This window comes from Chiloscyllium plagiosum, unplaced genomic scaffold (assembly GCF_037043375.1).
Source record: "Chiloscyllium plagiosum isolate Xiang-an unplaced genomic scaffold, Cpla_swu_hap1 HiC_scaffold_48, whole genome shotgun sequence".
Taxonomy (NCBI): domain Eukaryota; kingdom Metazoa; phylum Chordata; class Chondrichthyes; order Orectolobiformes; family Hemiscylliidae; genus Chiloscyllium; species Chiloscyllium plagiosum.
This window is the reverse complement of record NW_028270186.1, coordinates 50,751,660-50,823,748: the sequence shown is the minus strand read 5'-3', so window position 1 is coordinate 50,823,748 and position 72,089 is coordinate 50,751,660. Positions and strand designations below refer to the sequence as shown.

General features: G+C 47.5%; 1 long non-coding RNA gene and 2 other non-coding genes across 6 annotated transcripts; 2 read left to right on the top strand and 1 right to left on the bottom strand.

The window, feature by feature from the left end:
- Nucleotides 1–24,009: 24,009 nt before the first annotated feature.
- Nucleotides 24,010–52,639, bottom strand: LOC122548094 (uncharacterized). 4 transcript variants are annotated; one of them, XR_015754785.1, is made up of 7 exons: nt 52,601–52,639; nt 51,940–52,046; nt 49,738–49,806; nt 46,297–46,396; nt 28,779–28,896; nt 27,582–27,773; nt 24,010–24,771 (listed from the first exon to the last, which is right to left on the bottom strand). It is a non-coding gene; the product is annotated as an uncharacterized LOC122548094 (long non-coding RNA). The 4 variants fall into 4 exon arrangements; XR_015754784.1 differs by lacking the exon at nt 52,601–52,639 and adding an exon at nt 52,218–52,336; XR_015754786.1 differs by lacking the exon at nt 49,738–49,806.
- Nucleotides 52,640–63,352: 10,713 nt separating this feature from the next.
- Nucleotides 63,353–63,425, top strand: trnav-cac (transfer RNA valine (anticodon CAC)). Its single transcript has one exon. It is a non-coding gene; the product is annotated as a tRNA-Val (tRNA).
- Nucleotides 63,426–66,701: 3,276 nt separating this feature from the next.
- On the top strand, nt 66,702–66,774 carry trnav-cac (transfer RNA valine (anticodon CAC)). Its single transcript has one exon. It is a non-coding gene; the product is annotated as a tRNA-Val (tRNA).
- The last annotated feature ends 5,315 nt before the right edge of the window (nt 66,775–72,089 follow it).

Genomic DNA, 72,089 nt, shown 5'->3' with positions numbered 1-72,089 from the left:
GGGACAGAGAGCGTGGGACAGAGAGAGGGGACAGAGAGAGAGGGACAGAGAGAGAGCGGGACAGAGAGAGAGGGGGACAGAGAGAGGGGGCAGAGAGTGGTGGACAGAGAGCGAGGGACAGAGAGCGCGGGACAGAGAGAGGGGGACAGAGAGTGGGGGACAGAGAGTGGGGGACAGAGAGCGTGGGACAGAGAGAGGGGGAGAGAGAGAGGGTGACAGAGAGAAAGCGGGACAGAGAGAGAGGGGGACAGAGAGAGGGGGCAGAGAGTGGGGGACAGAGAGCGAGGGACAGAGAGCGCGGGACAGAGAGAGGGGGACAGAGAGTGGGGGACAGAGAGTGGGGCACAGAGAGTGGGGAAGATAAAGGGGGTCAGAGGGAGTGGGGACAGAGAGAGGGTTAGAGAGAGGCAGGTGGGAGAGAGAGGGGGACAGAGAAATGGGGGACAGAAAGAGAGGGGCGACAGAGAGAGCGGGCGACAGAGAGGGGGTCAGAGAGCGGGGAGAGAGAGAGTACACAGAGAGAGGGGGGACAGAGAGGGGGTCAGAGAGAGGGGGGACAGAGAGAGGGGGAACAGAGAGAGGGGGGCAGAGAGAGGGAGGACAGAGAGAGGGGGACAGAGTGACTATACAGAGAGAGGGGGGACAGAGAGGAGGGGCAGAGAGAGGGGGGACAGAGAGAGGGGGAATAGAGAGAGGGGGGGCAGAGAGAGGGAGGACAGAGAGAGGGGGACAGAGTGCGGGAGAGAGAGGGGACAGTGAGAAGGGGATAGAGAGAGGGGGACAGAGAGAGAGGGGGACAGAGAGAGGCGGGAAGAGAGGGGGTGCAGAGAGACTGGGGACAGAGAGAGCGGTACAGAGAGAGGGGGCAGAGAGTGGGGGACAGAGAGAGGGGGACAGAGTGTGGGCAAAGAGAGGGCAACAGAGAGAGGGGGACAGAGACCAGGGCAGAGAGAGGGGGACAGAGAGTGGGCAAAGAGAGGGCAACAGAGAGAGAGGGACAGAGACCGGGGCAGAGAGAGGGGTACAGAGAGAGAGAGGTAGACAGAGAGACAGGGGGACAGAGAGGGTGGACAGAGAGCGAGGGGGACAGAGAGAGGTGGACAGAGAGAGCGGGACAGAGAGAGGGGGGAAAGAGAGGGGGGACAGAGAGAGGGGGGAAATAGAGAGAGGGGGCAAAGAGAGGGGGATAGAGAGAGAGGGGGACAGAGAGAGAGAGGGGTACAGAGAGGGGGGACAGAGAGCGAGGGGGACAGAGAGAGAGCGGGACAGAGAGAGAGGGGGAAAGAGAGGGGGAACAGAGAGAGGGCAGGAAAGAAAGAGATGGGGCAGAGAGAGAGGGGGATAGAGAGAGAGGTGGACAGAGAGAGAGAGAGGGGACAGAGAGCGGGGGAAACAGAGAGCTGGGGGACAGAGAGAGGGGGACAGAGAGTAGGGGACAGAGAGCGAGGGACAGAGAGCGCGGGACAGAGAGAGGGGGACAGAGAGTGGGGAAGATAGAGGGGTCAGAGGGAGTGGGGACAGAGAGAGGGTTACAGAGTGGGGGAAAGAGAGGGTGTCAGAGAAAGGGGGGCAGAGAGAGGAGGACAGAGAGAGGCAGGTGGGAGAGAGAGGGGGACAGAGAAATGGGGGACAGAGAGCGCGGGCGACAGAGAGGGGGTCAGAGAGCGGGGAGAGAGAGAGGGGACAGTGAGAAGGGGATAGAGAGAGGGGGACAGAGAGAGGGGGGACAGAGGGAGGGGGACAGAGAGAGGGGAATTGAGAGAGGGGAACAGAGAGAGGGGGACAGAGAGAGATGGGGACAGAGACGGGGACGGGGTTCAGACAGAGGGGGCAGAGAGAGAGGGGGCAGAGAGAGGGGTCGGGGGGGGGCAGAGAGAGTGGGACAGAGAGAGGGGCGACAGCGAGAGAGGGGGACAGTGAGGTGGTACAGGGAGAGGCGGGTGAGAGAGAGGGGGTCAGAGAGAGGGCGACAGAGAGAGGGCGACAGCGAGTGAGGGCAACAGAGAGGGGAGGACAGAGAGCGGGGGAGATAGAGGAGGTCAGAGAGAGAGGGGGACAGAGAGTGTGGTGGTCAGAGAGAGGGCGACAGAAAGCAGGGGACAGAGAGTGGAGGAGATATCGGGGGTCAGAGAGAGGGCGGGCAGAGAGAGGGGGGACAGAGAGAGGGGGGACAGAGAAAGGGGGGATAGAAAGACGGTGACAGAGGGGGGGGCAGAGAGAGAGAGAACGAGAGAGGGGTACAGAGCGGGGGAGAGAGAGGGGGTCAGAGAGAGGACAGAGATTAGGGGGACAGAGAGGCAGGCAGAGCGAGTGGGGCAGAGACAGGGCGCAGAGAGAAAGGGTGAGAGAGAGGGGGTCAGAGAGTGGGAGAGAGAGGGGGGCGACAGCGAGAGAGGGCAATAAAGAGAGGGGGACAGAGAGAGAGGGGGCAGAAAGAGGCAACAGAGAGAGGGGGACAGAGAGAGGAGGACAGAGAGAGAGAGGGACAGAGAGAGTGGGACAGAGAGAGAGGGGCAGAGAGGGATAGGGGCAGACAGAGGGGGACAGAGTGAGGGGGGCAGGGAGAGAGGGGTACAGAGAGAGGGGAACAGAGAGTGGGGGACAGAGAGAGGGAAAAAGTGAGGTCTGCAGATGCCGGAAATCAGAGCTGGAAATGTGTTGCTGGAAAAGCGCAGCAGGTCAGGCAGCATCCAGGGAACAGGAGAATCGACGTTTCGGGCATAAGCCCTTCTTCAGGAATGGAGGGACAGAGAGAGGGTTACAGAGTGGGAGAGAGTGAGGGGGGGCAGAGAGAGGGGGACAGAGAGTGGGCAGAGAGAGGGCGACAGAGAGAGGTGGACACAGAGAGGGGGACAGAGAGAGTGCAAAAGAGTGAGGGGGTCAGAGTGAGGGGGAAAGAGAGATGCTGACTGGGAGGGAACAGAGAGGGGGGACAGAGAGAGAGGGGGTCAGAAAGAGGGCGACAGAGAGAGGGGGACAGAAGGAGGTGGACAGAGGGATGGGGACAGAGAGAGGGGGACAGAGAGGGCGACAGAGAGAGGGGGACAGAGAGGGGTGGACGGGGGAACAAAGAGATGGTGACTGAGATGGGGCAGAGAGAGCGCTACAGAGAGGGCGGGACAGAGAGGGGGAGTCAGAGAGGGGGGACAGAGAGAGGGGGACAGAGAGAGGGGGGAAAGAGAGACTGTGACAGAGAGGGGGCCCAGAGCGGGCGACAGAGAGGCGTGGACGGGGGGGAACAGACAGATGGTGACTGAGAGGGGGCAGAGAGAGGGCTACAGAGAGGGGAGGACAGAGGTTTGGGACAGAGAGGATGGACTGAGAGAGGGGGCAGAGAGACGGGGACAGAGAGAGGGGGGACAGAGAAACAAGAGACAGTGTCAGAGAGGGGGCAGAGAGAGAGCGGTAGAGATGGGGGGACAGAGAGCGGGGAACAGAGCGAGGGGGGAGAGAGAGAGGGGGCAGAGAGAGAGAGGGACAGAGAGAGAGGGGGTACAGAGAGGGAGGGGGTCAGAGAGAGAGATGGTCAGAGAGAGGGGCTACAGAGAGAGAGAGGGGGACAGAGAGAGAGGGGGTCAGAGAGAGAGGGGTTCAGAGAGAGAGGGGGTACAGAGAGAGAGGGGGACAGAGAGAGAGGGGGTCAGAGAGAGGGGGGGTCAGAGATAGAGGGGGTACCGAGAGAGAGGGGGACAGAGAGAGAGGGGGTCAGAGAGAGAGTGGTTCAGAGAGAGAGGGGGTACACAGAGAAAGAGGGGAACAGAGAGAGAGGGGTTCAGAGAGACGGGGGTTCAGACAGAGAGGGGCTACAGAGAGAGAGGGGGTAAGAGAGAGAGGGGGTCAGAGAGAGAGGTGAACAGAGAGGGGGCGCAGAGGGGGGGAGACCAGAGAGGGAACAGAGAGATGGGGATAGAGAGAGTGGGCAGAAAGAGTGGGGACAGAGAAAGAAGGGGGACAGACAGAAAGGGGGGCCAGAGAGAGAAAGGGCAGAGAGACGGTGGCAGAGAGAGGCAGAGAGAGGCCAACAAAGAGAGGGGATAGTGAGGCGGGACAGAGAGAGGGGGGACGGGGTGGTGAACAGAGGGACGGTGACTGAGAGGGGACAGTGAGGGGGGCAGAGAGCGGGGGGACAGAGAGGGGACAGTGAGGGGGGAACAGAGAGAGGGGGGACGAGGGGGACAGAGAGAGGGGGGCAGAGAAACTGTGACAGAGAGGGGGCAGAGAGCGGGCGACAGAGAGGGGTGGACGGCGGGGCGAACAGAGAGACGGAGACTGAGAGAGGGCAGAGAGACGGTGACAGAGAGAGGGCAGAGTGATGGAGACAGAGAGAGGGCAGAGAGAGGGCGATGGAGATGGGGGAACAGAGCGCGGGGAACAGAGCGAGGGGGCAGAGAGAGGGGGTCAGAGAGAGAGGGTTAGAGAGAGGGGGGTCAGAGAGCGGGGGACAGAGAGAGAGAGGACAGAAGGGGGACCAGAGTGGGAGGGCAGAGAGAGGGGGACAGAGAGAGGGGGACACAGAGAGGGGGACAGAGAGAGGGGGACAGAGAGAGGGGGACAGAGAGAGAGGGGGCTGAGAGAGGTGGACAGAGAGAGAGGCTGCCGGTGGGGGAGGGCAGCGAGAGGGTTACAGAGTGGGGGAAAGAGATGGTGTCAGACAAAGAGAGGCAGAGAGAGGGGGACAGACAGAGGGAGGACAGAGAGACGGTGACAGAGAGAGGGGGACAGAGAGAGTGGGACAGAAATAGGGTGAAAGAGAGAGGGTGAAAGAGAGAGGGGACAGAGAGGGGGGACAGAGAGAGGGGGGACAGAGAGAGGGGGACAGAGAGCGGGGACAGAGAGCGGGGACAGAGACAGGGGGACAGTGAGAGGGGGACAGAGGGACGCGGGGACAGAGAGAAGGGGACAGAGTGAGCGGGGACAGAGAGAGGGGGCAGAGAGAGGGGGGCAGAGAGAGAGGGACAGAGAGAGGGGGATAGAGAGAGTGGGGACAGAGAGACGGTGACAGAGAGGGGGCAGAGAGATTGGGACAGAGAGGGCGGACAGAGAGAGATGGGGCAGAGAGAGGGGGGACAGAGAGCGCGGTACAGTGGGAGGGGGGACAGAGAGTGGGGGACTGAGAGAGGGGTACAGTGTTGGGGAGAGAGAGTCCGTCAGAGAGAGGGCGACAGTGAGCCGGGGACAGAGAGAGAGGGGGACAGAGAGAGGGGGATGGGCTGAGTGGGGAACGGGGGGGGAGGGGTGGAAGAAGAGGGAGTGGACAGAGAGAGGAGAGATAGAGAGGGGCAACAGAAAGAGATGCGGACAGAGAGAGCACCGGGGCAGAGAGAGAGAGTGAACAGAGAGAGTGGGACAGAGAGTGGGGGACAGCGAGAAGGAGGGACAGAGAGAGAGGGGAACAGAGAGAGAGGGACAGAGAGCGGAGGGATAGAGAGAGAGAGTGAACAGAGAGAGGGGGACAGAGAGAGGGGGGACAGAGAGAGAGGGGACAGAGAGAGGGGGACAGAGAGAGAGTGAACAGAGAGAGGGCGACAGAGAGAGGGGGACAGAGAGAGAGGGACAGCGAGAAAGAGGGACAGAGAGAGATGGAGACAGAGAGAGAGGGGGACAGAGAGAGGGGGACGCGGGGGGGGGCAGAGAGAGAGCGGGACATAGAGAGGGGGACAGAGAGAGAGGAGGACAGAGAGAGGGGGACAGAGAGTGAGATGGACAGAGAGAGGGGGACGGGGGGAGGCAGAGAGAGAGTTGGACAGAGAGACGGGGACAGAGAGAGAGGGGGACAGAGAGAGGGGGACAGGCGGGGACAGAGAGAGTGGGACAGAAAGAGGGGCACTGAGGAACGCGGGGACAGAGAGAGAGGGGCAGGGAGTGGGCTACAGAGAGAGGGTCACAGAGAGTGCGGGAGTTAGAGGGGGTCAGAGAGAGGAGGGGACAGAGAGGGGGGTACAGAAATTGTGGGTTAGAGAGAGGGGGACAGAGAGTGGGGGACAGAGAGTGGTGGACAGAGAGTGGGGGTCAGAGAGAGGGGGACAGAGTGGGCAGAGAGAGGGCAACAGGGAGATTGGGACAGAGAGTGGGGGAGAGAGAGGAGGCAGAGAGAGAGGGACAGAGAGAGAGGGCAGAGAGAGGGTGACAGAGAGCAGGAGGGACAGAGAAAGGGGGGACAGAGAGAGGGGACAGACAGAGAGGGGACAGAGTGCGGGGACAGAGAAAAGGTACAGAGAGAGAGGGGCACAGAGAGTGTGGGTGATAGATGGGGTCAGATAGAGGGGACAGAGAGAGCAGGACAGAGAGAGGGGGAGATAGAGGGGGTCAGAGGGAGGGGTGACAGAGATTGGGGGACAAAGAGGGTTACAGTGTGCGAGAGGGGGGGCAGAGAGGGAGCCAGATAGATGGGTACAGAGAGAAGGGACAGAGAGGGGGGTACAGTGTGGGAGAGAGAGGGGCAGAGAGAGGGGGACAGAGAGAGGGGGACAGAAGGAGGGGGTCAGCGGGACGCGGGGACAGAGAGAATGGGACAGAGTGAGTGGGGACAGAGAGACGGTGACAGAGAGGGAGGTTCAGAGCAAGGGGGACAGAGGGAGGGGGGACAGAGAGAGATGGGGCAGAGAGAGGGGGACAGAGAGAGGGGGGCAGAGTGCGGGGACAGTGAGGGGCGGACAGAGAGGGAGTAACAGAGACAGATGGGAACAGAGAGAGTGGTGGACAGAGAGAGAGCGACAGAGAGACAGTGACAGATATGGCGACAGAGGGAGGGGGACAGAGAGAGGGGTCAGAGAGAGGGGTCAGAGAGAGGGGACAGAGAGTGGGGGACAGAGAGTGGTGGACAGAGAGTGGGGGTCAGAGAGAGGGGGACAGAGTGGGCAGAGAGAGGGCAACAGGGAGAGTGGGACAGAGAGTGGGGGAGAGAGAGGAGGCAGAGAGAGGGACAGAGAGAGAGGGGGCAGAGAGAGGGTGACAGAGAGCAGGGGGGACAGAGAAAGGGGGGACAGAGAGAGGGGACAGACAGAGAGGGGACAGAGTGCGGGGACAGAGAGAGAGTGGGCAGAGAAAATGTACAGAGAGAGAGGGGCACAGAGAGTGTGGGTGATAGATGGGGTCAGATAGAGGGGACAGAGAGAGCAGGACAGAGAGAGGGGGAGATAGAGGGGGTCAGAGGGAGGGGTGACAGAGATTGGGGGACAAAGAGGGTTACAGTGTGCGAGAGGGGGGGCAGAGAGGGGGCCAGATAGATGGGTACAGAGAGAAGGGACAGAGAGGGGGGTACAGTGTGGGAGAGAGAGGGGCAGAGAGAGGGGGACAGAGAGAGGGGGACAGAGAGAGTGGGACAGAAAGAGGGCGACAGAGAGAGTGGGACAGAAGGAAGGGGTCAGCGGGACGCGGGGACAGAGAGAATGGGACAGAGTGAGTGGGGACAGAGAGACGGTGACAGAGAGGGAGGTTCAGAGCAAGGGGGACAGAGGGAGGGGGGACAGAGAGAGATGGGGCAGAGAGAGGGGGACAGAGAGAGGGGGGCAGTGTGGGGGGACAGTGAGGGGCGGACAGAGAAGGAGTAACAGAGACAGATGGGAACAGAGAGAGGGGTGGACAGAGAGAGAGCGACAGAGAGACAGTGACAGATATGGCGACAGAGGGAGGGGGACAGAGAGAGGGGTCAGAGAGAGGGGTCAGAGAGAGGGGGACAGAGAGAGAGGGACAGAGAGAGAGGGTTTCAGAGGGGGAGGCATAGAGAGGTGGGCAGAGAGAGAGAGGGATAGAGAGAGAGGGGTACAGAGTGAGAGGGGACAGAGAGAAGGGACAGAGGGGGGTCGGGGATGGACCAGAGTGGGGGGGCAGAGTGAGGGGGACAGAGAGAGGGAGAACAGAGGGAGGGGAACAGAGGGAGGGAGACAGATGGAGGGTACAGAGTGGGGGAGAGAGAGGAGCAGAGAGAGGGCGATAGAGATGGGGGGACAGAGAGCGGGGAACAGTGCGAGGGGGCAGAGAGAGGGGGCAGAGAGTGAGGGACAGAGAGCGAATGACAGAGAGCGCGGGACAGAGAGTGGGGCACAGAGAGTGGGGAAGATAGAGTGGGTCAGAGGGAGTTGGGACAGAGAGAGGGTTACAGAGTGGGGGAAAGAGATGGTGTCAGAGAAAGGGGGCAGAGAGAGGAGGACAGAGAGAGGCAGGTGGGAGAGAGAGGGGGACAGAGAAATGGGGGACAGAGAGAGAGGGGGACAGACAGAGAGAGGGACAGAGAGAGAGAGGGATAGAGAGAGAGGGGGACAGAGAGGGGGGACAGAGAGAGGGGGACAGAGTGGGTGGGACAGAGAGAAAGGGGGACAGAGAGAGATGGGGACAGAGAGAGAGGGGGACAAAGAGGGGGACAGGGAGAGGCGGGGAGGGAGAGGGGGGCAGAGAGTTGGCGTCAGAGAGAGGGCCACAGAGAGTGAGGGAGATAGAGGGGGTCAGAGAGAAGGGGGACAGAGAGTGGCGGCAGAGAGAGGGGGGGGGACAGAGAAACTGTGAGAGAGAGGGGGCAGAAAGCGGGCGATAGAGATGGGGGATCAGAGAGCGAGGAACAGAGCGAGGAGACAGAGAGAGAGGGTCAGAGCGAGAGGGAACAGAGGGAGAGGGGACAGAGAGATGGTGACAGAGTGGGGGCAGAGAGAGGAGGGACAGAGAGAGAGAGAACAGAGAGAGGGGTCAAAGAGAGAGGGGGACAGAGAGAGGGGATAGAGAGAGGGGGACAGAGAGAGAGGGGGACAGAGAGAGAGGAAGAGAGAGAGGGGACAGAAAGAGGAGGGACAGAGAGAGGGAGAACAGAGAGATAGTGGGGACAGAGAGAGGGAGAACAGAGAGATGGGGGGACAGAGAGAGAGGTGTACAGAGAGAGGGGGACAGAAAGTGGGGGACAGAGAGATGGGTACAGAGTGGGAGAGAGTGAGGGGGGCAGAGAGAGTGGGACAGAGAGTGGACAGAGAGAGAGAGCAACAGAGAGAGGGGGATAGAGACCGGGACAGAGAGAGGGGGCAGAGAGAAGGGGTGGGACAGAGAGAGGGGGACAGAGAGTGGGAAGATAGAGGGGGTCAGAGGGAGTGGGGACAGAGAGAGGGTTACAGAGTGGGGGAAAGAGAGCGTGTCAGAGAAAGGGGTCAGAGAGAGGAGGACAGAGAGCGGCAGGTGGGAGAGGGAGGGGGACAGAGAAATGGGGGACAGAGAGGGGGACAGAGAGAGAGTGACAGCGAGGGGGCAGAGAGAGAGGGACAGAGTGTGGTGAAAGGGTTAAAATGGTGTCCCAATACATGTGTGAGTCTCTAACCGAAAATGGAAGGTGTCGCTTAGTCCCGTGTGAATCTTATTACACACCTTCCCGTGTGAACATCCTTATCTGCATGTGACCAGAATGGACTGTGTTTTTCAGCTTTGCTCTGCTGTTCACATGAATGTTTAGATTTCGAAAAGAGTATATCAGCTGGAAAAGTCTTCAGTTCGGTAGAGTCTGCTACGGGGTTACGTTTAACCGCCGAGCGTGGGTTGTTGGCAACCGCTCTACGAGAACTGACGGCTCCCAGTGCCGGTAACAGTAGAGTGAGTATAAACCAGACCCGTTGTAAGTACGAGACCTGGTTGTGGCGACGCTGCGGGGAATAAAACACTTATATTCTAGCAGACTCGCCTCTTGGCTGTCTGTTCTGTGTCAGACTACTTTCCTGCGAGCCTGGTCCTTGACCTTGAGAATTTTTTAAAACATTTTGGCGTAGCCAGCAGGATCAATCGCAATTGAGGAAAGATTTTGATACAGAACAATGTTTTGGAAAAAGGCTATTTGGAAAAAGGCTAAGAAACCAGTGGAACAAACTGTGGAGGTCCCGACCGTCCCGGGATGGCATGGGCCGTGGCATGGCGTGGCAGTTTGTTTGAGAAATGGTGGGGGGCGACCGGAGAACTGGGAGACCGAGGGCGTAGGAACCCCAGGGTCGCTGCTGTCCACCCTTGAGAGGATCCCAGTCCTGCCGAAGAACCCCTTGCCTGGGGTACAGCGGAGGATGTGGGCCTGTGCGGCGGCTTGTAGACAACAGTCAGACAAGCGCCAAAAAGCTGAAGCAGAATTAGCCCTCCTGAAACATGAGCAGGGACTCAGTTCGGGAGATGCCTCTATGTTGAGGCAGGAAATTATGAAGTTAAAAGCTGAATTGACAGCATTAACTGAACTAGCAGAACGAACTATTATGTATCTGTCTGCTAAGAAACGGAAAGAGAAAAGGAAGGTCCCTCGAACCCCGGACCCAGTACGGGTACGGGCGTTTGTAGCCCAGTTAAATAACGGGGATCGGTGGGATATCGATCATTGGGATGGGAACATTTGGGGAGATTCAGATGATCAGTACGAAGAGGACCCACCCGTACTCCAAGCTAAACCAGTGGTTAGGAGAAAGCAGGTTCAGAGACGTCTCCCAGTGCAACGGGAAGTAATGTTAGATGACGAAGGAAACCCTATACGGAATGAACAAGGGGAGGCAATTATGCATGAATTACCGCGGGCTCAGCCTCCTGTAGAATTCTCTGAATTAACGGAAGACTTCACTACCGATGAGGTGCTGTTTATCACCCAGAAACCCCGACGTAATCCTGGGGAGCCGTTAGAGCTATGGCTAATTCGGCTCCTCGAGGAAGGGGGGCAACAAGTGCAGGTAGACTATCAGGATGCCCCCAAGTTTCGTGGATTAGCAAAGGATGCTGCCATAGACCTGGGGTACCGCAGACAAGCCAAGGATATGGTAATAGATCGCAGTGTGGGGACCTTATTTGGGATGTATGCCAGGGCAGTGGCCGAACAGTATCCCTTCCCGTCCGATTGGCCCCCCTTGGAAGGAACTTGGACAACAATTTAGGAAGGGATTCAGAGGCTAACCCGTTTGTGTGTGCGGGATGCCCTGTTGCTGGGAGTGCTGGACGAGGTAGATAACACAAATGTTAGTAGACAGACTAGAGACCACCTAGTGAAGACTGCCCCCCCCCATTCTAAACCACTGTTATTAACCATAATGTTGACTGGACGGGGAGAAACCCTAGGAGGTGCCCGTAGTATGATGAGGGAGATGGGTGGTTTGGGGGATTGGGGACCCACAACCCGTGCTTCTCAGGGGGGCACGGAGGAGCGTCGCCCTGAGGCTCGGGCAGGGGGAAAAGTAAACCCTAATCAAGGAAGTAACCAAGGCCCCTCACGGCGTGCTTTGTGGCAAGCTTTGAGACGGGCGCAGGTCCCAGCGTCGGAGATTGATGGCCTACCTACACCGGAATTAAAAGACTTATGCAGACGAAAGGGACTTAAGGTGTCCCGGGTAGAGACGGAGTCCCGACCCACTATGGAAGATCTAGTGGAATTACTAATACAAAAATGTCAGACACGGGGTCCGGTTGTTAATGAGCCTCGAAGGGGTAGGACTTCCACTTCCCAGCGGTGGGAATCCTCGGAGGACGAAGAGGAGGAGGAGGTACAGCCTCCCCTCCGAGAGTGTTATAAAGTGGATAGGCGTGGCCGGAAACCTAGTAAGAAAGGCAAGAACAAAGAAGGGCGAGGCAAACGTCTTTACCCAGTGCTGCCTGGGGAAGATGAATGGGAGGAACAATAGGAATCAGGCCAAGCCCCAAGGGTTTGCCCACGAACGAGCCAATGGTCAGCAGACGACATTCGCAAATCCGTCCAAACCGTTATGGCTCTAGTGGACACAGGGGCGGAGGCCACCTTAATCTATGGGCCGCCCCATAAGTTTAAAGGAACCCCAGTCACGCTGGTTGGGCTGGGAGGTAATCTGATTGAAGGAAAAACTGTACAATTGCCCCTAAAGATAAGTACAATGCCCATTAAAACTTATTCGATTATCATTACACCAGTTAGAGAATGGATCCTGGGAATGGACATTCTGGCCAGTTTAACACTTCACCTCCAACAAGGGAAGTTTGAATTTGGAATCACGAAAATGGCTTTGCGCTGTAGGACGGTGTTAGTGGGAAAGGTTAAAATGGACCCCTTCCCCATCCCGATTGCCGATCGCGTAATAAGTCTTCAACAGTATCGGATTCCCGGTGGACATAAAGAAATATCCGCCACAATTAAGGATTATTTGGAAGCGGGAGTGCTTAGGACATGCACCACGGCGTGGAATAACCCCTTATGGCCCGTACATAAAGCCGATGGGTCATGGCGGATGACGGTAGATTATCGGCAACTAAACCGTCACACTCCGGCCTTGACGGCAGCGGTCCCGGATGCCGTCACTATTATAGGACGAATCCAACATCATCCAGGGGTGTGGTACGGAGTAATTGATTTGGCTAATGCCTTCTTCACAATTCCTATTCCCGAAGATAGGCAGGAACAGTTCGCATTCACTTGGGAGGGTAGACAATTCACGTTCACGCGATTGCCCCAAGGATATCTGCATAGCCCTACTATGTGCCACCGGATAGTTGCAGAACACTTGGCTGCCTTTAAAGTGCCTGACGAAGTGATGATCTCGCACTATATTGACGACATGATGATACAGGGGACAAGTCAGAAACAGGTTCAGGAATTGCTGGACCAACTGGTTCAACATATGCGAGGATATGGGTGGGAGATCAACCCAGCCAAAATTCAGGGTCCCTCACAAACGGTAAAATTCTTAGGAATTGTGTGGAACAAGGGGGAAAGGGAAATCACTGCGAAAGCTAAAAATAAGATTCAGGTCTTTTCCGTCCCTCACACCCAGAAGGACGTGCAGCAATTTATTGGGTTATTCGGATTCTGGAGACAGCATATTCCCCATTTGGGACAAATTTTAAAACCTTTGTATCGTGTTACGAGGAAAAAGGCAGCGTTCGAATGGACGGAGGTCCATCAAACTGCATTTGAAATGGCCAAGCAAGCGATACAGCAAGCTGTATCCTTGGGAAAGATACAGTCAGGACCTGTAGAACTGCAAGTCTCAGCACAGGGGGATTATGCCAATTGGAGCTTATGGCAAAAACAGGGACGAACCCGTAAGCCATTGGGATTTTGGTCCCGAAATCAGTGGATGATCCAGAATAGGGAAGTATGGGGTAAACAGTTATGGGAAGATATATGGGAGAAAGCTCAATACCTGGTCATATACATCACCCACGTAGATGCCCATACATCTCGAAATGATGTGGAAGCTCTACATAACCGATATGTGAATGGTATCGTCCGAGCCATGATTGTGCAAAGGGGCACCTCAGTGGACCTAGCTAGATGGGCACACCTTAAGGCTGGGCACTGGGGAGTGCAAGGAACCTTGCAATGGGCTCGAGACCGAGGAATAGATCTTATGGTAGATGATGTTAAGACTGCAGTAAACCAGTGTGAGCAGTGTCAACATCAGCGGCAGGGAGTGCCCCAACACATGATGGGACATATCCATCGGGGGGATGGTCCGGGGCAGAGCTGGCAAATGGACTTTGTGGGTCCCTTACCCTCCTCACAAGGATGTAACCACATATGTACAGCTGTGGACACTATGTCTGGGGTTTTGGTAGCCCATCCCTGTCGTCACAACAATCAGCAGGCTACCTTGCGATGTTTAGATTTGATTGAACAATTTTATGGATTGCCCATACAGGTCCAGAGTGACAATGGCTCCCATTTCACAGGAAGGGTGGTGAAGCAGTGGTGCCACGATAACCACGTGGAATGGGTTTATCATGTACCCTATCACCCACAAGCTGCGGGGCTTATAGAACGAATGAATGGGCTTCTGAAGTCCTCACTGCGAAAAGCAGGGGGTTGCAATGACTTAACAGGTTGGAAGAAGCAACTAGTTCGGGTGGTGAAACAAATTAATAACCGCCCATTAGGAAATGGGGTGACACCCTTGAACAGGATGATACGAGTGTGTGATACCCCAAAGACTCAGCCTATTAAAATGTGGAAATTCGCTGAGGAAGCTGATATTCCCGTAAGGGCCACGCCGGCTTCGGCTGGACTGGACCTACGAGCACTAACTACCCAGACTTTGATCCAGCAGAACCCTACGGTGATTAAGACCGGATTAGGATTGATTTGTCCCCCTGGAACCTATGGGCATATCCTCCCGCGGTCGGGACTGTCACTAAAGGGGACTGATGTGATGGCAGGCGTAATTGACGCGGACTACCAAGGGGAGTTGGGGGTGGTCCTGGTCAACATCACTGCTGAACCTTACGTGATACAGAAGGGGGACAGAATAGCGCAATTGATCATTAAGCCATGTAACCTTACAACGGTGGAAGAGATGGGAGCTCCCGTTACGGTTACTGAGCGTGGGACGGGGGGATTTGGGTCTACTGACACTAAGGGGGCCAAGGTCTGGGTGCGCCAGACGACCGGCCCCCCCGGCCGGCCGAAATCATAGCACAGGGGAAGGACAGTCTGGTCACCATTGTGTACCCCGGGGACCCGACCTGGGCAAACGTCCCGGCGAACCAGTGCTACTTACGTGAGACCTAAATAATGTTGTGATTGCTATGCACCCGCAGGCTGGCCCTCCGCCTTGAACATGGGGTGGTCATGGGGATTGCGACTCCTATTGGCGATGTTCGCGATCGGATGGCCACTCCAGGGCATCGGTATCACGGCCTGGACGCTGGTACTGGTCGCCCGCCATGAGGTGCGGTGGGAGGTCAGTAGCCAGCGACGGACGCAGGACAATTTTACATGTGAACCCGGTCAGCAGTGCGTTGTTCTGACTCTCACCAGCGACTGTCAACTGTACACGTGTGCACAGTGCTACATGCGCCGGGATGGGGAAAAGTATGACATACCGTTCATACCGCCTAATTGCACCCTGGTGGTAAATGCCCGAGTCAAGACGTGTTTGTGGGACCGACGCACCCAGACATGCGGGACAACGGGGACTCATTGGAGCGTCACAGCTCGGGGGGACGATCTGTGGCTGCGCAATGCCACCGATATTCGGAATCGGCGTCGATTCATGTGGTTAATAATGGTACTGCCCTCGACGAACGCCATGTTATTGAACCCCACGCGGGGCGGGCCAGCACCGAAGAGGGGCACCACGGGGGGCGTGCGGTCGCATCGAACACAATTGGCCCCTATTATGTCAACTTGTCAGCAGATGGCCCGGGCGGTACTGCGCACTGATGTTCATTGGCGGGTACAGTTGCCCCTCATACCCGAGTGTCATGCCAAGAGGCGGCGACGGGCGTGGTACGACACCCTGCTGGGAGGCGCAGGAACTGTTATGGGTATCTCGAATGCCATTGACTCGGAGGTAACCCGTACTAAATTATCTAACACGGGACAGGCCACCTCACAAGGGCTGCATACTATTGGACGGTGGATGCCATCCGTAATGATGACTCAAGGAGAGACAGCTGAAATAATGATACGATCCCTGCAGTGGGAACTGGATGTCTGGGGTGCCACTCAGGAACTGTTTGAGAACATTACGGCTCAGTTAAATTGGACTGCCTGTCATATTCAAATGTTGCATGCTCAAATACAGAAAGAACGCTTTTTGCGTGTGGTAACATCCCCCAATGTACAAGCGTGGAGGGGAATATGGAATGTATCTGAGACATTGTGGATGATAACCCATCCAGAGCGAACATGGTGTAATGCAACTATGTGTAACGGATACTTTGTTACCATGAATGTAACCCACACTGTTACGGTCTGTCGATATTATGTATTACCGGTGATTACATCTTCTGGGTATTATTTTCTGAAGACAAGGGGACAGTGGTTTAGCCCAGATACCAATATTACCTATGATCTGTCCGCTTGTGAACAGACTGATCAGGGGAAAACTTGCCTATTGATGGACAGGTATCGGGACCCTTGTTTGACTAAGGGAACGGCCCTGTGCGAATGGACTGTTGAAACTCCAAGGGACATGATGTGGCAGATTGGGCCACACAAGCTCTGTGTGGCTACCAGTAATCCACATCCTATGCTTCCCTCAGTACCGTTCTCGGGATGACTCTCAAATGTCTATCAGTGGCACTGGCAGAATCAGACCTATCTGTTGACCACTTATAGCAGTGCTCGCCACTTTACCAAGGTGCAGTGGAAAGTGCTGTTGAATCCTTGGAACATTTCCTTGGATCGGTTTAAGCGAGCATTGGACCGGTCCGAGGAGCTTAAGCAGATATTACGAAAGCATCAAACCAAAGTCACCAAAGTTACGGTGTCTACCTTTATACATGGACAGGAGGTAGTACATGCTGCCCGTGAAGTGGACGTGGAGTCAGCTCATCATTGGTGGGACATATTGGGTGGTATGTCCTCCACTGCTGGGACGTTCCTGTTCCCACCCTTGTCGATCCTGGTAGCGGTCCTGGTGATGTTAACATGCTGTAATGTCCTGACTTGCTTGTATATTTGGCGTGTACGTAGGCGCTTGTTAGAAAGAATACATATGGGCATAATGTAACACATGTATTGGGCCAAGCAGGGGAATGTGGTGTGTCCCGATACATGTGTGCCCATAATGTAACACATGTATTGGGCCAAGCAGTGGAATGTGGTGAAAATTATGTCCCAATACATGTGTGAATAAGCATAATGTAACACATGTATTGGGCCAAGCAGTGGAATGTGGTGAAAGGGTTATAATTGTGTCCCAATACATGTGTGAGTCTCTAACCGAAAATGGAAGGTGTCGCTTAGTCCCGTGTGAATCTTATTACACACCTTCCCGTGTGAACATCCTTATCTGCATGTGACCAGAATGGACTGTGTTTTTCAGCTTTGCTCTGCTGTTCACATGAATGTTTAGATTTCGAAAAGAGTATATCAGCTGGAAAAGTCTTCAGTTCGGTAGAGTCTGCTACGGGGTTACGTTTAACCGCCGAGCGTGGGTTGTTGGCAACCGCTCTACGAGAACTGACGGCTCCCAGTTCGGTAACAGTAGAGTGAGTATAAACCAGACCCATTGTAAGTACGAGACCTGGTTGTGGCGACGCTGCGGGGAATAAAACACTTATATTCTAGCAGACTCGCCTCTTGTCTGTTTGTTCTGTGTCAGACTACTTTCCTGCGAGCCTGGTCCTTGACCTTGAGAATTTTTAAAAACAGTTTGATATTCATATATTTACAATCAGTGTTCAATTCACCAAATGTAGCTGAAGGTAAAGATAACCTTCGAGTGATTGTAACAGTGGAGACATCTGAATACTTGATCAGCAAATTAAAGCCTGTGTTTAGATAGTAACAATTTTAAAGAGATTTTAAAAAGTAAGGTGGCTTGAGTATAATGGAAGAAGCTGATTGGAGGGTAGCTGATAATCTTGTTTAAATCTGAAGTTAATTTAGGATTAGTTAACAAATAAACACATGGTAGGGAATTCCAGCCCCATGGAGTGCACATCCAGTTTCATGTGGGAAAGCCAGGACACTTCTTGTGTCAGCGACAACCACAAGAACACGGAGGTGACATGAGAAATGTCAGGAACACTCGTTTGACCACGGCTAAAGTACAGTACACATTTCTGATCTTCACATTCCAGGGTTGATGTGATCAGACCAAAGAGGGTACAGAAGAGATTGATCAGAATGTTTCTACAATTGGAAAATTTCTGCTCTGAGGAAAGGTTGGATAGGCTGGGGATGTTTTCTGAGGAAGATGAGCTGAGATATAATTGAAATGATACAATGCTGAGGAATCCAGATCGAGTGGATAGGAAGGAGCTATTTATTACAGAGAGGTCGGTAACTGGAGGTTTTAGATTGAAACTAATTCTCAGAAAGATCGGGGGAAGAATTCATTTCACTCGGAGATGGTGGGAGACAGGTGGCAGAGGCAGGAACCAGCATCATATTAGAATAAAAGGACATGGATGTAACTGAAATGCTGGAACATGCAAGGCAATGGACTAAAGTCTGCACATTGGGATCAATGTGATTTATTTGACATTACCCTCGAATATTAAACTCCAGTCAAATTTCATAATTTACGAGCATCATCAGATTTGAACTCTAAATGTCGAAATAAATTTATCAGAAATTTGCAGCACAGATATAGGCCACTTGGCCCATCCTGTATGTGTTGGCTGTAATAGAATTACCCAGGCTTTACAGCGTTCTGTCCTCATCATTCAGAGCAATAACTTCAGACTGCGTATTCTGCCCTCTATGTTGGTATAATCTGTTTTTTCAATGTATTTCTTTGACAGCTGCTCACCTTGTTTGCTGGCTTCTCTCCCAGCCCTATTTCCATTCCCCGTGGCCTTGAGGGACTACCAATTCTGCAATTTAATCTCTCCTGCCTTCCCCCATGTGACAGTCTGTCTTTTTGGCCCTGTCTCATCCCCACCTTACTCACAACCTGTTACATTTATGATGGTTCCCAGACCGCTGTAACTTTCACTGTGTCCCTTGGGTTAATGGCACGAGTTTTGAATTTTCTTCCACCAGAGATAATTGGAAATCTTTCTGGTTGCAGTTTCCCCCAGATTTTATTTTTAAAAAGAGCATTTATGTCAGATTGAAGTATTCGTGAACCTTCATCCGCAATTCCGCCCATTAGGATGTAATCTGTGACCCTCCCACAGATGAGCAGGTGTGCTCTATTGGTCGTACTAACATGGCCTGCAGTGTGTAGGTTCAGCGGGTTGGGTTATCCATGGTAAATGTCGGGTTATGGAGGTAGGGTGGGAAAGCAGGTCATTGCAGGCTCGATAGATAGAATAGCCTCTTTCTGCACCTACGGGATTCTGTAATTCTAACTAATTGTGATTGTTATCACGTTTTCCTAACGGCAGGTTCATTCAGCTCAGGTAGAAATGCTGCCTTTGTGTTTCTGTTGGTTCTCACTCAATCATTTCCGTCTGTTTTACAGCAATTTTATACTGTACGTGAGGGTGAGAATGAATTTGTAAATACAAATACATCAACCGAAACCTGCATAGGTCAGGAACTGTTTCTGCTGCTGGCATCACTCACAAGGAACAGAAAAATTGTAACGGATTCGTCACAAATCTTACAGGAACATAGAGGTTATAATCACGAGAATAGGCTTAACAGCTCAAAATGTTTTTCTCAAGAAAAGAGGAGGTTGAGGGACAACCTGGCATAAGTTGGAAGCTTTGTTTTTGAGGGTTCAGAGATTTGAGGTTGGGTCTGAAGCATGGTTCATTGCCCCAAGTCAAAGTTGCTATCTAGATGTGCATCTTTCTTTTGTATTTCTGTCTGAGTTAACAATCAGATGGGTAGGTCAGTGTCTGAGTGTTTTCCCAAATCCCTGATTGAATTGGCCTCCTCAACAATCTCAGGTGCCTCACCACTCACTGGGTCATGGAGAAACTCTGCCGTTACAATGAGAATGGTCTTTGCTGTCATCTCTCCTCGTGCTTCCGCCTAATCCCAACTTCCCTTCATTAAATCCCAGCTGCCTCTAGCTCACCCACATGGACATGCTGAAGAGCATGACAGGAGAATGGATTGAACCCGAGAGTTCAAGAGCCAGAATGAAAGAGGAAGAAGGAAATAAACTGGGTTTGTGGATCCCAGGGCATACAGACTCCAGGCTGAGTCCTTTGTGGGCATTCCCGCAGTAATACGAGACAGCATTCCATGATGAGAGTTAAATCCGGGTGGCAAGACAGAGAGCCATTGAACATTAGCAGGTGTAGCTCAAACACAGGAAGTTTGTTCAGTCAGTAACAGTGTGTTAGACATGGAGGTGAAGTGAACAGTGAGGGGAAATGTTGCCAAAAGCTGCAGATGGACAACTTTCATTGGAACAGGAGGAGGCCATTCAGCCCTTCAACCCTGCTCTGCCATTCAATGGATCATGGCTGATTTGTGGCCTAACTTGCAATTTTCAAAACCCTCCAAACTCATCAATAAACTCCTCTGCAACAGACAAGATGAATATGAAAAACTAACCAACTGCGAATGCTGGGAAATCAGAAACAAAATCAGACATTGCTGGAAAAATTCAACAGATCTGGCAGCATCTGTGGAGAGTGGAACAGGTTTTGGTGTGAGGGGAATGAGATTGTTAATAGCAACTGAGAAAACAGGAAGACATGCTCAATCAGAATAAAACCCATTTTGGTCTTGCACTTTTAATTCAACTGCAAAAATTATTCATTATTATTTCCGAAATAGCATAATAGACCAGAAATCAACTCTTCATGTCATTGGGCCTGGGAAACTATTAATTCTGACCCTGACCAGCCAACATGTTAATCCAGACCCTGGATAATGTGGTTGCCTGAACCATTTCCTGGGCAGTCAGAATGGATGACAAATGCTGCCCCAGTAAGTGATGCTGTGATCCCACGAACAAAAAAAACAAATCCAATCGCTATGGTTTCTTGTGAACTCGCTGGTGTTTCATCAAGTTGGATATCTGAGTGAATTGCTTCCCACACTCAGAGCAAGTGAATGGCCTCTCCCCAGTCTGTATTCACTGGAGTACAGTGAGGCTGGATGGTGTACTGAACCCAATCCTACAGTGAGAGCACCTGAATGGTCTCGCACTCGTCTCCTGTGACAGGAAGAGATGATATTCACCATCCCGGGGGATACTGGGTAAAGATACCTCCAAGAGGGATCCAGTGAGAGTTGATTGGGACAAACTGTTCGCATGCATGGTCGAATCAATAATGATGAGGCACCGATGTAAAGGGATTGACAAAGGAAGCGCATGTGACATGAGACAAAACAACTTCATGCAGAAAAAGTTTGTGGTCAGGAACGCACTGCCAAAAAGTGTGGTGAGTCAGTTACAATGAAGAGAATCGAATTGAACAGTTATTGGAGAGGACGAATGGGAAGGTTTATGGGGTTATGGTAAAAAAATGGCATTCAGTGAGGTGATGAGCCAATCAGCCTCCTTTTGTCCTTCTGTGAACATTTAATTCTAAGGAAATATCAGAGCAGGGATTGTGAAGGGGTCAGATTGAGTGACGGTCTCGGTGAACAAAAGTGAGACACAGACACAGAGGGGTGATGGGATGGATTGAATCAAATGTTATCAATTTGCATGGCCCCCAACACTACAGCAGTTTCAAACGGGAATGATCAAGAAAGTGGAATTAGAGCAGCAAATATATCTTAAACATTTATGCAGCTAAAGGGGATGCTGGGTAAAGATACCACAGTTAGTGCTGATTTAATATCAGACACACCAGCCAGGGAGCACATCCTTCCTGTATCTGTCCTATCGAGCTCTTGAAGAATTTTGTTCATTTCAAGTGTTTCTTAGATACTCCAGAGAAGACAGTTTCATGCTCTTCAATCTCTCCTGCCAGGGAAATGCTGTCGTCAGAATTCAAGTCACTGGTGCATGTAACTGGCTGCTTCATGGACTGGAAATGGCAATTGACACTGTAAGGTTACTGTATAAAATATCTTCAACTGTATTGCCAGATTGCCGGACACATGAGGGGCTTTAAGAAAAAAACACAACTTAAGGGCATTGAGTGCCAGAGCACATCCTGTTGTGAGACATCCTGTTCAGGTACAATTTATTGATAAGTGTTAGAATGGACCTGCACTGGCTCCGTAGAAGTGGGCAGAGCATTATAACTGTCATTGGAGCAGGTAATAAATTTCGCATGGGTTAAAACGTTTAAATGATAGAATAGGTGTGGGTTCTTCTGGTAAAGTGTGCAAAGTTATTCAAAATTGTCCTAATTTACTTTTAGAAACAAATGAGAGAAAGGCACATTACTGAGGTCATTACATTAGTCCAAATTTAGAAGTTCAGGAGAACTGAAGGGAGAGCTGATGTTGGGAGGTGTAATAATGATAGGGAAAAATTGCTTTACAGAGAGAGAGGGAGTTCCCAGATGGGAAACTCAGCTTTAACATCACATCAACTGCAGAGTCATCCAATTCCGCAGGTCCTGATCCTTATTAATAAGGAAGGGGAAAGCGACATTCCCAGGCCAGAAAGATCATTCCCATGTTCCACATGTGGTCGAATATTTAACTGGTCATGTGATCTGGGAAGACACCATTATGACGGGACCAGGGCGAGGGTGCAAACATGAGGATTGTGGGAAGGAAATTACCTACCCTCCCAGTGGGACACTCACCGACACTCTCACACTGTGGAGAGGCCGCTCACCTGCCTCATGTACGGGAAAGGGTTTACTCGATCTTACAATCCGCTGAGGCACCAGAGATGGCACAGTGGATTTAGACCCTACACCTGCTCAATGTGTGAGAAAGCATTCATTCAAATCTCCCATCTGCGGAGGCATCAGTGCATTCCCATCGTGGAGAGGTCATTCACCTGCTCAGTGTTTGGGAAAGGATTCACTCAGAGACCTGCTTTAACACCAGCGAGCTCACTTTGGGGAAAGGTCATTCACTTACTCTCAGTGTGTGGGGAGAGATTCACTCAAATGTATCACCTGCTGAGTCCCCAGTTAGCCCACACAGGGCGAGAGGCCATTCAGATGGTCAGTGTGTGAGAGAGGATTCAGTGATTCATCCTGCCCCACTGAGACCCCAGCAAGCGCACGCAGGGGAGACACCATTCAGATGCTCAGTGTGTGAGGGGCGATTCAGTGATTCATCCTGCCCCCTGAGACCCCAGCAAGCCCACACAGGGGATAGGCCATTCAGATGCTCAGTGTATGAGAAGGGATTCAGTGAGTCATCCTGCCCCCTGAGACTCCAGTGAGCCCACACAGGGGGAGAGGCCATTGAGATGGATGTGTGTGAGAGAGAATTCAGTGATTCATCCTGCCCACTGAGTCCCCAGTGAGCTCACAGAGGGGGAGAGGCCATTCAAATGCTCAGTGTGTGGAAGGGATTCAGTGATTCATCCCACCCCCTGAGACCCCAATGGGTTCACACTGGGTATGAAGTGTTCACGTCTGGTATGAAGTGTTCACGTCTTTGGGTGACAAGGGATTTGTTGAGTCTTCAAGACAACTGAAAGTCCAGTAAGTGGTCATCCACCTGCTCCGTGTGGGTTAGAGTTCACACATCACTGCGGGACTCTGATTCTGACGTTACTGTTCATCAGAGTCAGGACTGGACCTTGTTCATGATGACACTGCTGGAGTACTGATGTTGTGGTTGTTAATCACATTAACTGGCTGGAGTTGACAGAATTTATATTGACACCTTCTGAACCTCAGGGTTTCTCTATGGGCAGTAAGTCTCCACAAACAGCAATGTGACAATAAGCAATGATCATCTGTTTTGATTTAAATTATGATCATAGCACTGCTGTTTCACAGTACCACGTACAAGGTTGGAGACCAGCCTTCGTCAATGTGGAGTTCCCACATTCTCCCCATGATAATGTGGTCCCCTCCAGGTGTTTGGGTACCTCCCACAGCCCAAAGATGTGCAGGTTAGACAGTCCAGTCATGCTGAATTGTCCACAGTGTCCAGGATTGTGCAGACTAGGTGGACCAGTCATGGGAAATTAGGTGTTACAGGGATGGAGTGCTCTGGGCGTGATGTTTTTAAGATGGTTGGTGGGATTTGATGGGCCAATGCTCTCCTTCCACACTGTCGGGATTGTATTCTATGATTGAGAATAAAGGCTACACAGCAGGGTGTCCTTGGAGAAGGAGCATGTGGTGTGTATCAATGCTCTCGATGCCTTCAGATAGAGGTGGGCACCGCAGGGGATACAGTGCTTTATCTCTGTCGCTGCCCCCTCACCCCCAACTCTACTTTGATTTCGTCCCTTCTCACTCTGTCACTTGTAACGGTTTGCTTTGCCAGTCATGAGCCTTGTTTATAAATATTCAATTGGTTATTGCGGGTTATTAACCAAAAGCAAAATGGGGTAATGATGATTTTGATGGTGGGAAGGTTGCTCAGCTGTGTGTGATAACATTTCTGAGTAGGAGAAATGGGGGAAAAAGAACGCTTCACACCTCACAGAATGAGAACTGAAAAGCAGTTAAATCAAACCAAAGGTTCAGAAAGGGAGGGAATATTTCCCTGGAGTTTGAGTAACTGGAAAGTGATGGTGTCCGGGAATAGACATGATTTTGTTCTAAAGGGCACTTGAAATTTTAAGAACTGTTATGTTCACATAGTTTCAATTCTTTTACTTTTATTTATTGTGGAATAATCTTTAACACAAGGTTTGCAAATTTGTTTTTTTAATGTAAAAGACAAATATTAAATAAAATCCATCAAACCATCCCTCACTGAAAACTGTTGTGGAAGTGCAATCTCCTGGAGAATCCCTGCCTTCTCCTTCCTACCCAGGCTCCATGGCTACATACACACCTGGGAGATAGCAGCAGGAGGCGGCCATTCGGCCTTTCAATCCTGCTCCCCCACTCAATGGGAAACAGCTGACCATCCAGCTCAGCTTCCTGTTCCTGCTGTGTTCCAATCCCCTTTCATGACTTTATCTCGAAGAACTATATCTAAGTCCTCCTTTGGTTACACTGCCTTTTGTTCCAGTGACGTTGCTGTATTACTGTGTCGGTGTAGACGGGGATAATGTGATAGTGCTGCCTCCTGGAGGATGCACTCAGCATCCCTCATCATCTTGCAGTATCATCAACCGGGGTTCAGCAATTAGAGATATAAATCGTTTCCAGGATATGGGCATCACTGGCTCAGCCAGCATTTATTCCCCATTTCTGGTTACCCTTGAGAAGATGGTAGTAAGCTGCTGTCTTGTACCATTCACAGTCCATTTGGTGCAGAGAGACTGACAATGCTGTGAGGAGAGTTTACAAGATTTTGGCCGAGTGATTCTCTATCTTTGGTTCTTCAAATGCTGGTTAACTCAATCTCGATCGGCATATGATTTTGAGATTTCAGTCTGCAAATCTTCACCATCTAGCACCCTGTATAAAGGAATAAGTACAGATTAGAAATTCAGAACAGACAATTCTAGTTGCTCTTGAATATTTTCCCCTTTCTTCCCCAAAAGCTGTAACCAACCAGCCCACTTACTCTCTCCCATCATTCTGACTCTGCTACCCCCTAATGTACACCCTCCCCATTCTCATGGAGTAACTGATAAACAGATCCATGCCACCACTTCCCGTCCCTGGTTAGACTCTGCACCTTTTCTGGGATCACTTCCTTTCCTTTCAGTTGCTGCAAGTTAATAATGTAACAGCAGAATGAAACAAAAGGAAACAGAAAGGGAGGTGGCAGATCCTGGACAGAAGAGGAACCTTCAGTCTGGGAGAATGGGTCAGGTCTTTCTTTGCTTCCTATTAGTTGATTCCCACCATTACAATGAATTGGGGATGGAGAGTGGTCCGACATTGGTGTAGTGACACGTTGACCCCCCAAATAATCAATACTTTCAGCAGATGCATTCCTCCTCCAGCCAATCGCAGTGTGAAAAACTTTCCGCAAAGTATACTTCCCGAAAGCACATGCTCCAAAACCCGCCCACATTCTGTACATGTACAGTGCCGGGGTTTCCCCGCACACGTGTGGTCCCTGCCTCAGGGATTGTGGGAGTTGTAGTCCCCATGAAGCCATTGGAGCCTTGTCTCTGGTAAGTGAATGAAAAGTGTGGACTGGAAGGTGTTGTGTATATGATCCCCATACAGACACACAGAATATATGGACTGTCACTGGGTTTTACTGAGGCATCTGCTTCCACAACCTGATTTTCTGATGTAAGGAATATAGATTCCGCCAGCTGGGGTGTGTGGTGCTTAATAGGAGGAGAGGTCTTTAAGCAGAGGTGGCTCAATGGTTAGCATTGCTGACTCACAGCGTCAGGGACCTGGATTTCATTCCAGCCTTAGACGACTGTGTGGAGTTTACACGTTCTCCCCGTGTTTGTGCGGGTTTCCTCTGGGTGCTCCAGTTTCATCTCTCAGTCCAAAGATGTGCAGATTCAGTGGATTGGCCATGCTAAATTCCCACAGTATCCCTGCCTGTGCAGGTAAAGCCATTAACCATGGGAAATACAGGGAATGGGTGTGTCTGAATGCGATGCTCATTATAGGGTTGGTGTGGACTCCATGGTCGAGTACCCTGTTTCTGCACTGTAGAGATTCTATTCTATTCTCATGAAGAAGAACGTACTTATCTCAATGTGCTGTGAATCTGTGGAATTCCCTATTCAAAATGCAGTGGATGCCAGGACAATGAGTAAATTTACTGAAGAGATCCAGATGTAAAATTTGCAATGAGTTGAAGGGTGAGAGAGGGAGCAGATGGGAAAATTCAGCTGAGACCAAGGTGAGCTCAATCATCATGGTATCAAATGGTGGAGCTGGTTCGAAGGGCAGCATTGCCTCTCCTGTGCCCAGTGCTTATCTTCTTACGGTAATAACTGGAAAGCTGAATCCAAAACTCACCACCTTCACCAAAGGACATTTTCGGAAAATGCAGGATAGTCAGATGGATTCGTGTTCCAAACTTAGTGCAAACGCATGTAGGAGAAAATGATTTTGCAATGTTAAACTGAGGGGAGTTAAAAATCACACAACGACAGATTCTAGTCCAACAGATTTAATTGGATCATGATGAAGGAGCAACGCTCCGAAATCAAGTGCGCTTCCAATTAAACCTGAGGGACTATAACCTGGTGTTGAGATTTTTAACTTTGCACACCCCAATCCAACATCGGTATCTCCAAATCATGTAAACTGAGGGGCGACAGTGATTTATGGTTTTCGACAGTGTAGGACATTCACACCGTCCAGAATACTCTGTTGTGAATATCTATCCTGTACTTTATTATAAAGCCAAGGTCTCTGACAATGAATACCAAAACACCCAGGTATCATCGCCTCACCTCGTAATCTGATAAAAGACTTGTGATAAGTATGGTTGAATTTAGAATACAGTTTGAAAGCGGGAAGATTAAATCAAATCCTAAGATCCAGTGCTTAAACAAAGGAGACTACAATAGGATGAGGCAGGAGTTGGCTAATGTAGACTTGAAGCAAAGACTTTAGGGTGGGAGAGTTGACAGACAGTGGAGGAATATCAAAGAATTTTTTCAAACTGCTCAGCCAAAGTATATATCAGTGAAACGGAAGGACTGTAGGAAAAGGAGTAATCTGCCGTGGGTGGCTAAGGAAATAAGGGAGTCTATCAAATTGAAATTGAAAGCATACAAATTGGCAAAGACCAAGGAGAAACTAGGAGATTAGAAAAACTTTAAAGATCAACAGAAAGCTGGATGGGATTGGGGGAGAAAAGCGATTAGTAGCTATCCCCAGGGCCAGAATAGCAGTTTACACTGCTAGAGGGGAACATGTTGTGTGGGGAACATATGGCCTCTGTAATTGTTGAAGCACTTAACCGTTACCATAGAGATAATCCTGATCAAGTTAAAACTCACAGCACACTCCAAAAGCTTGTACTTTCAAATAAACCTGTTGGACTATAACCTGGTGTTATGTGGTTTTTAACTTTACGCACCCCCCTCCAACACCGGCTCTTCCACATCAGAATCCTGACAGACAGCCCCACTGAAACTGAAGTGCCTGTCAGATACCTGACTGAGCCACAGGGGCGTGGGGGAGTGGTATGTGGTTTAACCACACAGTGCTGGGCTGAACTCAACTTTTTAACTGCCAGTTCCATGGAGATAATATTGAGACACAGCATCCATTCAAAACCAAAAACCACAAAGATATAAGAATGGGAGCGGCACATTGGACAGGCGGGGAGTTACCTGATGCTGCCTGGAGGTGTTCTGCATGTACGCTATCCAGGTAACTGCTATGTCCCATCAATAAAGACTCAAAGAAGACCTCTCAGAATTCTGTGCCCAGTTATTGCTATCCAGCAGGGTTCAGGAAGTCTTCACAGCAGTCAGTCGTCACAGTGAAGAACACGAAGAAGATGCCAGTAATTGATAAAGAAACTGAGGAAGGTGAGGAACAAGAAACAACCATCATCATGAAAGTGTTAGAGCTGGGCAAGTTAATGGAGCTAAAGGTGGACAAGTCTCGACGCTCGGATGGAATACATCCCAGGGTGCTATGAGAGATAGCGTGAGAAATAGTAAATATACTTGGAGTCAATGTCCTACAGCAGAGACATGCCCTTTGGCCCAAACTGGCCCATGCCGACCAGAATGTCCATCCACGCTAACCCCATTTCCTTGCACTTGACCCATCTGCTTCTGACCCTTTACTATCCATGTATTTGTCCAAATGCCTTTTACCTCAACCACTTCCACTGGCATCTCATTCCATATATATATATCACCCTCTGTGTAGAACTGTTGACCCTCAGGTTCCCTTTCACAATTTCTCCTCCGACCTTAAACTGATGCCCTCACTCCTTGATTCCCTGGGAAAGAGACGGAGTGCATTCACCTTACCCAAGCCTCTCATGGTCTTATATACTTCCAGAAAAGATCACCCTCTGTTTCCACTGCTCTGAACAAAAAAAGAAAAAAATCCTCGCTTGTCCAACCTCTCCCTATAATTTAGACCCCTGAGTCATGCCAAAAATTCTTGTAAATTTCTTATGCACTTTTTCCAGTTAATAACTGAAACCTACACTGCACTCATCACATTTCCAGTGTTTCCCCATGGCACTGGAACCGACGTGACAACGTCAATGGATTACAAGCCATGATCGATAATTAACCTCTTTACGACAATCCTGTTTTCATAGCATTTTCCATGGTGCAGGCATCCTTGTGTCTTTCTGGTTGCATGGTTAATTAAAAATTTGTCCTCACACAAAACAAATCTATAGCTTAATTGTTCCTGGGAAATGTGCCATGTTTCTTCAGACTTTTAACAACAAATGAACTCTCTCTGCACAGTCACCACACTAACATGGACTTGGCTGTGTCTCAGTAATGTTTCCAGTCACACTGACATTTGAAATATTCGCCCATGGACAGAATACACACCTTTCCTTCCATATGAAAAGGCCAATGATATTCAGATCGGCACGGATCAAGTGACTATCATAACGGAACGTAAAGTTCAATTTGAATTTCTCATCCACAAATTCGCCATTTCAGAACCCTACAACAGAGAAATCAAGTCACCACCGTTAACACAAGATGGAAATTCATAAGACAGTGATAGTATTAAATTGTAGTTTCATTTGTTCCCCCAAAGCTTTCAATCTCAGTCTCACAATTGCTCTTTTCTATGAACTGAAATCCAAACCAATCTCCTCACCCTTTTCCTCCACACCCAATTCTCACACACTCTCTCTTCTGTTTGAAATCAGCTTCCTAGCTCCTGCCTGCAGACTAAGAACCAAAAAAAGGTCTCCTCCAACAATCCAAATATGCGCAGGTCAAGTGAATTGGCCATGCAAAATTGCCATAGCGTTAGGTGCACTAGTCAGAGGGAAATAGGTCTGGGTGAGTTACTCTTCTGAAGGTTGGTGTGTACTGGTTGGGCCGAAGGGCCTTTTTCAACACTGGAGGAAATATAATCTAATCAAATCAATGAGTCTGACTCGGAGCCTCCTGGATGTTGGTGAATCCTTCCCCCACCTCCCAGGTTTCCTGCCTGGTCAGAACCAAACTGATGTTTTTGCCCCAATCTGGAACATTTTATTTATTTCCCCCCACACGGACCCTCTGATGAGAACCATCCTGCACACACTGGCCAAGTCATATCTGATTGAACTAGATGAACCAAATTAGAACTTTAATTGCAGGACCATCTGTGTTCCTCTCCATAACATTCCTGAATCTTCACACGAGTTCTGATAACTTTCTGCAAAATGCTCCCCCCACTGATAGCTGACCACTTGTCACGATATCAGGGGCAGGGGCCATTTCCCTGGGTCCTGTTCCCAGAGGAAGGAAACTGCGAATGACAGATTAATCCCACACACGCATAGCCTCCCTCCTGGTCCTGACCAGCCTTGCACATACACCAACAATTGGCCAGAACTGCGCCCGTGCACTGGTCTCCCCTCCGACAGCACATGCTCCAGGTCACACACGAAGCTGGATGATTGACAGCAGCTGCTGCCCAATAGGGTGGAGGGGGCAGGGCTGGAGATTGTAAACAATGAATGAATGTGGAGGACACTGGGGGATGGACAGGTCAGTGAGGGACAGGATCAGTGCAGCAGCAGGAGGGGACCCTGAACAAACTGAGAAATGGGAGAGTCTGACAGGAGAGAAACTACAGGAAGGTTCTGTTTGGAGGCTCAGGCAGGGACAGCAGGAAGACAATATGGCCTGGTGGCTTGGGCACGTTTTCCAATCAGCCTTTTCAAAGATGCTGTTACTCAACTCTGAGCCCGATCCTCCTGGTTCAGAGGAAAGGACACTACCACCAATTCTTGGTGGGCTAGTGGAAAGAAGGGAAGATTTCCTCAATCTCTCTCACAAGGGAACTCCATGAGCTCCTCCCACTTACTGTCTATGATGGCGATGGAAACAGAGCAGATGGGAGCGGGGTTCGGGATATAGGGACTGCCTTTCAAATGGAACTTACCTGTGTCGGTTATATTAACATGACTCAATACACAGTCACCAACACAAACCTGGTGTACGTGAACTTTATACAGAATATTAACACTCATAACTGGGTGACACAGATCCCAATGTACAGAGTTAAGTCCTAGATATTAATAACGGCTTTGTGTATGAGAAATCACGTCTCATGAACTTGAGTCAATTTTTTTGAAGTAACAAAGAGGATTCATGAGGGCAAAGCAGTGGAAATGATCTACATGGACTTCAGTAAGGCGTTCGACAAGGTTCTCCATGGGAGACTGGTTAGCAAGGTTGATCTCATAGAATACAGAGATAACTAGCCATTTGGATACAAAACTGGCTCAAAGATAGAAGACAGAGCGTGGTGGTGGAAGGTTGCTTTTCAAATTGGAGACCTGTGACCAGTGGGGTGTCACAAAGTATCAGTACTGGATCCACTAATTTTCATAATTTATATCAATGATTTGGATGTGAATATAGGAAGTATTGTTAGTAAGATGACACCAAAATTGGAGGTGCAGTGGACAGTGAAGAGGATTACCTCAGATTACAACGGGATCTTGATCAGATGGTTGAATGTGCTGAGGACTGGCAGATGGAGTTTAATTTAGATAAATGTGAGGTGCTGCATTTTGGGAAAGCAAATATTAGCGGGATGTATACACTTACTGATAAGGTCCTCGGGAGTGCTGCTGAACAAAGAGACCTTGGAATGCAGGTTAATAGCTCCTTGAAAGCAGAATCGCAGGTAGATAGGATAGTGAAGAATGTGTTTAGTATGCTTTCCTTTATTGGTCAGAGCACTGAGTGTAGGATTTGGGAGGTCATATTGCGGCTGTACAGGGACATTGGTTAGGTAACGCTTGGAATATTGCGTGCAATTCTGATCTCCTTCCTATCAAAACAATATTGTGAAAGTTGAAAGTGGCCAGAATAGTATTACAAGCACATTGTCAGGTTTGGAGGATTTGAGCTACAGGGAGAAGACAAATATATTGTTTTCCCTGGCGCGTCAGATGCTGATGGGTGACCTTATAGAGGTTTATAAAATCAGTAGGGGCATGGATAGGGTAAATATACAAGGTCTTTTCCCTGCGGTGGGGAGGAGGCACGATGGGAGGTGGGAGACAGAGGGGGGAGACGGAGATGGGAGGGTGACCGTTATTTTGTAGATCTACAACACAACCCTGTTCCTGTTTTCTCCGCATCCCTTTCAATCCCTCTGAAGGGCTCAGAACAAGTTTACAGTCCCTGGAAGGTAGAGTTTCAGGGTGATCAAGTGCTGAAGGTTGCATTTGGGACGCTGACTTTTATTGGTCTGTGCACTTATCAATAAATGGACCTGAGTTCAATTCCACTGTCCTGGATTCATGTCTGTGGCCACAGACGCGCCTGTCACTGACCCTGACTACTGCATCCCCTGTCACTACAGCTCTGCCATTCTCCTTCCTCCCGTTCTGTGCAGCGGAGCTATCTGTGGTGTCATGTCATCATCTGTTGCTGATTTCCCATGAGAGTCCACCCCCATTATAAAATCCCAAGCGGTGCACAATATCTGTTTGAGAAGCGGAGCGATCAGTGGAGAGTCCTGCACTTCCTTCCTGAGCCTCTTACTTGATCTGATGGTCATCCATTCCCTTTCTGCCTGTGTAACCCTCACCTGCAGTCTGACGAACTCACTAAACGTGCTCTCCATAACATTCTCAGTATTGCTCCTCAGTGAGTCCACTCTCAGCTCCAGGTCTGAAAAGCAATTTCCCAGCAGTTGCAGACGGGCAGTCTTCCTGCACACATTGCCGTCACGGACACAGGAAGTGTCCCTTATTTCCCACATTGTGCAAGAGGAGCACACCACTGGTCTGAGGTCTCCGATCACAATGTCTCTCTCGTTTCAGTTAGTTACTCCCATTAGGAGAATTTAAATGTGCTAGTAACCTTCCTTCTCTTCAAACATTTCCATTATAATCAAAAGTCCCGATGTTTACTTAAGCTGATATTTTATACTTTAAAAACTGTTTTTAAAAAAAACTCAGCAGGTATCGCTTACAACTTGGCTGTTCCCATTGGGACCATGTCAATTTCTGAATGGCCTGCACTAAGACTGAAGCTGTAGTTCACATTCTCCCTGTCTCACCTCGCTCTGTTTGCAACCAACTCCAAAACACTCTCATTGAGCCAATCAGCACCCACAGTGCATCCCTATCATTTTCATTGTCTACTCCCACCTCCACTGCCCCAACCTCCAATGCATCTCAATGGGAGCTCAGGAACAGCATCTCATCTCTCAATTCAACCCTTTGTAATCCCAGAGTCAACAAGGACTTCAGCATTTTCTGAATGAACAGACAGTTGTCAGAACCTGGAACGTTCCACCTGAAATGTGCTGGAATTTGAGTCCATAAGGAATTATAATGAGAAGTTTGCAGGAATTGAAAATAAGGAGTTTACAGGTTAACATCATGAAGTGGGTGATTGGGTCTAAATCTGAGTGTTCTTACAAAGAGATGAGGTGTAATTTGGATAACTCTGTGCTCCCTCTCAGGCCAATAACTCCTTCCACAGCTGCAGGGCCCAGAATTGAACACAAACCCCAAGGGTGATCCAACCACAAATTTGAACATCTTTCTGCTTTTTGCTTGAAATATAAACCAGATAATTTCCCACAGACAGAACAGACACACCTTTCTCCTTCCACAGTTAAATGTCAATGGTATTCAGATCCTGGTTACCCTGTTATGAATAGAAAATTGCTTTTGAGATCCCTGTCTCAATTATTCTCAATTAATATCCTATAAAATGAATTGACGAAACAAAACTCACAGTCAGTGCAGGCTGAACAGTAAAGACAAATATTTCTCTTGGTATGTGTTTGATGTGTAAATGCTCCTCTTTCAATCACCCCGCCCCCACCCAGGAAGAGGACATGTCCATGTGCCTCACTGTACCTTGCCCCCAATAAAGATGGTGGCCATAACCCAGGACATATCACCACCTGAGGGCCACAGCCATTTTCCCATTTGCTGTAAACGTGGGACCAAGAGTTTCTAATTCAGGCCTAACTACATGTACAAAGTGTAATTAAACCCTCCCAGTCTAAACCGGATCCAACTCCCCTTTCCCGTTTCCTCCTCCTGCACACACCAAGGGTCTTTCTAGGTCCAGTGACCCTTCCTCAGAACTGACGGCAGCTGGGAAAATTAGAATCACTACAGTGTGATAACAGGTCATTCGGCCCAACAAGTCCACACCCACCCTCTGAAGAGTTTCTCAACCAAACCCATTCCCTGACCCTATTATTCTACATTTCCCCTGACAAATGCACCTAACCTATACATCCCTGAACACTACGGGAAATTTAGCTGGGCCAATGCACCTAACCTGCATATCTTTGGAGATAGGGTTTAAAGAGAAAATAATAGGTGGGGATGGAGCCCAAAAGAGTCAGTAACATTTGGAAAGACAAAGGAGTGGATAACAATCTGGCTGGGAGGGTGCATAGTTCTTAATGTTGGGGACAGGAACCTGTGTCTGGCAGCATCTCAGTGGAGGTGCTGGAAATGGCAGCTGATGATCTATATTCTGCTGCAAAACAGATCCTGAACTTCCCGTTGCGTGTCACTTTAACACACGAGTCTGTTGCCTGGCCAACATCTCTGTCTCATGCCTACTGCAGTGTTCCAGTGAAGATTGATGCAAGCTGGCAGAACACTCCAGAAACCTACTAAAACACCCCGTATTTCAAGGAGTGCAATTTCCCCTCCCATGTGGTCAACAATACTCTCCAGTGTATCTCCACCACTTGCCACACCTCTGCCATTGAACCACACCTCTCCAACTGCAGCAGGTATAGAACCCCCCCCCAGTTCTCACCTTCCACCCAGGTACAATGCATCATCCTCCGCCATTTCCACTACCTACAATCAGATCCCACCAGAGTTTTATTTCCCTCTCCATTCCTTTCAGCATTCCACAGAGACCATTCCCTGTGAATTCCAAGTCAGATCCATGCTCCCCAACAACCCCACTCCCAGCCCCTACACTTGCCAATGCAAGAGGTGTAAAACCTGTGCCCACACCTCCTCCCTCACCTCCAAAGGAACTTTCCAAATCCAGCAGAAATTTTCCTGCACATCCAAACACCTCACCTATTACGGCCTTTGCTTTCGATGTGGTCTCCTGTCCACTGGGGAGTCAGGACACCAACTTGCGGAATGTTTCAGGGAACATTTCTGCGATGCATGCACCAACAAACCCCACCATCCTGTGGCCGACCACTTCAACTTTCCCACCCACTCCACCAAGGACATGCAAGTCCTGGGCCACCTCCACCACCAAATCACAGCCACCCGACGCCTGGAGGAAGAAAACCTCATCTTCCACATTGGGACCCTTTAACCACAGAATCAAGGTTTCCTCATCTCCCCTCCCTTGCCTTATCCCAGATCCAACCCTCCAACTCGACACCACAGTCTTGAACTGTCCCACCTGTCCAGCTTCCTTTCCAATTATCCACTCCACCCTCTCTCCATTACCGTCCACCTACATCTACCAATTGCCTTCCTAGCTCCCTTCCCACCAACCACACATATCCCTCTATTTATCTCTCAGCCCTCTTACTACTCCCACTACCCCACCAATCCCGGTATTCCTGATTAAAGGAATATGCCCGAAATGTCCATTCTCTTGCTCCTGAGATGCTGCCTGACCTGCTGTGCTTTTCCAGCGCCACATGTTAACGCCAGCTGGAAGAACAACAACTCATCTTCTACTTGGGGACCCTGCACCCCTCTAGCCCCAGTATCAAATTCAATAATTTTAGGTTCTGAACTCTCCAATGTCCTTGCACCCTAGCCTTTTACCCCACATACCAGGCCTTGTTATCACATAGCCTACCATTACACATTACCTATGGTTTGCCACTAACAGTCCCCATTAACAGCTGTTCACCCTCCACCAGCCAAATCATTATCCACTCCTTTGTCCAACTGCTCCAATCTCTTTGGACTCTATCAGCACCTATCATTTACTCCTTAACCCCTACCTTCTGCATATAAACTGACATTTCTTTTCAGTAACATCAGTTCTGAGGAAGGGTCAGCGGATCCAAAACATTAACTCTGATTTCTCTTCACAGATGCTGCCAGACCTGCTGAGCTTTTCCAGTACCTTTTGGTTACTGTGAGAGATTTACAGCATCTGCAGTTCTTTTGGTTCTAATTTACAAGGAATTTCTAATTCAGGTCTAGCAGCCTAAAACCGTGCGTTTATAAACCCTCCCAGTCCACAATAGCTCCATTTCTTCCTCAGACTTTGCAGTCTCTCCCACTCTCTTCACACTTACTAGGTCCCCCTCCCCGTGACACTGCGCCTGCACAGCTCATGGCCACATGTTGGCCTGCTGGACCCACCCCAATTCACTCCCATTGGCTGGAGGATCACGCCAATTCTCCTATTGGTCTGAAGCTGCTGACAATCACCCAGGCCCCATTGTGACATGAGTGGGCTCCTCCCAAAAGCATCGGATGCTGAGGGGTGACCTCAGAGTTTTATAAAATCCTGAGGAGTGTGGATGGGAAAAATAGACAAGGTCTTTTCCCTGGGGTTGGGGAGTCTAGAACGAGAGGGTGTGGGTTTAAGGTGAGAGGGAAAAAAATTAAAAGGGACCCTAGAGGCAACTTTTTTCACACCGAGATTGGTGCAAGTATGGAATCTTCTGTTCAGGGAAATGGTGGAGGCTTGTACAATTACACCATTTGGCATCTGGATGGGTATGTGAATAGGAAGGGTGTAGAGGGATATGTGCCAAGTGTTGGCAAATGGGACTAGATTAAGATGGGATATGTGGTCGGTATGGACCAGTTCGACCAAAGGATCTAATTCCATGCTGTATGTCTCTATGACTCAGCCCTGGGATGAGCTTCATTATTCACGATGAATGGGGCAGTAACACAGAGCACAGGGGTTTGGGGCTATTCAGCCCATTGGGGCTGTACTCTCTCCCTCTGAGATGGTGCCAGTCTATCCAAACTCACCTCCCATTTGTCTGTAGCCCTCCAAATCCTTCCTTTAAAAACATAAATTCCAAATTTGTTTTGACAAGAACTACTGAATGTGCATCCAGCTCTTGGTCAAACCGTTCCAGATGATCAGAACTTAGTAAGTAAAATAATCTTCACATTTTTAAACTGCATTATTTGCCAGTTACCTGAAGGTAGTTACTAAAAATTGTGACGTTAATAATTTCTCCCTGTCTCTCTGTAAATTAAATATCCTGGAAACAAATCTGCTCCTGGTCAAAATCACTGCCTAACCTTCTCAGCTCCAAAGAGAATTATCTGATCTTCTGCTAACTCTCCATAAAAGTGAAGCCCATCTTAATTTTAGTTGTGCCATAAAGATGTACAGCAGAGAAACAGACCCCTTCGATCCAACTTGTCCATGCTGACCAGATATCCTAAGTTAATCTCATCCCATATGCCAGCACTTGGCCTATATCCTTCTAAAAGTTTGCTAATCACATACAACATCTCAAAGGCATAATTGGGTGAATGTACCAGCCTCCACACTTCCTCTGGCAGCTCATTCCATAAACATAGCATGTTCAGCTAGAAATATTACTCCTTACATCCCTTTTAAATCTTTTCCCTCACACGTGAAGCCTGTGCCCCCATGCTTTGGACTCACATATCCTGGAATAAGACCCTGGGATTTCACCCTATCCATGCCCCTCACAATTGTATCCGATGCTCCAGGGAAAACAGACCCAGCCTATTCAGCCTCTATATATATTGTTCAAACCCTCAACTCTGGCAATATCTTTGCGGATCTTTTCTGAACCCTTTCAAGTTTCACAATATCATTCCGATAGCAGAGAGACCAGGACTGAAAGCAGAATTCCAGAAGTGGCTGAATCAATGTGCTGTGCAGCCGCAAAATGGCGTCCCAACTCCACTACTCAATGCACTGACCAGTAAAGGCAAGTACACCTAACACCTTCTTCACTACCCTGCCTATGATTCCACTTTCAAGGAACTATGAACCTGCACTCCAAGGTGTCTTTATTCAGCAACATTCCCCAGGACCTTCCCATTAAGTGTATAATTCCTGCCCTCATTTGCTTTTCCAAAATGGAGCACCTCACATTTATCTGAAATAAACTTGATCTGACAATCCTCAGCCCATTTGATTGAAGTCCCATTATACTCTGAGGTAACCTTCTTCGCTGTCCAGTGCACCTCCAATTTTGATGTCTACTGTAAACCCACTAACTATACCTCATATATTCACATAGAAATCACTGATATAAATGATGAAAAGCAGTGGATCCAGCACCGATCCTTACACCATATTGCTCATCATAGGCCTCCAATCCGAAGAGCACTACCTTCCGTCTCCAACCTTCCAGCCAATTTGTATCCAAATAGCTGGTTCTCTCTGCATCCCATGGTGTCTAAGTTGCTGACCAGTCGGTCATGTGGAACCTTTTTGAATGACGTTCTGAAGTCCAAGTTAGTGATTTATGTACAAAGCTATGCTAACTGTCCCTAATCACTTCTTGCCTTTCCAATTATATATAAACCTGTCCTTTAGAATTCCTTCCAACACCTTGTCTGCCACTAATCTCAGGCTCACCATTGTATTGGCCTTTCCTCATCATCTTTCTCAAATGATGGCGCCTGTCTTGCAGCACCTCACCTGTGGCTATCGGTGATAGAAATATCTCAGTGAGGGCCCGGCAATCACTTCCCTAACTTCCCACAAAGATTTGGGATATACCTGATCAGGTGCCATAGATTTACTTAGCTTTATGTATCAGACACCCAGTACAACCTCCTCTGTAATATGGACAGTTGTCAAGTTATCACTATTTATTTCTCCAAAGTCTCTAGCTTCCATATCCTCTTTCAGTAAAAGCTGACATGAAATCCTCAGATAGTATCTCTCCCACCTTCTGTGGTTCCACAAACAGCCTGGTTGATCTTTGAGGGTCCATATTCTCTGCCTGGTTACTCTTTTGTCCTTCGTGTTTTGTAGAATCTCTTTGGATTGTCCTTAAACCTCTTTCCCCCCAAAGCTATCTCATGTATCGTTTTTGCCCTCCTGTTTTCCCTCAAGTACACTCCTACTGCACCGAAACTCCGAGGGATTCACTCAAACCCATCTGTCTGTATCTGCCATATCCCTCCTTCATCTTTTTGACCAGACCCTCAATTTCTGTAGACACACAGCATTCTCTATACCTACCAAACTTGGCAATAACAGGAACATACTGTCTATGTTCTCTTGTTGTCTCATTTTCACAGGCCTATGGAGGCAATCGCAGATGAGGACATGGAAAGAGTCATTCTCAATAAAGAGGTAGTGTTGTGAAAGATAACAGCCCAAAAGTACATGGGTCTCCTGGCCATGATGGAATGCATCCCAGAGGACTAAAAGAGATGGTGAAGGGTCTATTGATCTTCCTTGCTAGAGGGATGGTTATGCTGCAGCTGTACAGGGTGATGGTGAAGCCACACCTGGAGTACTAAGTACAGGTTTGATCTCCTTACTTCAGGAGGGGGTCAGCCGAGAGAGCATAGCGTCAAAATAAGGGGGTATCTGATTTAGGACAGAGTTGAGGAGGAACTTCTTCAGCTAAAGGGTTATGAATCTGTGGATTTCCCTGCTGAGTGCAGCCGTTAACATTATAAACTTGAATGCCTTTAAGGCAAAATGTAGATTTGCCAACAGGGAATGAATTAAGGGTTATGGTGAGGAAGCAGGAAAGTGGAGCTGAGGACATGAAAAGCTCAGCCCTGACCTAATTGAATGGCAGTGCAGGCTTGAGGGACCAGATGGCCTACTCCTGCTACTATTCCTTCTGTTCTTATGTTCCCACTTTCCAGCCGTCCCTTTACCTGGGGGTTGCAAAGAAATATTGAAAGTTCTCGCTTTGTACCGTCAAAATTCACCTTTGTCCAACTTCGAACACCAACTTTTAGATCTGGTCTATTATTTTCTACAACTATTTTAAAATTAGTAGAATTATCGTCAGAGAATCCCAAGTGTGGAAGCAGGCCATTCGGCCCATCACATCCAGACTGACCCTCTGAGCCTCCTATCTTACCCCTGTAACGTTGCATTTCACATGGCCAATCCTCCTAGCCTGCACACCCCTGGACACTCTAGGCAATTTCCCATGGCTAATCCCCCCAAACTGCACATCCGTGAACAATATGGGCAATTCAGCCTGGATTATCCACCCAATGTGCACATCTTTGGACTGTAGGAGGAAATCAGAGCACCCGGACGAAACCCACACAGACAACCTCAATAAGGTGATCATCCTGTTCCTATTTCCCAGTTCCACCCAAGTAAGTTCACCGGGCGAACTCTCATGAATATCCTCCCTAAGCACAACAATAGTGTTATCCCGAATCAAAAACATTATTCCACCTTCTCTCTTATTCCCCCTTTCTATCCTTCCTCTTACATCTATTCCCTGGAACATTAAGCTACCTGTCCTGTCCAACCTAAGCCACGTTTCTGTAATACCCACTTTCTCCCAGTCCCATGTTCAAAACCATATCTTAAACTCATCTGCTTTCCCTGTCAAACCTCTTGCATTGAAATAAATGCAGTGCAGTGCTATCAAAAGGACAGACTGATGGGCAAAGTGGGTAAGATGGCCCTGTTGGTGAGGGATGACGTTCAGTCCCTTGCGAATGGGGAGACACAGAATCAGGTGATGTAGAGTGGCTAATGATGAGATTAGATTACATTACAGTGTGGAAACAGGCCCTTCGGCCCAACAAGTCCACACAGACCCGCCGAAGCGCAACCACTCAGACCTAACACTACGGGCAATTTAGCATGGCCAATTCACGTGACTGTGGGAGGAAACCGGAGCATCCGGAGAAAACCCACGCAGATACAGGGAGAATGTGCAAACTCCACACAATCAGTTGCCTGAGGCGGGATTTGAACCCGGGTCTCTGGCGCTGTGAGGCAGCAGTGCTAACTGCTGTGCCACTGTGCCGCCTTAATGTTGTCTCACTTATCAAGAAAGGTGGGAGAGAGAAAACAAGGAATTATAGACCAGTTAACCTGATGTCAGTGGTGAGAAAGATGCTGTAGTCAATTATAAAAGATTAAGTTACAGCTCATTTGGATAGCAGTAATAGGATTCGTCAGAGTCAGCATGGATTTACAAAGGGGAATATACTGACTTGGATTGAAAATTGGCTGGCTGACAGCAAGCAAACAGTAGTGATAAACGCTTCCTTTCGGAATGGCAGGCAGTGACTAGTGGGGTAGCACAAGGTTTGGTGCTGTTTACTATATACATTAATAATATAAATGAACATATTAAAAGTAAAATTAGCAAATTTGCTGATGACACAAAGCTGATGGCAGGGTAAAATGTGAGGAGGATGTTATGAGAATACAGGTTAACTTGGACAGGCTAGGTGAGTGGACGGGTGCAAAGCAAATGCAGTTTAATGTGAATAACTGTGTGGTTATCCACTTTGGAGGTAAGAACAGGAAGGCAAATTACTATCGAAAAGCAGTCAAGTTTGGTAAAGTGGAAGTACAACGAGATCTAGGTATTCTTGTACATCAGTCAATGAAAGCAAGCATGCAGGTACAGCAGGTAGTGAAGAAAGCTCACTGCATGCTGGCCCTCATAACAAGAGGAATTGAGTATAGGAGCAAAGAGGTCCTTCTGCAGCTGTACAGGGCCCTGGTAAGACCGCACCTGGAGTATTGTGTGCAGTTTTAGTCTCCACATTTGAGGAAGAGCATTGTGGCTATTGAGGGAGTGTTGGGTAGGTTCACGAGGTCAATTCCCGGAATGGCGGAATGATCATATGTTGAAAGATTGGAGCGACTGAGCTTGTATACACTTGAGTTTAGGAGAATGAGAGGGGATCTGATTGAGACCTCCAAGATTATTAAAGAGTTGGACACTCTGGGGACAGGAAGCATGCTTCCAGAACCAGAGGACACAGTTTAAAATTAAGGGAGAGGCCATTTAGAACAGAGTTGAGGAGAAACGTCTTCACCCAGAGAGTAGTGGCCACATGGAATGCTCTGATCCAGAAGGCAGTGGAGGCCAAGTCTCTGGATACTTTCAAGAAAGAGATGGATAGAGCTGTTCAAGATAATGGAATCAGGTGTTACAGAAATAAGACAGAAACAGGATACGGATTGTGGATGATCAGCCATGATCATAATGAATGGTGGTGCTGACTCAAAGGGCAGCATGGCCTATTCCTGCACCTATTGCTTATTTTACCTTGTCAGTCCTACCTCATTCTGTGCCTTGCCCTTGCCTGCCTTGCCTGTCTAACTTCTCAACTGTACCAGTCTCAGACTTACCTCCGTTCTCACTACCTCTTTAGGTTTACCCCCCACTCCCTCACTGGTTTAATGCCTCCCGTGTAGCACTAGCAAATCTCCCTGCTTGGATATTAGACCCTTCCAATTCAGGTGATTCCAATGATCCAAAAATGTGAATCCTTCTCCCCTGTATCAGATCCTTCGCCACCCATTCACCTGCCGTACCCTGCTCGTCCTATTCTCACGAGCATGTGGTACCGGGAATAATCCAGATATTACTAGCGACAAGGACCTGCTTATTATCCTACAGGCTAATTTGATGAGATTAGATTATATTACAGTGTGGAAATAGGCCCTTCGGCCCAATAAATGCACACCGACCCGCGGCCCACCCATACCCCTACATTTACCCCTTACCTAACACTACGGTGTAATTTAACATGGCCAATTCACCTGACCTGCACGTCTTTGGACTGTGGGAGGAAACTGGAGCACCCGGAGGAAACCCACGCAGACACGGGGAGAATGTGCAAACTCCACACCCGGCATTGAACCCAGATCTCAGGCGCTGTGAGGCAGCAGTGCTAACCACTGTGCCACTGTGCCACCGTGCCGCCCACACTTTGCTATATTCTCTCTTCAGGACTTCATCCTTCTCTCTTATGTCATTAGTACCAATGTACAGCGACCTCCCACTGATCATTCTCCCCTTTCAGAATACTCTGCACCCTCAGAGCCATCCTTCACCCAGGCAGTAGGGAGGCACCAGCCCATTCTGATGTCTCACTGTTAGCGACAGAAACTGCAGTCTGTGCTGCAGACGAGAAAGCACCCTATCACCATCGATCGTGTGGAACTGGATATACCTCACATTACACTAGATCTATTACACTAGGAACTTGGCTGTCAATGCGATAGTCCCCTGAGAGTCTGTGACCCCCGATGCTTTCCAAAACAGCTTACTTGTTTGAAATGGAAATAACCACAGGAGACTCCTGCACTACTTGCCCTCCGCTCCTCCCTTTCCGAGAGGAAACCCATCCACCTGACTGGATCGGCAGTTTTCCTACCTTTCTGAAACTGCCACCTATCACACCCCCCAGCTCCGGTAAGTTCTTCATTACCTTTAACCATCGCTCCATCTGATCCATGAAATCCTACAGGATTTGCATCCTCACTTCCTGCAGACAATCAGGATCACTGAAACTTTCCTTAATCTCCTACATCCAACAGGAAGAGCACATCACTGCACAAATGGCCATCTCTGCACCTTAACAGTCCACAGACCCAGAAAAACGCACACAGTCTTACAGCTTTACAAAACACTACTCTAGAATAAATTAGTATCAATATTTTATACTAAAAAAACTTAATCAAAGTATCATGTGTAATTAAAGAAATAAACCATCACCCTACTGAATGTTGTAGCTTTACTAAAATAAAACAGACTAAGATTTATCTTTGAAGAGACCGAAACCCACAGAGCTGTGAGTCACAGATGAACAGCACTAAACAGAACCTTCGCTCAAATTTATCCATGTCGACCAGATATCCGAACCCAATCTTATCGCTCTTGCCAGCACCTGAGCCATACCCCTCTCAATCTTTCCTATTCATGTCAGGTATCCAAATGCCTTTAAAATGCTATCATTGTCAGCCTCTACCACTTCTTCTGGAAGCTTATTCCATACACGCACCACTCTCTGAGTGAAAATGTTGCTCCTTAGTTCCCTTTTATATCTTTCCCCTCCCACCCTCAACCTATGCTCTCTATTTCTGGACTCTCCTACTCAGGGAAAAGACCTTGTCTGTTTACCCTATCCATGCTACTACTGATTTTATAAACCTCGACGGAGGTCACTCCTCAGTCTCTGATGCTCCTGGGAAAGAAAACCACAGCCTTTTTGCTCTCTTCCTGCAGCTCAAACCCTGGCAATATCCTTGTAAATCTTTTTTGAACCCTTTCAAGTTTCACAACATCCTTCCGATTGACGGAGAATATTTGCACACAATATTCCAAAAGTGGCCTAACCAATGTCCTGTACATGACCTTCCAACGTCTATACTCAATGCTCTGATCAATAAAGGAATGTATTCCAAACACTTTCTTCAATATCCTATCTACCTGCAACTCTACGTTCAAGGAAATATGAACCTGCACTGCAAGATATCTTTGTTCATCAACACTATCTAGGAATTTGCCACTAAGTGTATCAGTCCTGTTAAGATTTGCTTTTCCAAAATGCAGCACGTCACATTCATCTGAATTAAACTCCATCTGCCACTTCTCACCCATCTGAACAACCTCCTTATTATAATCTGAGGCAACCCTCTTTGCTGTCCACTATACCTCCAATTTTGGTGTCATCTGCAAACTTACTAACTATACCTCCTATGCTCATATCTAAATCATATATATAAACGACGAAAAGTGGTGGACCCAGCACTGATCCTTGAGAGCCTCCACTGGTCACATGCCTCCAATCTGAAAAAACAACCCTCCACCACCACCGTGCCTTCTACATTTGAGCCAGATCTGTACCCAAACGCCTTGTTCTCCCTGCATTCCATGAGATCTAACCTTGCTAACCAGTCTACCATGGGGAAGCTTGTCGAGCGCCTTACTGAATTCCATAGATCATGTCCACCTCTCAGCCCTCATCAATCCTCTTTGATACATCTTCAAATAACTTAATCAAGTTTGTGAGACATGATTTCCCACGCACATAGTCATGCTGACTATCACTAATCAGTCCTTGCTTTTCAGAATACACGCGCATCGTGTTCCTCAGGATTCCCTCCAACAACTTGCCCAGCATCAATGTCAGGCTGACCGGTCGATAGTTCCCTGGCTTGTCCTTACCACCTTTGTTAAATAGCGGCACCACGTTAACCAACCTCTAGTCTTTTGGCATATCACCTGTGATAATCGATGATACAAATATCTCCACAAGAGACCCATCAATCACATTCCCAGCTTCCCAGGGTTCTAGGGTTCACCTGATCAGGTGCTGGGGATTAACCAAGCTTTACGGGTTACAAGACACCCAGCATGTCCTCCTCTGTAAGGTGGACATATTCAACATGTCGACATCTATTTCCCCACATTCTATATTGCCCATGTCCTTCTCCACAGTAAACACTAATGCAAAAGATTCAGTTAGTATCTCTCACATCTCCTGCGGCTTCACGCATAGGCTACCTTACTGATCTTTGAGGAGCCCTATTCTCTCTCGAGTTACCTTTTTGTTCTTAATGTATTTATAAACACCCTTGGGATTATTCATAAGCCTATTTGCCAAAGCTATCTCATGTTCCCTTTTTGCCCTCCTGATTTCCCTCTTAAGTATACTCTGACTGTCTTTAATGCTCAGGGTTTTGGGGAATTTCTGGATTGGAGTAAATGCAAAATATTACATCTTGATAAAACAAACAAGGGCAGACTTACACTAATTAAAAACAGGGCCTCGAGTAGTGATATGGCACAAAAAGGCCAAGTGGTTAGGGTCTTTCACGTCTGTGTCACATGGAGACAGGGTGGTTAAGAAGGTGCCTAGCACACTTGCCTCCATTGCTCAGACCTTTGCGTACAAGAGTTGGGACATTATTTTGGATGTTGGGGAGGCCTTTTCTGGAATTCTGTGTCCAGTTCTGGTCATGCTGATATCGGGAGGACATGATGTAGTTGGAGCGGATTCAGAAGAGATTTACCAGGATGTTGATGGGAATGGATAGTTTGAATTATAATCAGAGACTGGATAGGCTGCGACTTCTTTCACTGGCGCGCAGGAGGCTGAGGAGTGACCTTATTAGATGTTTCTCAAATCATGGAGGGGTGGTATCAGTAATGTGAACAGCAGGTGTCCTTTCCAGGAAGGGACGCGATTCAAGACTGGGTACATACCTTTTAAGTTGACAGCACAACAGCTGTAAAAAGGCGTTCGGGATTTTTTTTTATTTTTGTTCAGATAATGGTTTATGTGTGGAATGAAATATCAGAGGAAGTGGTAGTTGTGAATCAAATTACAATTTTAGGGTGGCACCGTGATTAGTACTGCTGCCAGGACCCCAGGTTCAATTCCAGCTTTGGACAACTGTCTCTGTGGGACTTGCACATTCTCCCAGTGTCTGCATGGGTTGCTTCCAGGTGCTCCAGTTTTCTCCCTAATGAGAGAGCAGCCCTATGGTCCGGTAGGACAATGCTGCCTTTACCTTTTACACAGTGATGCCACTGTGTCTCTGGGGTAGTGAGAGGGAATGCTGAAGGTAGTGGAGGGGACACCACTCAGGCACAGTGCTTTGTCCTGGAGGATGCTCACTTTCTTTAATAGTGTTGGGGGGTGCACTGATGCAGGCAAGTGGAGAATGTTTCAACACAACCTGATGTGTACCTTACAGAGAGCAGACAAACATTGGGGAATCAGGGGTTTGGGGAAACTGAGGTGTTCTCCTTGTAGCAAAGGCAATTGAGAGGAGCTGTGACAGAGGGGTTTAGAAAAGTTACACGTTATAATAATAAAGCTTATAACCATCAGCTCATTATACAAGGATTACAGGACACACATTAAAGGTTTGGGAAGATTCAAAGGAGAACTTTTATGCAGCAAATGGGATTTGGATGGAATACAATACTCACACACAATGAAAATATCCAAGTCCTGATGAATTGACTAATTCAATCAGAGTTAGGTGTTACAATGACTGAGATTACCATCTGAATGTCCACCTGTAGTATCCTGTAATACAAGTTTATAAAATACATCACTGTCAGTTCAGGTTAGAAACTCGCACCATCCCCTCCTCCTGGCCCAGGATGACTGGACACATTACCCCTTGTGGAGGTCAGCAGTCAGTTCAGGTTGAAATCTATGTGGGTTTCTAGGAGTTTCCACCTTGGAATTTCATGTGATTGAACAGGGCAGATCTTTGACACATGGGACAGAATATTCCAAGAGTCAGTGAGATGTGGAGAGCAGGATTTGCTTCTTTTTTTTTTCCTTCCGTGCTGCCGCTGTGCCTCATCAATAAGACATGGGGAGTTAAAGGCTCATGCAGCTCGATGGGCACGTTGCCTCCACTCTGACCAATGGGCAGCAAGCTCCTCCCATAGAGTATCTCTAAAAACAGAGCAACTCTGCATGCTTCACACTACCCAGTGCTCCCAGTAAATGTTTAGAAGGGGGGAGGGGAACTCCAGGAAAATGCATAACTGTAAAGTTCTAAGAGGATTGTGAAGAGAGAGAGATGCACAGGAGAAGGGGGCAACAAGTTGCCAGATGGAGTATAATTTGGGAAAATGGGAAGTTGGTCATTTTGTAGGGGATAATAAAAGAACAGAGTGCTATTTAAAAGGCGGAAACTGTAGAAAGCTGCACCACAAAGGGACCGGGGGTAATTGTGCAGGAAACACTGAAAGCTAGCAGATTCTGGGTCAGTCACGAAATCAAGGGTTCATTTCAAATTCATCAAGTTTAAGGTAACACCGACACGGGTAAGGGGTTTCAGTAGCAATGGAGCTGGGGTGAGGTGGAGACAAGCAACATTTGAGAGTTTGGAATTCCTGGTGTTTGAGATTGCGTAGATGTCTGATGAGAAGGTCACCTTAGGGTTACAGATATGACAGCAAAGTTGTGAAGTCTAGTTCTAAATCAGACTGCACCCAGTGAGAGGGAGGGGCTCAGCAATAAGGGAAATGAATTTGTAATAGCAACTGAGGGTAATGGATTTAACCGTAACAATGTTTCTTTGGAGGGAATTGCAGTCAATCGAGTAGTGGGAACGTGATAAGCAGTTTGGTAACTGAGTAACAGTGGAGCAATGGAAAGGGATGGTGGGGAGGGAGAGCAGGGCATTGTCAGTGTACATGTAAAACCTCACACTGTGCTTTTGGACAATGTCACCTCCTGGCAGTGCGTAGGTGAGAAACAGGACGGACCAAGGATAGATCCTTGAGGGACACCAAATACAAGAATTCAGAAAGGAAAGGGAGAGTGGAGATGGAGCAGGATTTACAAATGATGGTGAGGTCAAATGTTAGTTTTTTTTTTGCAGAATGGATGAGAAGAACATAACCAGAAAAGACAGACAGACAGAACAAGGAACAATACCTGTGAATTGGCGAGGGGGAGTGATGAGGAGGAAACAGAATTGGAATGTCTGTCGTTTAGCGAGACTAGTAAAAGATCAAGGTGAGCTCTGATAATGCTTGACAAGACACCGGAGAAAGGTGTAAGTTTGGGACAAAAATCAGGAACACCATGTGAGGCAGTTTGTCTCGGTGGGCTAGTGGGAGGGAGGGAAGCAGCAGAGGCAGCTGATCGGATTGTCTCAGTCTTAGTGACAGAGAAACTCAATGTGCTCCTTGCTCTTTTCGTTGGAGGGAAGGATGAAGGAGACAGGATGATGGACAGTGTTTTACAAAGAAACAAAACCAGGGTTAGTGATATTTAAGCTGAAACTTTATTGCTGGAACAGCACAGCAGGTCAGGCAGCATCTAGAGAACAGGAGATTCGACGTTTCGGGCACAGGCCCTTCCTCAGGAATGAGCAGAGAGTGTTCAGCAGGCGAAGATAAAAGGTAGGGAGGAGGGACTTGGAGGAGGGGCGTTGGAAATGTGATAGGTGGAAAGAGGTCAAGGTGAGGGTGATAGGTCGGAGTAGGGTGGAGGCGGAGAGGTCAAGAAGAAGACTGCAGGTCAGGAAGGCAGTGCCAGGCTGGAGGGATTCGGCTGAGACAAGGTGGGGGGAGGGGGGATGAAGAAACTGGTGAAGTCCAAGTTCATCCCCTGTGGGTGGAGGATTCCCAGTCGGAAGATAAGACGCTCCTCCTCCGACCGTCGCGTTGTTGTGGTTTGGCGGTGGATGAGTCCAATGACCTGCATATCCTCGGTGGAGTGGGAGGCGGAGTTGAAATGCTGTGCTACAGGGTGATTGGGTTGGTTCGTCCGGGTGGCCCAGAGGTGCTCTCTGAATCGCTCCGCAAGTAGGCGGCCTGTCTCCCCAATATAGAGGATGCCACACCGGCTGCAGCGGATGCAGTCGATAATGTGGGTGGAGGTGCAGGTGAATCTGTGGCGGATATGGAAGTTTCCTTTGGGGCCTTGGAGAGAAGTGAGGGGGGAGGTGTGGGCGCAAGTGTTGCACCTCCTGCGGTTGCAAGGGAAGGTGCCGGGAGTGGAGGTTGGGTTGGTGGGGGGTATGGATCTAACAAGGGAGTCGCGGAGGGAGTGGTCTCTACGGAAAGCTGATAGAGGAGGGGAGGGAAATATATCCTTGGTGGTGGGGTCCGTTTGGAGGTGGCGGAAGTGACGGCGGATGATGCGCTGTACATGGAGATTGGTGGGGTGGTAGGTGAGGACCAGTGGGGTTCTGTCCTGGTGGCGGTTGGAGGGGCGGGGCTCAAGGGCGGAGGAGCGGGAAGTGGAGGAGATGCGGTAGAGGGCATCGTCGATCACGTCGGGGGGGAAATTGCGGTCCTTGAAGTAGGAGGCCATCTGTGTTGTGCGTATTTTGAACTGGTCCTCCTGGGACCAGCATTTCAACTCCCCCTCCCACTCCACCGAGGATATGCAGGTCATTGGACTCATCCACCGCCAAACCACAACAATGCGACGGTCGGAGGAGGAGCGTCTTATCTTCCGACTGGGAACCCTCCAACCACAGGGGATGAACTTGGACTTCACCAGTTTCTTCATCCCCCCTCCCCCCACCTTGTCTCAGCCGAATCCCTCCAGCCCGGCACCGCTTTCCTGACCTGCAGTCTTCTTCTTGACCTCTCCGCCTCCACCCTACTCCGACCTATCACCCTCACCTTGACCTCTTTCCACCTATCACATTTCCAAAGCCCCTCCTCCAAGTCCCTCCTCCCTACCTTTTATCTTCGCCTGCTGAACACTCTCTGCTCATTCCCGAGGAAGGGCCTGTGCCCGAAACGTCGAATCTCCTGTTCCCTAGATGCTGCCTGACCTGCTGTGCTGTTCCAGCAATAAAGTTTCAGCTTTGATCTCCAGCGTCTGCAGACCTCACTTTCTCCCCTTAGTGATATTTAAAATGAGTGAACAAGCCGAATGTATTTAACTTTTATCCAGAATATTAAAATGTACAACTGAAGTCCTTGCTCGCATCCCAGCTCGGCAGATGGTGGAATCTGAATTCAAGAGAAAAATAACTGGAATTAGGAATCTCCATGGAACCATTGTCAATGGCGAAAAAAATCCTGACAACCTGACAGTCGCCCAACAAGCTACTCACTGTATTAATCACTGCAAAGTCTCAACACAGGAATGAAACTGGATGGAGCACTTGTCATCTAACAAGGCATTAGGAAATACAACCACAGAATCAGCCCTCTCGACTCTGCAACATCCTGCTCACTAACACCTGTTTTTTTGTGCCAAAACGTGGCGAGCTGTCTCACAGACTCGTCAAGGAACAGCCTGACATAGTCACACTCACAGAGTAACCCCTTACAGATAATGGCCAGCCACCACCATCACCATCCCTAGATAGACAGTGTGATGATGGAAAAGCACAACAGGTCAGGCAGCATCCAAGGAGCAGGAGAATTGACGTTTCGAGCCAAAGCCTTTCATCAGCCTGACCTGCTATGCTTTTCGAGCACCACACTTTCGACTCTGATCTCCAGTATCTGTAGTCTTCAATTTCTCCTGAAATCTCTGGTTATGTCCTGTCCCACCAGCAGGACAGACCAGGCAGAGGTGTTGGCACAGTAGTGTACACACAGGAACCATTTGCCCTGGGAGTACTCATGGACACCAGGAAGTCTCATGGCTCCTGCTGATTACCACGTACCGTGCTCCCAATGCTTATGAATCAGTGCTCCTCCATTTTGAATAACACTTGGAGGAAGCACTGAGGCAATAAAATGGTGATAAGCCTACTCTGGGTACAGGATTTCAATGTCCTCTACCAAGAGTAGCTCAGCAGCAGGACCACTGACTGAGCTGGTCGGGTCCTCAAGGACATAGCTGCTCAACTGGGTTTGCAGCAGGCGGTAACGGAACCAGCAATAGGGAAAAACATACTAGATCTTATCAGCATGAATCTGCCAGTTGCAAATGCATCTGTCCATGACAGTATCGGCAAGAGCGACCATCCCACAGTCCTTTTGGAGACAAAGCCTCACCTTAAAGTTGAGAAAAACCTCCATTGTGCTGAGTGGTACAATCACCGTGCTAAATGGGACAAATGTAGAAACTCAAACTGGATCTCTCTCAGGCACTGTGGGATAACAACAGCAGAACTGTACTCCAGCACAATCTGTAATCTCATGGGTTTGTACTGATAGCTTGTGCTCCAGAACTTGCCACTCACCAAGCTACGTACCGCTCCAGCACTGTCATCGACCGACAATGTGGAACATTGCCCAGGGATGTTCAACACAAAAACACAGGGCAATCCAACCCAGGCAATTTCCCTCTGTCAGTCCACACTCCATCAGCAGTAAAGTGATGGAAGGTGTCATCAACAGGACTATCAAGCAGCAGCTGCTCAGCAACAGCCAGCTGAGTGACACTCATTTTAAGCTCCACCAGGGCCACTCAGCTCCCGATTGTGTTACTGCCCTCATTCACAATCTGACAACCAGCTGAATCCCAGAGGTGAGGTGAGAGTGACAGCCCAATCCCACTCCAAGATCACTAATTCTAGCTGGTTCTACCCTCATCTCAGCTCATATACTGAAACTCTCATCCATCGTGTGTTATTTCCAGACTTAATTATCCAAAGACACTCCTGGCCACCCTGTAATCTCAAGAAAAAAAACGAAAGGTCTATCGCGCACGTGCTCACTTCTCCCCAAACATGTTCATCAGTCAAAAGGCTCCTATTCATAAGCAACAACAATTTACAATTCTCATTCTTGATTTGATTCCTGGCTGTAATCATCCCTAGCTCCCTGCACCACACATTCTTTGTCGAGGTCTCAACCCATTTTCTTTGAGACTCCCAACGATTTGGTCATTCATTACTTCAACTATGTGGCTGATTCTACAGTTACTAAAGCAACATGGTCTGGAATTTGCAGATAAAACCTCACAGGTCCACTTTCTACCTTTAAGACATCCCTCAAAACCTGCTTTTTGGCAATGCTTTTGGTCACCTGACCTAATATCTCCATCTTTGGCCTTATATCTAAAGTTCTCAATAGTATTTTTATGAAATTATAAGTTTGATAATAAAACTACAAACTGTTGTTGATTTGGACATTATCTTCAGATCTTTACTGTTGCTGTAATGAATAATCTGAAACATCTCTTACCCAATCACATTGTGGGAGCACCTTCACCACACAGACTGCAGCTGTACAAGAAAGTCAAACATCGCCCTCTCCACAGGCAACAGGGCTTTGGCATTAATCACTGGTATCTGTGGAAGGAGAAACACAGTTGATGTTTCAGGGAGTGCAAAATGGATTACAGGGAATGAAAAATAAAAAAGTAATCTGATAATAGAGCAGCACATGGTCAGGGGCTGGGCCTCAGTCAAAAACTCATTTACAAAGGGTCTATAAAAGTAATAATACAGCAATAAACAGACCAAAAATACACCCATGGTTCGAGACTGAGGAAGCTAGATATTGATAAAGTGGTCATGAGGGAGCCCAGAGGTGAATCAGAGCAGTGTGGGCTGCTATGAGCCCAATGACTCGATACTAGAGAAAGGCTGCACATGCGCCTGGCTGCACCTTGCCCCCTGCAAAGATGGCGGCTCCGCAGGTTTCCAGTGAATCGTTGTCCCGAATAAAGATGGTGGCGCTCACTCAGGCCTGCAGCCGCGCTGAGGCCATTTCCCATTTACTGCAAACACGGGACTGGGACGTTCAAATTTGTATTTTCCGACATACACAATTTGTTTGTAAAACCTCTCCGCTCATGGCAATACAGTTTTTCTCCCGTTTCCCTGTTTATTTCTTTCCTTACCGTATCCTTTCTCTCCAGAACTTCCCGAGCATTCATTACAGCGACTCTGCGCCGCGCGCGTGATCACATGGTTTAGTTTAGCTCCGCCCTACATTCACTTTGATTGGTTGGAGGACCAACTGCCCGCTAGGTCCTCCAACTCCGCCCACCGTCCTTTCATTGGTCCGGTGCTGACATCAATCACCCGGGATCCCTTTGTTGACTAGAGCATGCGCAGTGTGTCCTGCTTTAGCTGATATGTTGGGTCATGTGATGGGAGAGTTTACTGTGGGGAAGAATTCCCTTTGTGTGAGCTCTGCAGTAGATTTCCTTTATTCATGGAGGGAATTGCCTTCCTACTCATGATTGTATAGCTGTGATTGATGAATCAATGCAATCTGAACCAGTACATCAACACCCCATTTTCACACCTGAGATCTTAAGCACATTGTATCACTCTCTTCTTTGGAGACAAAAAAGCATGAAATGGAGCCTCAAGGAATTGGAGCAGGAGGAGTGCATTCATGGCCTTCAGATTGTTCCCCCATTCTATCAGATCATGGCTTGATCAACCCAGACCTCAATACCTCTTTTATGCTTGATCCACATAGCCCTCAACTGCTCAATATTTCAAAAATCTATCTGCCCTCTTTTAAAATAATTTGAGATAGAAACCCAGATTCCCTACTATGTGGAAACAGGCCCTTCAGTCCAACAAGCCAGAACAACCCTCCGAAGAGTAACCCAACCCAACATTAACAACGTTTTCTAAAATGAATGTTCCCTTATGTAATGTCCCCTGGTTTGAGATTTCACTGGTGCTAGAAGATCTAGTCAACATCTACTCTGTCAAGCTCCTCAGAATCCTGTTTCCATAAGATCAACCCTGCTTATCTGTTCTTGATAGGTCAACCCTTTTGTCCTCAAAGCAGCTAAGTAATCTTTTTTGAATGGTCTCCGATGTTACTTTATCCTTTATTAAATATGGGAGCTGACATTGTATACAGTACTCCAAGTGAGGACTCAGCAACAGCCAGTGTGGTTAACCAATCCTCAGTCCATGCTAATACATTACCCCGATATCATGAGCTCCTAAATTGTTCAATTACCTTTTATGTAGCGCCTTATCATTTACATTTTTAAAATCCAAATACAGAACATCATTGGATTGCCCTTTATCAGCCCTGCTTGTTATCTCCTCAATGAACTGTCGCAAATTTGTCAAATATAGTTTCTCTTTCACAAAACCCAGTCTATCATGTTGAATGCTAATCTTTTCTAAATGTCCTGCAATTTCTTACTTTAATATTTGAATCTGTAGATTCTTTCAGTAGCTTTGCGAAGTATGATTTCCCTTCTCTTAAATCCCTGCGGACTCTGTCCAATCCAGCCACTGTTCAGTAAGAAACTTGACTGTACTCCAATGTAGTTAGTAAATTTATCTGGATTTATTTTTTAAAAATCGATTACTTATCAATGTTGGACCCATACAATATCAATAAATTAGTGACTCTGAATTTGGGTTATAATGTTTTTTTTTGTTAATTCCTTTTCTACTGTGTTATGCAGACAGCACCAAGTGATCACTCTTAATTGAGGGGAACTTTGAAAATAATGTATTTTAAAAATGACTTCCCAAATTGCTGTCTCATTATTGGGCAAGGAGGATTTTGCATTCAATACTTTGCAGGTAAAATTGAACAGATGTTTGCTGCAATTTGGCCAGACTGCAGGTTACACCAAAGTGGCAACTCTGCTCTCAAATTCTTACTTGACACTGCCCAAGGCGATACTGATGGGACTTCACTTTGCCATTCTTGTTCACCGGCTTTATTTCCAGGTTTAATCCTATAATCATCCTAGAGCTTGTAATTTTAGACAACTTCTCTTTTAGGTACATATGTAAATATCATACTGAAATGTTGCACTGAATGGTATCAAATCTGAAATTAGTCTATAATCTGATAGTAACGTGCTTTGACCCTTCTACATATGTGTTGGCATAAGTCTATGCCAGTTATTTTTCTGAAGCCAGTGATTCCTGATGAAAGGCTTATGCCCGAAACATCAACTCTCCTGCTTCTCGGATGCTGCCTGACTTGCTGTGTTTTTCCTGCATGACACTTTTCGACTCTGATGTCCAGGTTCTTTGATCATCACTTTCTCCTTTGTGTAGATTAAACCAAGAATAACTTTTGTTGATCAAAGTGCAATCGGAACCAATTCATGAAATTCAGATATCTCACATTTACCTTAACTATGGGAAGGCTAAGACATTACTAAATTATTGTCAGTAATTGAAACCGTGCTGACAAACTTGTGCAGTATCAGTGCCTCACCTTCAGAGTGTTCCCAGATATCGCGCAGCTGCAGTATTTTGTTTTGCACTCAGCTATATGTTGTTCTCACTTGTTTCTTTGTGAAAGATTACAAAATTAACTTCGATGAATGAACTTTTGACATCTTTAAGCAATGTTGGGAGAACAAAAAGTCAGTATTTCAAGTGCTGAAAAAGTAAAATAAACTGATAATCAGTAGAAAGGGTTTAAGGTTGATATGGAACAAATTCTGGCAAATGGGATTAGATTAATTTTTGATATCAGGTAAGCATGGGCAAGTCGGACTGAAGAGTCTGATTTTGTGTTGTACATCTGTGACTTTATTCCCTCAATTATTCAAGAAGTTAAATACTTCGAGGAGAAAAAGGAGAATTTATGCAGACAGCACTTGGAATGATGATTGAGGTATATCAAACTCACATTATTTCATGACTTTTTCCTCTGAGTTCTTCAATGAACAAACTTGTTTTATTATCTGAATACATATGTATCATGTGATTTGTTACGCAGAAAATATTTCATTAGGATCTAGTGAACTATTAAGAAGTGTTCATTTTTAAAATTTAGGCAGCTTGATTGTTAAGCAAGAAAACGTTCAATCCCTTCCCACTGTTTTACTCACACTGAATCATTGCTCTATAAAAGATAACAAGCTTTTTAGCTTCTCTGGGCACTGAATATATGGAAATCATTCTGAAGGAAAAAAACCTCGTCAGTAATGGAGTAATTGCTTCTGTTCACTCTTCAGGCTATAGAGGCTAGGAAAGAAATGAGTTGGCCAAAGTTAGCAACATCATTTGGATGGACTGTGCTCATTGGGGAAACTTGCAATATCTGTAGAAGAAACTCCTATTTCAGAGTGTATGCATTAAACCTGAATATTGTTATTTTTTCACAGAACTTGAGACCTGACTGAAGCTGTGATGAACCTTGTATTGTTTCTTACATTTCCGAGCTTGCAAAATTATTGTTGGTAAATGCAAGTGACTTTATCAAAGCACATTTCACATGCCCCAGCTAGGAATTTGGTCCCAATTCTGTCACTCCATCCATTCCTATGGATAAGAGGTATTTTAAATGTGAGCACTCCATTTAACTATTTGAATTGAATACTTCAGTGGTTAAGTCCTTTTGGATTCTTAATTTCTAATTACTCAATGTGATTTTTTGTCCCCCCTGAATTTGCCAAGCACTGAGCAGTTCTGGAATATTCCAAATATTTACAATAGATGGATTTACACTATTGAAGGCAAGCTGGTAGATTTGAATACCATTCGGGTAGTCAACAACAATACATAAGTAACTTTATGAATTGCTTACTGTACAACGCAAGCCAAGTACTATTGAAACCAATGATTGTCTCTAAAGGATTCGAGGAGAAAGTGAGTCTGCAGATGCTGGAGATCAAAGTTGAAACTTTATTGCTGGAACAGCACAGCAGGTCAGGCAGCATCCAGGGAACAGGAGATTCGACGTTTCGGGCACAGGCCTGAAGAAGGGCCTGTGCCCGAAACGTCGAATCTCCTGTTCCCTGGATGCTGCCTGACCTGCTGTGCTGTTCCAGCAATAAAGTTTCATCTCTAAAGGATTCCCAAATCTAAAAAGTGCAATCCAGATATGCTCACAGTCACCATCTGGGAGCAGTCTCCCAAAGTGCTCCCAGAATTTAGAAAGCGCACACACTGCCCTCCAAAGCTAAACCTGCTGTCACAGGCTTCACTCTTATTGTATACAATGATATTTATTGTCGAGTTCTTTAACGTGACAAATGATTTTACAAACAATTTAGAAAATACTTTAAATCCTGAAGAAATGTGGTGTCAGCCCTTTGTCGGGGTGAATGGAAAGTGTGATGTTTGCTTGACCTTTGGCTCTATGTATCAGGCCTAAATGATCCTTTAGGAAAATGTGGGATGTTTCCCACACACTTTGTTTAAAAAAGCAAAGATTTTGCTCTGAGATGTAAATGTTCAATGAGGTTTAATAAAGATCCTTCCAAAAATTGAGAGTTTGACTTCAGATCCTTGAACGAGACATGCTCTTGGCCTTCAATTTTGTGACATGTGATCATTCCTTGGTAAAGGTAGCTGTGTGCAACACTGTAGGATGTTGTGCTGAAGTGCCTCATTGGGTGGATGAGCTTTATTACTGGTGTAACTTGGCTAATTTTGAGACAGAATGTCACTTTGAGTAAAATCTTGTTTTTAAACTGAGACGTGCTTGTGTAACTCAAGTGTGGAAACAATGCTCATGTTTGCAATGAACCTTTCACTTTTGGAGATTAGTATTTTTCCGATCTGTTTTGTAAATAAAGTTCATTATAGAAAGCACAGTGCTGGAGAACCGCAAGTCCAGCAGCATCTCTAAGGGGAATTAAACATTGTAAGTTTCACGTCCAGAGGAATCGACAGAGAGGCTACAGAATGACATCGCATCCATTTGGTTTTCTTTAAATCACTGACGAGCAGGAAAATGTAAACGGGGAGGGCGAGTGGTGAAGTGAGGCAGTTGCAGCTCTGGTGAAATTCCTTCTTTGTGATTCACTCAGCAACCAGAGACGTGAAGGTGACTCAGGCGTGAAAGCTCTTCACATCGAGAACAAAAAGCACTCAAGGGCAGTTAGCACCTCTTCTGGAGTGGGGGTGGGGTGAGGTAATTACCTTTTGACTTCTGTTACTATGTTCAGAAACTGGCTTTTAGATAGAGGTGAACAGAAACTGCATTTCTAAAAAGCACCATGGAATTTAGCAAAAGTTATTGAGTCACTTCTCGTCGATTCCCACACAGGTTTCCAATTCAGTTGGTATCCATGTGGCTCATGTCCAGGAGTGAACATCTCAGCAGCAAATTGCACGGTTAAGGTAAAAGGCAAGGAAAGTGGCATCTTGAACTGGCTCCGAGGTCAGAGCATCCTCACAATGTGATCTGTCGTTCTCGGTTTGTAATGCTGCCTCCGGTTTTAGGGTGGAGAACATTCTTTGGGACTCTTATTCTGAAAAAAAACAGACACAGTGAGTGAAAGTATGCTGCACGGTATGATGTGGAACACGGCCTGCACAGGTTTGTGCATTTTCCCTGTAGTCCGGTGTGTTTCGTGTTCCGTGTAAACGTGAAAGTCGTCCTGTTTCGAGCAATGGGTGAAATCATTTAGCAAAGCAAGAATGGAAATTCCAGTAATGTCAAGCAGCTCATGGTTATTTGACCAAATCATAAGCGAACCCATATTCTCACGCACTCACAGATACATTTGTAGCTGAAAAGAGTCTGAGAAGATAGACTTAGCTTACAATTGATTTTTGTCTGGATTGATGGGCTATCAATATTTGCTGCGAAATTGACATTGTAGCCGGGAACATCGCAGCAGCCGTGCGAGTCGGAGAGGAATCATGGAACGCTTTTCATGTGAATTTACCTCTGTTGTTATGCAGGAGCACAATTGGAAATACAAGAAAATGAGGCGTTGCGGCGGGCTGGTTGTGTGGCCGAGCGGTCTAAGGCGCTGGATCCAGATTTCAGTCTCGAAAGAGGTGTGGGTTCGAATGCCACCACTGCCATTTCTGCTGATCAACTCCAACGCTGCAGCTTGTTAAAATGCTATTTCGGTGCCCACTGCATATTAATGTCAAAAACAAAAGTAACATGGGTTTGCTTTCCCGGGATTAACTGTGGTCTGGAATACTACCAAATATTTCAGAAATGTCTCTGCTGTCATGATCGTGTTCGCCTCACGTGCGGTAAATCGCAAACAGTTCTGCCGTCCCAGGCGAGTTGAGTTTTTCCTGGAACCGAATGCAGACTGTTATTTCATCGCTGTTGTGAAACCAAGTCTACCGGTGACTCTACTCGTTGTTATTTGGGTTTCCAGCTGATGGGAAAATCGTTCCAATGAATTTCGATGTCATACCTTATTGAATTTCTCCCATTTCCTTCATTTCCGTCCTGGAAACATCGGAAGGGAAAGGTAATCTAATCGAGACTGTGATTGGTGAAATTCACTTTTACCGGCCAATTCAGATTATGTTCTTTCTTTCTCTCTCTTCAGCATTTTCTGGAAAGTGGTGGTGCACTAAGGCTGCAGTATGTTTGAAAGAGTCGTTTGGAAATGCCCTGTTGTTAGTTGTGAGATTACTTTATGACTCATGCCCTCGGATTGTATCACATTTAACATTCATGCATCTCTGTGTCTGAAAATGCATGAGGTATGCCAGTTTTGTTTGTGTTCCGTGTTAAATGCTTTCTGTTTTGCGATTCGCACAATACATTTCGATTTAACGGGGTTTCTGAGGTAACTTCCAGCAGCAAAAATCCTCAGCTGAGGATCTGGGAAAATTTCACAGAGTATGGTCAGTCGGAGCTAAAGTCAGGAAGTCGTTCGTTTCTGCAGTGTTTCACAATACTACCTTTCCCGTGAGCAGTCGAACAGACTAAATGATTGTGCCACAGACTGCCATGGCAAACTCCGCTAAAAAGTAATCCTTTAAAGCCAGTGGATGCAACACGACGTTATTCGGGTACACCGTGGAAAAAGATACTTCGGTGGACCTCGTCCATGCTCACCACATAGCCAAAATTAAACAAGTCCCGTTCCCCAGCATTTGGCCCCAATCCCTCTAAACGCATCCTATCCAGAAATTCACCCGATTACCTTTGCAATTTTCTGAGTGTAATAGCCTCCTCCACTTCCTCTGGTAGATCATTCCAAACACGCACTACCTTCTTTGTGGGAAATGTGCTTTGTCACTTTCAACCCGCTCACCTTAAAGCTATGCTGTCGACTTTTCATCTCACACCAACTTGGGTAAAACACGTAAATACCCAGTTTACCACCCTTCCATAAGGTCATGTCGCATTTGTTTCGCTGCAGGGAAAGTTGTCCCAGCCTATTCCACCTCGCCCTACGGTACAAACATCGACGACATCTTTGTCTATATTTTGTCATCAATTTACCGTGTCTTTTCTTTTCGTTTTCAAGAGTCAATTACGTTGGACAACAACGAGCTATTGGAAACAGAAAGGTGAAACGTGGAACGGATTCCACTTTCAGTGCTGGACGCCACTGAGCCGCAGGACGGGCGGCTGTGGCTTGTTTCTGTAGTATAGTGGTCATCACGTTCGCCTCACACGCGAAAGGGCCCCAGTTCGAAACTGGGCAGAAACTGCTTTGTTCTTCAACTGCAGCCTTTTACATGGACAAAAGCTGAGCTGTCTTGCATGCTTTCCCATCTGCAAACCTGCCTTCGAATTTGCTTGAACAAATCTGCTCTCGTAGTGAAATGTAATGCAAATCCATTTAATTACAGTGCAAAGCGTTGTTAAGTTTTTCTCCAACCTGGTTCTGATCATATGCCATTCTGTTGGAGAGTGTAGTTACCGCCTTCTGATCTTGCCCAAAAAGCAGTACCGCACTTGCCTTCCTTGCGCAGGCGGCTCGGTTCAAAGTCAGGAAAGAAGCAGATGCCCTGGTATCACAGCGCACCACGAATTCCTGAACTTGTCTGTTTGTCAAATGTACCCCAGGCCGTCTCACAAAAACCTCATTTGGAAGCTGTCAATCGTTATTCAACGTGCGAGAAATGGCACCAGATGTCCTGAATCATGTTTTGGAGCAATTCGCACGTTAGTTACTCATTCAGTCAGCAACAGCAATGAAAGAAATTACACTCTGAGAGGAACCTTTGAACTTACGCATTCATAGCGTCGCTCGTATTAAGGTCCGCCTCGAGATCTAAGTCATGTTGGAACTGAAACGGAGGAATCGACAGAGAGGCTACAGAATGACATCGCATCCATTTGTTTTTCTTTAAATCACTGACGAGCAGGAAAATGTAAACGGGGAGGGCGAGTGGTGAAGTGAGGCAGTTGCAGCTCTGGTGAAATTCCTTCTTTGTGATTCACTCAGCAACCAGAGACGTGAAGGTGACTCAGGGGTGAAAACACTTCACATCGAGAACAAAAAGCACTCAAGGGCAGTTAGCACCTCTTCTGGAGTGGGGGTGGGGTGAGGTAATTACCTTTTGACTTCTGTTACAATGTTCAGAAACTGGCTTTTAGATTGAGGTGAACAGAAACTGCATTTCTAAAAAGCACCATGGAATTTAGCAAAAGTTATTGAGTCACTTCTCGTCGATTCCCACACAGGTTTCCAATTCAGTTGGTATCCATGTGGCTCATGTCCAGGAGTGAACATCTCAGCAACAAATTGCATGGTTAAGGTAAAAGACAAGGAAAGTGGCATCTCGAACTGGCTCCGAGATCAGAACATCCTCACAATGTAATCTGTCGTTCTCGGTTTGTAATGCTACCTCCGGTTTTAGTGTGGAGAACATTCTTTGGGACTCTTATTCTGAAAAAAACGGACACAGTGAGTGAAAGTATGCTGCACGGTATGATGTGGAACACGGCCTGCACAGGTTTGTGCATTTTCCCTGTAGTCCGGTGTGTTTCGTGTTCCGTGTAAACGTGAAAGTCGTCCTGTTTCGAGCAATGGGTGAAATCATTTAGCAAAGCAAGAATGGAAATTCCAGTAATGTCAAGCAGCTCATGGTTATTTGACCAAATCATAAGCGAACCTACATTCGCACGCACTCACAGATACATTTGTAGCTGAAAAGAGTCTGAGAAGATAGACTGAGCTTACCATTGATTTTTGTCTGGATTGATGGGCTATCAATATCTGCTGCGAAATTGACATTGTAGCCGGGAACATCGCAGCAGCTGTGCGAGTCGGAGAGGAATCATGGAACGCTTTTCATGTGAATTTACCTCTGTTGTTATGCAGGAGCACAATTGGAAATACAAGAAAATGAGGCGTCGCGGCCGGCTGGTTGTGTGGCCGCGCGGTCTAATGCGCTGGATCCAGATTCCAGTCTCGAAAGGGGTGCGGGTTCGAATCCCACCACTGCCATTTCTGCTGATCAACTCCAACACGGCAGCTTGTTAAAATGCTGTTTCGGTGCCCACTGTATATTAATGTCAAAAACAAAAGTAAAATGGTTTTGCTTCCCCGGGAATTAACTGTGGTGTGGATTACTACCAAATATTTCAAAATGTCTCTGCTGTCATGATCGTGTTCGCCTCCCGTGCGGTAAATCGCAAACAGTTCTGCCGTCCCAGGCGAGTTGAGTTTTTCCTGGAACCGAATGGAGACTGTTATTTCATCGCTGTGGTGAAACCAAGTCCTCCGGTGACTCTACTCGTTGTTATTTGGGTTTCTAGCTGATGGGAAAATCGTTCCAATGAATTTCGATGTCATACCTTATTGAATTTCTCCCATTTCCTTCATTTCCGTCCTAGAAACATCGGAAGGGAAAGGTAATCTAATCGAGACTGTGATTGGTGAAATTCACTTTTACCGGCCAATTCAGATTATGTTCTTTCTTTCTCTCTTTTCAGCATTGTCTGGAAAGTGGTGGTGCACTAAGGCTGCAGTATGTTTGAAAGAGTCGTTTGGAAATGCCCTGTTGTTAGTTGTGAGATTACTTTATGACTCATGCCCTCGGATTGTATCACATTTAGCATTCATGCATCTCTGTGTCTGAAAATGCATGAGGTATGCCAGTTTTGTTTGTGTTCCGTGTTAAATGCTTTCTGTTTTGCGATTCGCACAATACATTTCGATTTAACGGGGTTTCTGCGGTAACTTCCAGCAGCAAAAATCCTCAGCTGAGGATCTGGGAAAATTTCACAGAGTATGGTCACTGGAGCTAAAGTCAGGAAGTCGTTCGTTTCTGCAGTGTTTCACAAGACTACCTTTCCCGTGAGCAGTCGAACAGACTAAATGATTGTGCCACAGACAGCGACGGCAAACTCCGCTAAAAAGTAATCCTTTAAAGCCAGTGGATGCAACACGACGTTATTCAGGTACACCGTGGAAAAAGATACTTCGGTGGACCTCGTCCATGCTCACCACATAGCCAAAATTAAACAAGTCCCGTTCCCCAGCATTTGGCCCCAATCCCTCTAAATGCATCCTATCCAGAAATTCACCCGATTACCTTTGCAAGTTTCTGAGTGTAATAGCCTCCTCGACTTCCTCTGGTAGATCATACCAAACACGCACTACCTTCTTTGTGGGAAATGTGCCTTGTCACTTTCAGCCCGCTCACCTTAAAGCTATGCTGTCGACTTTTCATCTCACACCAACTTGGGTAAAACACGTAAATACCCAGTTTACCACCCTCCCATAAGGTCATGTCGCATTTGTTTCGCTGCAGGGAAAGTTGTCCCCGCCTATTCCACCTCGCCCTACGGTACAAACATCGACGACATCTTTGTCTATATTTTGTCATCAATTTACCGTGTCTTTTCTTTTCGTTTTCAAGAGTCAATTACGTTGGACAACAACGAGCTATTGGAAACAGAAAGGTGAAACGTGGAACGGATTCAACTTTCAGTGCTGGACGCCACTGAGCCCCAGCACGGGTGGCTGTGGCTTGTTTCTGTAGTGTAGTGGTCATCACGTTCGCCTCACACGCGAAAGGGCCCCAGTTCGAAACTGGGCAGAAACTGCTTTGTTCTTCAACTAGAGCCTTTTACATGGACAAAAGCTGAGCTGTCTTGCATGCTTTCCCATCTGCAAACCTGCCTTCGAATTTGCTTGAACAAATCTGCTCTCGTAGTGAAATGTAATGCAAATCCATTTAATTACAGTGCAAAGCGTTGTTAAGTTTTTCTCCAACCTGGTTCTGATCATATGCCATTCTGTTGGAGAGTGTAGTTACCGCCTTCTGATCTTGGCCGAAAAGCAGTACCGCACTTGCCTTCCTTGCGCAGGCGGCTCGGTTCAAAGACAGGAAAGAAGCAGATGCTCTGGTGTCACAGCGCACCACGAATTCCTGAACTTGTCTGTTTGTCAAATGTACCTCAGGTCGTCTCAGAAAAACCTCATTTGGAAGCTGTCAATCGTTATTCAACGTGCGAGAAATGGCACCAGATGTCCTGAATCATGTTTTGGAGCAATTCGCACGTTAGTTACTCATTCAGTCAACAACAGCAATGAAAGAAATTACACTCTGAGAGGAACCTTTGAACTTGCGCATTCATAGCGTCGCTCGTATTCAGGTCCGCCCCGAGATCTAAGTCATGTTGGAACTGAAACGGAGGAATCGACAGAGAGGCTACAGAATGACATCGCATCCATTTGTTTTTCTTTAAATCACTGACGAGCAGGAAAATGTAAACGGCGAGGGCGAGTGGTGAAGTGAGGCAGTTGCAGCTCTGGTGAAATTCCTTCTTTGTGATTCACTCAGCAACCAGAGACGTGAAGGTGACTCAGGCGTGAAAGTTCTTCACATCGAGAACAAAAAGCACTCAAGGGCAGTTAGCACCTCTTCTGGAGTGGGGGTGGGGTGAGGTAATTACCTTTTGACTTCTGTTACAATGTTCAGAAACTGGCTTTTAGATTGAGGTGAACAGAAACTGCATTTCTAAAAAGCACCATGGAATTTAGCAAAAGTTATTGAGTCACTTCTCGTCGATTCCCACACAGGTTTCCAATTCAGTTGGTATCCATGTGGCTCATGTCCAGGAGTGAACATCTCAGCAACAAATTGCATGGTTAAGGTAAAAGACAAGGAAAGTGGCATCTCGAACTGGCTCCGAGATCAGAACATCCTCACAATGTAATCTGTCGTTCTCGGTTTGTAATGCTACCTCCGGTTTTAGTGTGGAGAACATTCTTTGGGACTCTTATTCTGAAAAAAACGGACACAGTGAGTGAAAGTATGCTGCACGGTATGATGTGGAACACGGCCTGCACAGGTTTGTGCATTTTCCCTGTAGTCCGGTGTGTTTCGTGTTCCGTGTAAACGTGAAAGTCGTCCTGTTTCGAGCAATGGGTGAAATCATTTAGCAAAGCAAGAATGGAAATTCCAGTAATGTCAAGCAGCTCATGGTTATTTGACCAAATCATAAGCGAACCTACATTCGCACGCACTCACAGATACATTTGTAGCTGAAAAGAGTCTGAGAAGATAGACTGAGCTTACCATTGATTTTTGTCTGGATTGATGGGCTATCAATATCTGCTGCGAAATTGACATTGTAGCCGGGAACATCGCAGCAGCTGTGCGAGTCGGAGAGGAATCATGGAACGCTTTTCATGTGAATTTACCTCTGTTGTTATGCAGGAGCACAATTGGAAATACAAGAAAATGAGGCGTCGCGGCCGGCTGGTTGTGTGGCCGCGCGGTCTAATGCGCTGGATCCAGATTCCAGTCTCGAAAGCGGTGCGGGTTCGAATCCCACCACTGCCATTTCTGCTGATCAACTCCAACACGGCAGCTTGTTAAAATGCTGTTTCGGTGCCCACTGTATATTAATGTCAAAAACAAAAGTAAAATGGTTTTGCTTCCCCGGGAATTAACTGTGGTGTGGAATACTACCAAATATTTCAAAATGTCTCTGCTGTCATGATCGTGTTCGCCTCCCGTGCGGTAAATCGCAAACAGTTCTGCCGTCCCAGGCGAGTTGAGTTTTTCCTGGAACCGAATGGAGACTGTTATTTCATCGCTGTGGTGAAACCAAGTCCTCCGGTGACTCTACTCGTTGTTATTTGGGTTTCTAGCTGATGGGAAAATCGTTCCAATGAATTTCGATGTCATACCTTATTGAATTTCTCCCATTTCCTTCATTTCCGTCCTAGAAACATCGGAAGGGAAAGGTAATCTAATCGAGACTGTGATTGGTGAAATTCACTTTTACCGGCCAATTCAGATTATGTTCTTTCTTTCTCTCTTTTCAGCATTGTCTGGAAAGTGGTGGTGCACTAAGGCTGCAGTATGTTTGAAAGAGTCGTTTGGAAATGCCCTGTTGTTAGTTGTGAGATTACTTTATGACTCATGCCCTCGGATTGTATCACATTTAGCATTCATGCATCTCTGTGTCTGAAAATGCATGAGGTATGCCAGTTTTGTTTGTGTTCCGTGTTAAATGCTTTCTGTTTTGCGATTCGCACAATACATTTCGATTTAACGGGGTTTCTGCGGTAACTTCCAGCAGCAAAAATCCTCAGCTGAGGATCTGGGAAAATTTCACAGAGTATGGTCACTGGAGCTAAAGTCAGGAAGTCGTTCGTTTCTGCAGTGTTTCACAAGACTACCTTTCCCGTGAGCAGTCGAACAGACTAAATGATTGTGCCACAGACAGCGACGGCAAACTCCGCTAAAAAGTAATCCTTTAAAGCCAGTGGATGCAACACGACGTTATTCAGGTACACCGTGGAAAAAGATACTTCGGTGGACCTCGTCCATGCTCACCACATAGCCAAAACTAAACAAGTCCCGTTCCCCAGCATTTGGCCCCAATCCCTCTAAATGCATCCTATCCAGAAATTCACCCGATTACCTTTGCAAGTTTCTGAGTGTAATAGCCTCCTCGACTTCCTCTGGTAGATCATACCAAACACGCACTACCTTCTTTGTGGGAAATGTGCCTTGTCACTTTCAGCCCGCTCACCTTAAAGCTATGCTGTCGACTTTTCATCTCACACCAACTTGGGTAAAACACGTAAATACCCAGTTTACCACCCTCCCATAAGGTCATGTCGCATTTGTTTCGCTGCAGGGAAAGTTGTCCCCGCCTATTCCACCTCGCCCTACGGTACAAACATCGACGACATCTTTGTCTATATTTTGTCATCAATTTACCGTGTCTTTTCTTTTCGTTTTCAAGAGTCAATTACGTTGGACAACAACGAGCTATTGGAAACAGAAAGGTGAAACGTGGAACGGATTCAACTTTCAGTGCTGGACGCCACTGAGCCCCAGCACGGGTGGCTGTGGCTTGTTTCTGTAGTGTAGTGGTCATCACGTTCGCCTCACACGCGAAAGGGCCCCAGTTCGAAACTGGGCAGAAACTGCTTTGTTCTTCAACTAGAGCCTTTTACATGGACAAAAGCTGAGCTGTCTTGCATGCTTTCCCATCTGCAAACCTGCCTTCGAATTTGCTTGAACAAATCTGCTCTCGTAGTGAAATGTAATGCAAATCCATTTAATTACAGTGCAAAGCGTTGTTAAGTTTTTCTCCAACCTGGTTCTGATCATATGCCATTCTGTTGGAGAGTGTAGTTACCGCCTTCTGATCTTGGCCGAAAAGCAGTACCGCACTTGCCTTCCTTGCGCAGGCGGCTCGGTTCAAAGACAGGAAAGAAGCAGATGCTCTGGTGTCACAGCGCACCACGAATTCCTGAACTTGTCTGTTTGTCAAATGTACCTCAGGTCGTCTCAGAAAAACCTCATTTGGAAGCTGTCAATCGTTATTCAACGTGCGAGAAATGGCACCAGATGTCCTGAATCATGTTTTGGAGCAATTCGCACGTTAGTTACTCATTCAGTCAACAACAGCAATGAAAGAAATTACACTCTGAGAGGAACCTTTGAACTTGCGCATTCATAGCGTCGCTCGTATTCAGGTCCGCCCCGAGATCTAAGTCATGTTGGAACTGAAACGGAGGAATCGACAGAGAGGCTACAGAATGACATCGCATCCATTTGGTTTTCTTTAAATCACTGACGAGCAGGAAAATGTAAACGGCGAGGGCGAGTGGTGAAGTGAGGCAGTTGCAGCTCTGGTGAAATTCCTTCTTTGTGATTCACTCAGCAACCAGAGACGTGAAGGTGACTCAGGCGTGAAAGCTCTTCACATCGAGAACAAAAAGCACTCAAGGGCAGTTAGCACCTCTTCTGGAGTGGGGGTGGGGTGAGGTAATTACCTTTTGACTTCTGTTACTATGTTCAGAAACTGGCTTTTAGATAGAGGTGAACAGAAACTGCATTTCTAAAAAGCACCATGGAATTTAGCAAAAGTTATTGAGTCACTTCTCGTCGATTTCCACACAGGTTTCCAATTCAGTTGGTATCCATGTGGCTCATGTCCAGGAGTGAACATCTCAGCAGCAAATTGCACGGTTAAGGTAAAAGGCAAGGAAAGTGACATCTTGAACTGGCTCCGAGGTCAGAGCATCCTCACAATGTGATCTGTCGTTCTCGGTTTGTAATGCTGCCTCCGGTTTTAGGGTGGAGAACATTCTTTGGGACTCTTATTCTGAAAAAAAACAGACACAGTGAGTGAAAGTATGCTGCACGGTATGATGTGGAACACGGCCTGCACAGGTTTGTGCATTTTCCCTGTAGTCCGGTGTGTTTCGTGTTCCGTGTAAACGTGAAAGTCGTCCTGTTTCGAGCAATGGGTGAAATCATTTAGCAAAGCAAGAATGGAAATTCCAGTAATGTCAAGCAGCTCATGGTTATTTGACCAAATCATAAGCGAACCCATATTCTCACGCACTCACAGATACATTTGTAGCTGAAAAGAGTCTGAGAAGATAGACTTAGCTTACAATTGATTTTTGTCTGGATTGATGGGCTATCAATATTTGCTGCGAAATTGACATTGTAGCCGGGAACATCGCAGCAGCCGTGCGAGTCGGAGAGGAATCATGGAACGCTTTTCATGTGAATTTACCTCTGTTGTTATGCAGGAGCACAATTGGAAATACAAGAAAATGAGGCGTTGCGGCGGGCTGGTTGTGTGGCCGAGCGGTCTAAGGCGCTGGATCCAGATTTCAGTCTCGAAAGAGGTGTGGGTTCGAATGCCACCACTGCCATTTCTGCTGATCAACTCCAACGCTGCAGCTTGTTAAAATGCTATTTCGGTGCCCACTGCATATTAATGTCAAAAACAAAAGTAACATGGGTTTGCTTTCCCGGGATTAACTGTGGTCTGGAATACTACCAAATATTTCAGAAATGTCTCTGCTGTCATGATCGTGTTCGCCTCACGTGCGGTAAATCGCAAACAGTTCTGCCGTCCCAGGCGAGTTGAGTTTTTCCTGGAACCGAATGCAGACTGTTATTTCATCGCTGTTGTGAAACCAAGTCTACCGGTGACTCTACTCGTTGTTATTTGGGTTTCCAGCTGATGGGAAAATCGTTCCAATGAATTTCGATGTCATACCTTATTGAATTTCTCCCATTTCCTTCATTTCCGTCCTGGAAACATCGGAAGGGAAAGGTAATCTAATCGAGACTGTGATTGGTGAAATTCACTTTTACCGGCCAATTCAGATTATGTTCTTTCTTTCTCTCTCTTCAGCATTTTCTGGAAAGTGGTGGTGCACTAAGGCTGCAGTATGTTTGAAAGAGTCGTTTGGAAATGCCCTGTTGTTAGTTGTGAGATTACTTTATGACTCATGCCCTCGGATTGTATCACATTTAACATTCATGCATCTCTGTGTCTGAAAATGCATGAGGTATGCCAGTTTTGTTTGTGTTCCGTGTTAAATGCTTTCTGTTTTGCGATTCGCACAATACATTTCGATTTAACGGGGTTTCTGAGGTAACTTCCAGCAGCAAAAATCCTCAGCTGAGGATCTGGGAAAATTTCACAGAGTATGGTCAGTCGGAGCTAAAGTCAGGAAGTCGTTCGTTTCTGCAGTGTTTCACAATACTACCTTTCCCGTGAGCAGTCGAACAGACTAAATGATTGTGCCACAGACTGCCATGGCAAACTCCGCTAAAAAGTAATCCTTTAAAGCCAGTGGATGCAACACGACGTTATTCGGGTACACCGTGGAAAAAGATACTTCGGTGGACCTCGTCCATGCTCACCACATAGCCAAAATTAAACAAGTCCCGTTCCCCAGCATTTGGCCCCAATCCCTCTAAACGCATCCTATCCAGAAATTCACCCGATTACCTTTGCAATTTTCTGAGTGTAATAGCCTCCTCCACTTCCTCTGGTAGATCATTCCAAACACGCACTACCTTCTTTGTGGGAAATGTGCTTTGTCACTTTCAACCCGCTCACCTTAAAGCTATGCTGTCGACTTTTCATCTCACACCAACTTGGGTAAAACACGTAAATACCCAGTTTACCACCCTTCCATAAGGTCATGTCGCATTTGTTTCGCTGCAGGGAAAGTTGTCCCAGCCTATTCCACCTCGCCCTACGGTACAAACATCGACGACATCTTTGTCTATATTTTGTCATCAATTTACCGTGTCTTTTCTTTTCGTTTTCAAGAGTCAATTACGTTGGACAACAACGAGCAATTGGAAACAGAAAGGTGAAACGTGGAACGGATTCCACTTTCAGTGCTGGACGCCACTGAGCCGCAGGACGGGCGGCTGTGGCTTGTTTCTGTAGTATAGTGGTCATCACGTTCGCCTCACACGCGAAAGGGCCCCAGTTCGAAACTGGGCAGAAACTGCTTTGTTCTTCAACTGCAGCCTTTTACATGGACAAAAGCTGAGCTGTCTTGCATGCTTTCCCATCTGCAAACCTGCCTTCGAATTTGCTTGAACAAATCTGCTCTCGTAGTGAAATGTAATGCAAATCCATTTAATTACAGTGCAAAGCGTTGTTAAGTTTTTCTCCAACCTGGTTCTGATCATATGCCATTCTGTTGGAGAGTGTAGTTACCGCCTTCTGATCTTGCCCAAAAAGCAGTACCGCACTTGCCTTCCTTGCGCAGGCGGCTCGGTTCAAAGTCAGGAAAGAAGCAGATGCCCTGGTATCACAGCGCACCACGAATTCCTGAACTTGTCTGTTTGTCAAATGTACCCCAGGCCGTCTCACAAAAACCTCATTTGGAAGCTGTCAATCGTTATTCAACGTGCGAGAAATGGCACCAGATGTCCTGAATCATGTTTTGGAGCAATTCGCACGTTAGTTACTCATTCAGTCAGCAACAGCAATGAAAGAAATTACACTCTGAGAGGAACCTTTGAACTTACGCATTCATAGCGTCGCTCGTATTAAGGTCCGCCTCGAGATCTAAGTCATGTTGGAACTGAAACGGAGGAATCGACAGAGAGGCTACAGAATGACATCGCATCCATTTGTTTTTCTTTAAATCACTGACGAGCAGGAAAATGTAAACGGGGAGGGCGAGTGGTGAAGTGAGGCAGTTGCAGCTCTGGTGAAATTCCTTCTTTGTGATTCACTCAGCAACCAGAGACGTGAAGGTGACTCAGGCGTGAAAGTTCTTCACATCGAGAACAAAAAGCACTCAAGGGCAGTTAGCACCTCTTCTGGAGTGGGGGTGGGGTGAGGTAATTACCTTTTGACTTCTGTTACAATGTTCAGAAACTGGCTTTTAGATTGAGGTGAACAGAAACTGCATTTCTAAAAAGCACCATGGAATTTAGCAAAAGTTATTGAGTCACTTCTCGTCGATTCCCACACAGGTTTCCAATTCAGTTGGTATCCATGTGGCTCATGTCCAGGAGTGAACATCTCAGCAACAAATTGCATGGTTAAGGTAAAAGACAAGGAAAGTGGCATCTCGAACTGGCTCCGAGATCAGAACATCCTCACAATGTAATCTGTCGTTCTCGGTTTGTAATGCTACCTCCGGTTTTAGTGTGGAGAACATTCTTTGGGACTCTTATTCTGAAAAAAACGGACACAGTGAGTGAAAGTATGCTGCACGGTATGATGTGGAACACGGCCTGCACAGGTTTGTGCATTTTCCCTGTAGTCCGGTGTGTTTCGTGTTCCGTGTAAACGTGAAAGTCGTCCTGTTTCGAGCAATGGGTGAAATCATTTAGCAAAGCAAGAATGGAAATTCCAGTAATGTCAAGCAGCTCATGGTTATTTGACCAAATCATAAGCGAACCTACATTCGCACGCACTCACAGATACATTTGTAGCTGAAAAGAGTCTGAGAAGATAGACTGAGCTTACCATTGATTTTTGTCTGGATTGATGGGCTATCAATATCTGCTGCGAAATTGACATTGTAGCCGGGAACATCGCAGCAGCTGTGCGAGTCGGAGAGGAATCATGGAACGCTTTTCATGTGAATTTACCTCTGTTGTTATGCAGGAGCACAATTGGAAATACAAGAAAATGAGGCGTCGCGGCCGGCTGGTTGTGTCGGCCGGCTGGCTGAGGCGTCGCGGCCGTCCCAGGCGAGTTGAGTTTTTCCTGGAACCGAATGGAGACTGTTATTTCATCGCTGTGGTGAAACCAAGTCCTCCGGTGACTCTACTCGTTGTTATTTGGGTTTCTAGCTGATGGGAAAATCGTTCCAATGAATTTCGATGTCATACCTTATTGAATTTCTCCCATTTCCTTCATTTCCGTCCTAGAAACATCGGAAGGGAAAGGTAATCTAATCGAGACTGTGATTGGTGAAATTCACTTTTACCGGCCAATTCAGATTATGT